Below are 72,089 nucleotides of genomic sequence, written 5' to 3' on the forward strand. Positions count from 1 at the left end.
CTAACAATTTAGTCAACATATTACTTTCTTTGAGGCCTTCCAATTTCCATAATAACAACGACAACTTAATAATTTACACATTAACGATATCATGCTAACAACATTATATTCCATTTACATAAACTTCCACCATAAGCTTCCAACTACTACAACTTCACTAAACTCATTAAACTTTTATTTGCAACGTAGAATCTAGCACACAACAACCAATATACTAAATAAAATTAATTCATTCATTCATCCTTCAACATCACATACACACGGCCACACTCTCACAATAATTCCATAGCAATCACAACTTTGTTTCAAGTCATTAAATCCTCATTCCACATTATAGAATTCACATTACAACAATCAAACGATTAAATAAAATAAACTCATCACTCCACCACCTTACCAACCTATTCGGCCACCACACACACCCCTATTTCATGAATTTCATGCACTTCTACATACAATAACATGCACAACCATCCATAATATATAAGAGAAAGTTAAATCCTTACCTTTTTCCTTCAACTTCCTTCTTAGCTAGAGTTATGATTTTGTAAGAAAGGGTGATTCTCTTGCTTCAACAACTATACCATGTCGAAGAGGATGTTCAACTTAGTGGAAATACATAAAGAGCTAAATTTTTGGAGCAAGATTTTTGGTCTCCTCTTTCTTTTCTTCTTGGCCGAATTGGCCTATTTGTTGTTCTTCTTCTTTCTTTGTTCTTCTCCTTGGAAATTTCTAGAGATTTGGAGAATTAAGATGACTTTGTCATCTTTTATATTACTCTTGCATGCACATGACCGGTCATGTGCATGCTCTCTTATTATTTTTTTTTTCAAATTTTCTTCCATTCTCTAGAATTTCCTTCAATTAATAAAAATTGACCACTTGACTTACTTCATAAGTTTCATCCATATAATACCATATATTTGCATGCACATGCACCCATCACACGGCCAAGCCTTGGCTTGGGCTAGAAATTTCAAGACAATTTTGTAAAATTCCCATTTTGTCCCTCCAGGCTTCCACGATATTATCACGAACCATTTTGCAAATTTTCCTTCTTACCCTTGGCCCTTCCGAACATTTCCACACTAATGACTCCCATTCCTAATATTCATAGTAACTTGCACATTATACTAACTCTTGATAATGACCTCGTCCTTAACTCGCCGCGACTTTCTCAAAGTATCCGAATGTATGAAACACGGGATATAACATCCTCCCCCCCTTTGGAACATTCGTCCTCGAATGTTTGATTTGTCTCGTAACGTATTATGGTATTTCGGGGAGGCCTCCTTTGTAGTTGCCTCGCACATCATTTAACATGTTCATTTTAAAAGCTCGCGTTACTAGTAGGCCGTAAGCCAGTTGACTTCGCTCTGACACTGGCCCGGAGTTAATAAGTCCTAAAGCTGAATCATACCTTCTTTAATCCCAGAGCTCTCTCATACTTCCTTCCCTTCTGCTGGTTTAGTCCGCCTCGGCCTACGCGACTTCCATAGGGTTTCTAACTACTTCACACACTCTAATTTACTTTAGGCTACCTAATTTCACATTCATCTTTCATTCTGACGTTTACGAAATTTTCAACATATTTCCCAGGGGGTCACCCATCCTGAAATTGCTCTCACCCTAGCACGCTTAACCTCGAAACTTTGGTATGTTCCAGTGTCTTAATGCTGGTGTTTTTGTCTCCGCTCTCCCGCGCTACCTTTATCACGTCATATAGGATAAGTTGGGGTCTTAGCGATTTCAACACGTCCGCGTAACACGTCTTTTCTTTTAATTACCACTCTACCCCCGTAAGCCCTAGTATTTCATATGGCTACTTTTTGTCCTAAATTTCCCAAATTCCTAATACGTTTAGTAATACGAGAACGGTGCATAATAAAGGAAAGTCCAAGTTCAATTTAACATTCACATATCGTAGAAAAATTGTTAAAAGCGCACCCGTGGCCGCATCTCGTGGAAGCGGTCGGATCCCCGCCGTCCCGCCACCGAGTATATACGGTGTGGAGGGCCGGGGGCCGAGCCGGGGCGCTCCTCCTCTCGCCGACCGCGGCCCGCCGGAGCTCGGGAAGTCCGTCCGGGAGGACGCACGAAGATGAGGAACCGGCACCGATCCCGTAGGCCGACCCTCACCCCTACCTCGCCGCGAGGGCGCCACGCATCTTATGCCCCATCCGTCCGCAAGCATAACAAGCATCCGAACCCGGACGGCGCACTGTCCCGAACGCATCCTCCCACACCGGCCGCACCGTGGTGGGGGCGGCCTCGTCATCCGGCCGACACCGCCGCTATGTTCTTGAATCGGGGGCTCGAAACACCGGACCGCTCCCCGCGCCCGTCCCCCTCATCCTCACTTCGGCTCCGGCGGATCCGGCCCTCTTCCCGGAGCTCCTATCAAAATAACGTTCACTCTTCTCGCGACCGATGTTGTTCCTCCGTGTTCGGGCGTGAGCTTGGATGCGAGCAACGGTCATCCCATCCTCGGGAGTGAAGCCGTCAAACACTCTCAATCACGCGTGGCCCCAACCCACTCACGTATCGGTACATGATCCCCCATATCGCCTATCATGGTCCGGGGCATACCGGCTAATGAGTTGAAGCGAAGGCCGTATTCCCCGACACTCATATTCCCCCTTATTTAAGATTCAAGAACATACGCTTGGAGCGCCGAGCTCGTCGAACCTCCGTGGTAAGAAAATGTCGCAAACGCCTCCGTAAACTCCCCGCTGACCGGGGGAGGGGCATTTGCTCCCTAGAGGATATCCACTGTTATACCACAAAACTCGCACCTACATCCCGCAACCCGTACGATGCCAATTCCACCGACTCGTATCCGAAGCATGTATTATTCTCGTTGTCCTTAACATCTCATCTACGAAGTTCGCGGGTCTTCCTCGTTCGAGCCATAGAACTCCGGGGTTTAGGGCAATAAAATCACGGGCCCTAGCACTCACCGCCCTATCTCCCGGTCCGTATCTTGCCGCCGAACCCGCGCGGCAACTAACCGGGTCAATAACTGGACGGCCTCCGCCATCCGCCGGCCCGAGCTACCGGCGGGGACCGGAGGCACCGGGGCCGGAGCCGGTGGTGTCGGGGCCGGAGTCGGAACTCCTCTCATTGCTCATCTCCGACACGGGGAGCATGAAAAGTCCGGGGGTACGAGCTTACGTGAGACTCGCCTTTTTAGTAAAGAAAATCTACTTCCGCAACGGCGATGCCCCCGTTCGACTCGTTCCCGCCCACCGTCTTGCCCTCTCGGGCCCCCATAGTCTTCCTCTTTATCGGCATTTACTGAAATCATAACATAACATTAGGAAAAGAACATGGAAACCTGGTAACACAGCTCTATCGCACGATCTAGAGTACAAAGAAGGTCATATTTCTAAATGCCCCGCGGCCTATAAAATGTGGCGCGATTCTACACACCCCATAGACATTTCGGACTCTACACACGGCTCGTAGACAAACCCCTAGGACCGCCCTCGCTCTCGATACCACTTTGTCACACCCCGACCTTACTAGGGTGTGATGATGGCACCCGACCCATTCCCGAGCCGAGCGAACCCACGGACTCTTATTGCGCACATACATTATACTGCTACTTATTTACTTAGCATTATCATTATCAACACTATTAAGAACATGTATTAATAAACTTTACTAACTTAATATACATCGACGGGGAATAAACATTATACAAAAGCACCTGACTAAACATATCTGTCTACGAGCCTCTAAACAAAATACATAAAGTAATGAGAAGGGCCGGATTTTCGCCGTGCCCGCATATGTACACAAAAGTAGTACCACTAGACCGGAGCTCCGAACAACCGGAGCACTTCAATATACCGCCGGATAGCTCCTAGAATCAAGTCCGTCCACCTCGCTTACCGCGCGGCATGAAACGCAGCGTCCGCAAGAATATATATATACGCGGCACAGTAATGTACCGAGTATGTAAGGCATAAGTAATATCACAAGATCATATAAAGGACATAAAGGAAAATACATAATATACATAGAAAGTGACATAGCCTCGTGTCTCTATTTATCTACTCGGGAATATTATGTAAATTAACCCTTAATTTCGTCCGGAGTACCGTATGTGATACGCGAGGTGTAACCGCCCGCCCATGAAGGTGCGGTGTATCACGCCCGACCATATAGGTGCGGTGGATTACCTATTAAGCGCTGTACTATAGGATGAAGAAGTAATCTGTTATCTGAGTGCCCCCTTGGGGCGGATGCCATGCATGCTAACTAAAAAAAACTGCGTAAATATATGTAAATAGTCTGCCCGTCCATGTAGGTACGGTGTAATGAGCCCGCGTCCAGGCCTCCCGCGTCCGGGGTAATCCGCCCACCGCAAGGGTGTGTGTCGCCCGCCATGTAGGCACGGTGCTATAAAAAAAACATACTTTATAAAGCATGCATGAGAGCCCAAGTGAAAACTACAACTTTATCGGAGTGACGTAAGGTCGGTAACCTCCGATTACGTTATGGAATAATCAGGATCACCTGCCTCACCTTGAAGGAACTAATCTTATAAGGCGAGACCATCAAGGAAGAATGACATTAAGAGAATCATGGAATAAGATTATAAACCTTATAAAGCATTTATCCATACGCTTTAGAATTCTCAAGAAGTAAGATTATAATAAAATTGAAGTCATAAACTTACCGAACAATTTCATACTCGCATTGAATTACTATCTTGAACCTCTTAATCATGGACTTATTCTTGTCATACTGGTCTTAATCATATTCTCTCCTTTATTATCCTCGTTATTATCTTCATAAAATATTTCCATTGGCAAGGCTACCACACTTTTTATTTAGTAAATGAAACAATGAAGATAATCCGGGATCGAGGGTCCCACCTCGGGTCTAATGGGACGGTGTGCTCAATTTGCGTATACTACATCTCATAACACTGGTTGGGAAGGTTCTGGGGCAATCGGGTCCCATTCATGCTAGTTCTAGGCATTTAGGCCATTCTTTCACTATTCATGATCCTTTGGTTCAATTCTTCTGAATGAATAGTAGAAAATTTTAAAGGTGGATTTCTAGAATTAGAGAGGTCCCCGAGGTGCGTAACCAAGTCTAGTATCCCTAGGGCATGCCAAGAAAGAAAGGAAAAACCTTACATACCTTTTCCTCTTCGTTCACGTCTCCGAATCTCCGTTCCAATTTCGCCAAAATCTACAATTTGGTCACATTTACCAAATGTCAACTTAAGCATTTAGAAGTTGAATTTCAAAGTAACCATTTGTCCGCCGGAATTTGGCGCACTTCCCCTGTAAATACTCCATTCCACCAAGTTCAACTTGGCCAATTTCAATCAACAACAATCCGGGAATTCAACCCGGCCAAGCTAACAACAACAATGCCAATATTCACACTAACAATCTCACTAACCAAACCAAAGTACATTCTAACAATTTAGTCAACATATTACTTCCTTTGAGGCCTTCCAATTTCCATAATAACAACGACAACTTAATAATTTACACATTAACGATATCATGCTAACAACATTATATTCCATTTACATAAACTTCCACCATAAGCTTCCAACTACTACAACTTCACTAAACTCATTAAACTTTTATTTGCAACGTAGAATCTAGCACACAACAACCAATATACTAAATAAAATTAATTCATTCATTCATCCTTCAACATCACATACACACGGCCACACTCTCACAATAATTCCATAGCAATCACAACTTTGTTTCAAGTCATTAAATCCTCATTCCACATTATAGAATTCACATTACAACAATCAAACGATTAAATAAAATAAACTCATCACTCCACCACCTTACCAACCCATTCGGCCACCACACACACACCCCTATTTCATGAATTTCATGCACTTCTACATACAATAACATGCACAACCATCCCTAATTTATAAAAGAAGGTTAAATCCTTACCTTTTTCCTTCAACTTCCTTCTTAGCTAGAGTTATGATTTTGTAAGAAAGGGTGATTCTCTTGCTTCAACAACTATACCATGTCGAAGAGGATGTTCAACTTAGTGGAAATACATAAAGAGCCAAATTTTTGGAGCAAGATTTTTGGTCTCCTCTTTCTCTTCTTCTTGGCCGAATTGGCCTCTTTGTTGTTCTTCTTCTTTCTTTGTTCTTCTCCTTGGAAATTTCTAGAGATTTTTGGAGAATTAAGATGACTTTGTCATCTTTTTATATTACTCTTGCATGCACATGGCCGGTCATGTGCATGCTCTCTTATTATTATTTTTTTTATTATTTTCTTCCATTCTCTAGAATTTCCTTCAATTAATAAAAAATGACCACTTGACTTACTTCATAAGTTTCATCCATATAATACCATATATTTGCATGCACATGCACACATCACACGGCCAAGCCTTGGCTTGGGCTAGAAATTTCAAGACAATTTTGTAAAATTCCCATTTTGTCCCTCCAGGCTTCCACGATATTATCACGAACCATTTTGCGAATTTTCCTTCTTACCCTCGCCCTTCCGAACATTTCCACACTAATGACTTCCATACCTAATATTCATAGTAACTTGCACATTATACTAACTCTTGATAATGACCTCGTCCTTAACTCGCCGCGACTTTCTCAAAGTATCCGAATGTATGAAACACGGGATATAACAAATAAAGTCAGACTTATAGCTATTATAAAACATAGAGTCAAGGATAGTAATGCTGCAAGGGTAATAAATAAAGCAAAGACCACGGTGGTCTTGGTGTACAAATGCTACTCAATCAGTAAGCGGAAGAATATGGGTAGTGTGGGATGCAACTGTTGTCCACTTTAGTCTGTTGGAAAGCCATCCTCAATTCATTCATGGCACCATCACCAGCCATAGAAGTGATAAAACCTTTAAATTTACAACTGTATATGGAATGCACACAATACCAGATAGAGAGGCATTATGGGAGAACCGAAAGAGATAAGGACCACTAATGAGAGATGGTTAATCATGGGGATTTTAACACAATACTTGACCAAGAAGATAGGATGAATGGAGTGAAGTACAAGAGTATGAAACAAGAGACTTGAATTTCATGGAAGAATGCAATATGACATTTAACGGCAACTTTGGGAAGGACATATACATGGACAAACAGTCATGTCTACAACAGAATAGATAGGGCAATTGTCAATGCACACTGGCTACTTAACATGCCTCCTGTGCAAGTACAAATCACGGACAATGCCTTATCAGACCATTCCCCTTTGGCTTTAACAGTGGAAGCAACAATAGAAAATGGAAAAAAGCCCTTCAGGTACTACAACTGTCTAGCAGATCATCCAGATTTCCAAAGAAGGGTATAGGAAAGCTAGACAACACATACAGGAGATATGAAAGCAATATGGCAAAATCTCAAGAAGATAAAAATAGAAATGAAGAAGCTAAACAAGGCAGATTTTATGGGAGTTACAGAGAAAGTAAAGCAGTTCAGGAATGAGCTGCAGGATATACAAACTCATATGCGGACCCCTGCCACTTCTGAGAACATGTTTGAGGAAGAAAAGAACATTAGAGAACAATTGAATAAATGGAGTAGCATATAAGAGAGCATATATAAACAAAAATTGAGGATACAATGGCTTACACTGGGAGATGCCAACACTATCTACTTCTTTGCTAGCATGAAAGGGAGAAAGGCACAGAACCATATCACAAGGCTTGCTTCTCTTAATGGGGGTGTAGTACGAACTACTGATGGTATAAAAGCATAAGTGATGGAATATTACAGCCAACTTTTGGGCACTGCGAGCAGCACAGTACCAGCTATTGACCCAACAGTCATGATGAATGGACCCAGGCTTACCAGGCAGCAATAAATGCAGCTTATCCAACCTTTCACAAAGGCTGATGTGATCCAGGCCCTACAGGGGATAGATGATTCTAAGGCTCCAGGCAGTGATGGATTTAACTCCCATTTTTTTAAGAAGACTTGGCCATATATTTGGGAGAAGGTAAGCACTGCTGTACTCAATTTCTTTGAAACCAACAACATGTATGCTCCTATTAATACGACATTAGTGACATTGATCCCAAATTGTAACACCCCTCTACCATCAAAGAGTTCAGACCTATCTCTTGCTGCACAACACTATATAAAATCATATAAAAAATGCTCACACTTAGGCTGAAACCAATGATGGAAACTTTGGTTGACTCTGGGCAAACAGCATTTATGCCTGGAAGGGTGTTGAATGATAATGTCATTATGAGCCATGAGTTGGTGAAAGGATACAATAAAAAGGGGACATCTCCTAGATGTATGATTAAAATCGACATGCAAAAAGCCTATGACTCCTTGGAGTGGACTTTTTTTTGGAGCAAATACTACAAGGTTTGAATTTTCCTGCTATATTTGTTAACTGGCTAATGGCATGTGTGCAGACAGTTTCATATTCGATACTAGTCAATGGATCCCCCACTGTCCTTTTTGCTGCTAAGAGAGAAGTAAGGCAAGGAGACCCTCTTTCTCCTTACCTGTTTATTTTAGCAATGGAATTCCTTACTAGACTGCTTCAGCTGCTGAAAGGTCACCCAGAACTCCAGCATTATCCTAGGTGCAAGAAACTGAACATCATACAACTCAGCTTTGCAGATGATTTATTATTATTCTGCAAAGGAGAAGTGAGATCAACAGAGCTGCTATATCAGTATTTCCAACAATTTTCAAATGCATCTGGGCTAGTGGCAAATCAAAGTAAGAGTTGTATTTATTTTGGTGGAGTACCTGAGAATGTGCAAAATGATATCTTGCAAGTGCTTGGCTTTAAGGTGGGTGAGCTGCTATTTAGATACCTTGGAGTACCCTTAAGCTCCAAGAGACTATCTATAGCACAATGCCAGCCACTACTCGATAAAATGCTAGGAAGAGTGACTACTTGGACCACAAAATTCTTGTCATATGCAGGAAGGCTTCAACTACTCAAGAGTGTTTTAACAGCAATACAAGCATTCTGGTCCCAAATGTTCCCAATACCAAAGAAGATTATCCAGAAAATAGAAACTGTGTGCAGAAGGTTCCTTTGGACAGGAGAGGTTGAAGCAAAAAAGAAAGCACTTGTAGCATAGGATACTCTCTGCTGGCCAAAAACAGTAGGGGGACTGAACATTACTGATATATATATGTGGAACAAGGTAACAATCTTGAAACAATTGTGGCGCGTAAGCAAAAAAAAAGACACTTTATGGATACAATGAGTGCACACTTACTATATAAAAGGGCAGGACCCGTGGAATGTGATAGCTAAACAGGCTTCTTGGATTATGCAAAAAATTCTACAAGCCTCCAAATGCATCACTAACACACAGATGAGTGTAGCAGGGATCCTCACAGCTACAAAGTTCTCTATTAGAGACATATACAACCAAGTCAGAGGTGACTACCCTAAGATGGAATAGAGCGGGATAATATGCAACAATCAAGGATGTCCAAAATGGATATTTATCACTTACCTAGCTATCAAACAAAGGCTGTACACTAGAGATAGACTGGAAAAATGGGGGATCCATACTACCCTTACCTGCCCTTTGTGTGAACAAGAAGATGAGGGGCATCGACCTTTTCGTCAATGTCCCTATTCACCAGTATGTATGTAACCTACTACCATGGCAGGGTGTCCAAGAGGTACAAAAAGTCGGTCTGAGGAGATTGACTGGGTGGTTAGACATGCCAAAGGAAGAAGTAGAAGAGCAGTCCTATACAGAATGGTCCTTGCCGGTGCAGTATATCACTTATGGATGGAAAGAAACATGAGAATTTTTCAACAAAAACAGAGAACCACAGAGGTGGTGGTGAGAAAGATCATCCAAGAAATTCAATGTCGAGGAGCTAAGTGTGCAAGGCTAACCAGTGTGTTGCAAGCTCTGAACTTTTACCTGTAATGCAGCAAAGTACTAGTTTTAAATAGTAAGTTTAGGCTAATAGATGCTCTTGGACTGAAGGTGGGGTATGTCCGCTTCATAGGCTAACAAATGTTATGTACATCATTGCAATTTGGTAATAGAAATTTCAGTAACTAAAAAAAAAAAAAAAAATTGAATTCAGAAAACTAAATGGTTGTCATGAAGTGTTTCGTTAGAAGATGATTAAACACTTATTATCCCAATCGGCTACTGAAAAAAGGATTTAAGTATTTCTTTCATCAACATGGAATAAGAAAGAAAACCCAAAAAAATAACGAAAGAAAAAGAGTTAATTAATCCGTTTGAATTAATAGAATCAGCATAAAACATAATCCATAAGGGGAAAAATGAAATTAAAGCTAAGAGTAATATTACAGAAGGGGAATTAGTAATTGAACCGAGTTGCTCCAACTGTTGATTGAGCAATGCTTTCTTTTGCTCTTTGTTTTGTTAAACACGAAATCTTTATGTCTCTTTTTCTTATTTTATTTTCAATGTCTTTTATTTTAGCTCTACATGGCATAAATTTATGAATATATATTATAAACATTACTGTTAATCATGTGTTTCTCAAGTGAAAAATGCTAAAAAGTGTTTGAGGAAAATCAAGGAAACAGTTGTGTCTTTGAATTTTTTTTTTTTTTAACCGAGTCTAAGATCGCGTATAAGACATGGATTAAATTGGGTTCAAGTACGTATGAGAATATGAGTTAAATAGGTTTATTATTAAAAAAATAAGATTTTAATATGACATGACATGCCAACTAAGAGAGAATGAGGCTTTTATGGTGTTAAGTATTTTTTTAGGAAAATAGCAATAGTTGAATGATATTTGAATCCTAAAAGAAATAAAAGTGATTTTAGAAGGCAATTCTCAATACTTGGGTGACCATTTAGGGAATTGACTCGAATCAATCTAATTGTATTCTTTCTACACTCTCTGAAAAATGCTAATGCACACCTTAAGAATAGCGTGGGCATTAGCAAATATTGGCATTAAACCTTTTTTGTAATGCAAAGAATAAAGAAATTTTTATGGTCCTTTTTCTTCTCGTACTTTCTTGTCTCATGTGAAAAATAAAAGTCCCTCATTGATTAGGAAGAACTTATTTCTTCCCCTTATATTGAATTGTTCTCTATTGGGCATGTAAAGAGCTATTAAAAGAGAGTGGCTGTGCACACGAGTAATGGGCTTGAAAACAAAATTGGTCAATTTGATCCCCTCACCCCCACCCCCTCCATTCACTACGCGTGGATATGCATGAGGTCTAATCCAAATCTAGTTCGAAACTTTCAGCCACAAATGCACGTATTTGAAAATGGTTGTGAAATAATTAATCGCTTTCAAGCCAACTTTTTACTATTTTTCTTGTTTCTATGTAGTACCAATATTGTAGTATTTTTATAACAACAAAGACACTTTTCACGGTCAGTTCAGAGACTCCTTACACCATTTCCGTGTTTTGAATAATGAACTTTAATATCATCCTGGTTTGGTGGATTCACAATTTCCACCATTTCAGTGTTTTGAATTATGAACTTTAATATCATCCTGATTTGGTGGATTCACAATTCCTTCTCTCTCCACTTGTCTCATTTTTTAAGAAATTGACGTGGATTAGCTAGCTCGATTAATTAAGGGGTCATTAATGTTCTACTCGACATGAATCACTTTACATTATTTATGAATTAAGGAAAAGAACAACTACCCAATTTTCTTCTTGTAGTTGCTTTGGAATTTCATGCGCAGACACGTCGCTTATTCAAGACTTAAAACAGGGGTCTTCAAGAAAGAATTTTAGTTTGAAAATGTGTACATTTGAAGCAGCTTTCAAGGCAAATTTAGCAATATTAAAGTTACTTGGAGGGAAAAATAGTTGAAAATCTAATTTACTATTCCAAAGAGTCATGGTCCAAGGATATTTTCGTTTGGATGCAAGAATAAATAGTGCGTGTTTGCACATGCTGCATTTAATTTATTTTTTTTACAGGTAATTAGTAAAAGGAGTAAATAGAAACAAAAGTTCAAAGAGTTCATAATACAACCACATAATTAAAGTGCATAGTTGACAATTTCAGCATAGTTTAGGTATGTTTCAATGGCTCATCCTAAATTATTTCTAACATATCCTACCATAACTTAGTAGGCGTTTTGGCCATAGAATTTGGGACCCAATTTCAAGTTTTGATTTGAAATCAGTAATTGTTTATGAAATTTGCACAAAGCTTCAACTTCAATTTTAAATCCTGATTTCAAATCTCAAATTCTACAAAAAGTAGAATTTCAATGTTCAAGTTGCTATTTCAAATATTTTTTAATTGTAAAACTTGATCCATAAGTTTATATTGTATTAAAAAAGGCTCATCAATTTTTTTTTTTTTTAAAAGGACTCATTCTCCTCTTGAAAAAAATTGTCCATACCACATAAAAGAATTATACTAAAGACTAACTAGTTACTACTATTGTTAATTTTTTGAACCAGTGAATCTTTGTAAAATTATTTGTATTTGAAATTTGCAATAGCATGTAATTGCAAGCATCTATATATATATAAAAGGAGAGTAGTCTAGCTTAATATTAAGCCAAGTGGTGTAATATGAACAAGCCACTTGGCAACAAATTTTATCTGCATTAATTATAAAAGAAGTTATTAATTGTAGTTCAAAATATTACCTAATTTAATAATCTACCACTACTATCTATATATATATAAGGAGAGTAGTCTAGCTTAATATTAAGCCAAGTGGCGTAATATGAACAAGTCACTTGGCAAGATTTTCTTTCAAGCTAGGGTACTAACATAATCAAATCGACAAGTTTTATGGCTCTGATGAACTAAATTGTATAAATAAATATCAATTTTCTTTTCTATATTTCTCTTTCTATGTAGAGAAAATATTCTAATACAAATATTTGAACTGAAATAAAAAAAATTAAATTTGAATTAAAAGGTAAAACATGTGCAATTCAAATATCATCAGATAAGGAATATTAAAAAAAAATTCCCGCAGATTGGGTTATCTTTGTAATGAATTTATAATGCAATAAAAAATTTAAATTGATTATACCCCCTAAAATTAGGTTCTTATAAATTCTAAAATGTTTAATTCAAATTCTCGAATTTGAAGTAGTTAGCCATATATTTTACGTGGAAAAATGGTTCAAAAATTATCTCCTTTTTGGCTTTTCTCTATTTGTATTTTTATTTTATTTTGCATCCTCTTTATTAATCTGCATATCTTATTTAAATAAATAATAAAAAAACAATCGGTAATTAGAAAAAACAACCGATGCCTTATATGAGTCCGAAAATCTTCCGAAATTTGTGGAGATAATTAAGTAATCGCTTACATATTATCAAATCATAAAATTAAGAGAGATTTAAGGGAGAACTTCATTAAGAAAGATTTGAGTGGAAGTTACAAAATTGATGAAGCGGGCACATAAATAAGGTATGAAATAATAGAATATCAATCAATAATGATACATAATTATGGTATATTTTATTTTTGTGCAAATTATTAAGAAAAAAAAAGGGTGATAAATTTAAGTCGTTCTATTTATGCCATCAACCAACTCTCCAAACATCCTTCTTGCTTTTGCTTTTCATTGCTTAAAATTTTCATTTTAATTTGTATTGCATGTGTAGTTTCTTGATTTTATTTTGTTTTGCATAATTATGATATAAAGGTGATTGACTTTCTTGATCTTTTTCTTTTTTATCCTTTCAACACTAGGTTTTGGTAGAGTAGGAGATCAAGCTTAGTGAGAAGTTTTCGATCAAGCATGTTGATGAGAAGTTTTCTCAAGGACATCACTAATTCAAAATAAGAGCTAATGGAGGTTGAACGCCAATTCACATGTGGTATGTTTGGAACAAGAAAATTATTGTCAATGATTTGAATTATTCATGGTGTTGATAGTTGGTAAAAGTTTGGTAAATGCTTGATTTGGATACAAAAGTTTATCCCCATTTATGTATACTTTTCGAACATTCAAACTATGAATTTTGATCATCATCTTGAGATATATTTTTTTACCAAATTGATATGATAAAAGTTATAACTTATTTTTCATATAGTTTTCAAATTAAATATTAATTTACAAATATTCTACAATCTATTCCAATTTAGCTTCAAAGTTTAATCAAATTGCCTCTCAAAAGGTGAAAAGTATCTTGAAATCACATTTTAATATGATTAATATTCTTTAATTTTGTGCAATAGTGGGGGTAAATCTAATTTATTTATAAAAGGAACATAGAGATATGCGATTTACTAATGTGATGCCTCAAGATATTTCAATACCTTGTTTATGAACTATGGTTTGCTCGTCTGGTAAGATTGTATAAGAGTTAGGTAAGTTTTGATAGTTTTCACAAATTGTGGGATTTTCATTTTTGCGAAAAAAAAAAAAAAACACAACACAAGAAACCCAAATTGCATATGCAAACAAAATTTCAACATCAAATCAATCTATATTGAATTATTGAAATCATGTCCAAAAGGGTCCTAGATGAGTTTTGGAAAATTACGTACATAAAAGACCTAAATTTGACACCTGTAGTTGTAGGTAAATTGTTGAGATATACTTCTTATTATACTTAAGTGGTGGGATAGCTTGGAAGGCCCTTTTACTTGTCCCAATTTGTCATCCAGGTATTTGTACTTCATCAAGTTTTATCTAAACCCCTGAACATGTTAAAACCAGATATTTTAAACTCATCCAACGCTGCGTGATTCTCACTCACCCTTGAAACACACATGAGATCCACCTAGATAAATTAAAACCAACTCATCATTTATTTTTACACAAAATAAGTATAGAGTAATTTTTATGGAGGAAAAAAAACAGATTATATTCCTTTTTCCAAGGAAAAAAAAAAAACTAAAACCTTTCTCATCACGTTCCATCTCTCCCTCCTCCACCCAATTTTTTTTTAAAAAAGAAAAAGATTCTAATGGATTTTTTGACTACCAAAATCCATAGGCATCTAAAATATCTTCAGTTGATCAAGATTTTTCTATGCAGGTTTGAATTTCTATTTCAGTAAATAAGGTCAAAAAATTAATTTAAGACTTAGACGGCGATGGAGCAGTCATGAACCATTTCCGCTAAACGAATTTGTCGCCGAAAAAAGTGTTGTAAAGCTCTGAGATTTGAATGAACAACAAGAGATGAGAAATTTGATGTTTTTACCATCCGAAGCCAGAGATGAGAAAAACGGCGTCGTTTTAGCTACTTATGACACTAGAATGAGGCGTCCGTCTCCGGTGATATGTGTCAAGTGGTTGAGACAGTGTATGTTAGAGATGAAGTTGCTGGAGTTCTAAAGGTCGGTGATATGAGGAAAGGAAAAACGTCGGTGGAGACAATGACGGAGATTGACGGTGACAACTCTGCCGTAGATACAAGATTGCAGCGGCCCGTAACGAGTCAACTATGTCACTCTATTCGAAAAGAAGAAGAGTTGCAGGATTGTTGATCCTGAGTTTTGGATGCTGGGTCAGTTGGCTACTGTGGGGGAACAAGGGTAAAGAAATTTTGTGTTTTTCATTTTTTTTCTTTTTTTATATTGTTAAATATTAATTTTTAAATCAAAATCACTGAATTCACTTGCTGTATTCGCGTGATACTTACACGCACTTCATCCAACTTGTCAAAGTGAGGAATTAAGTTGTAATGTCAATCAATGAAGCTTCACCATTAATGGTGAACTTAAGCTTCACGAACAAGCAAACAATAAGAGAGAAGAAAACTGGGAGAGAAAATATACATTGCTAACCGACTACGCTAACTACCTTGACAGCTGGATCCTACCTGTGCTAACTAACTAACAGCTGACAACTTAACTAACACTAACTAACACTAATCATGAGCCTAACTAAGTCCCTAACTGATCATGCATATATATGTGAATATACAGAGGGATATACATATGCAGAAGTGGCTAAATGTATTCATATATCACGATACAACCAACTTAATGCCACATATGCTTGGTCAACGGTCAGAGGGGTTTAAAATACCTATTTTGAACATGTTCAGGGATTTGGATGAAACTTGGTGAATTACAAACACCGCAATGACAAATCGAGACAAGTAAAAGGGCCTCCCAAGCTATTACGCCTAATTATGTACACATGTTTTACTCTTTGGTCAAGTTTATTAGCATATTGTCTTTACCATTAATGGAGGGTAAGGAAATAAACATAATTGAAGAGCGAGAGAATTCTGATCCACTCACAAATTGTTTGTACGTCCGTGTTGTTATCCACTCACAAATTATTTGTACGTCTGTATTGTTGATGCTTATGCAAAGAACCATATTCCGGGAATTAGAGCCGCCAAAATAGGATTGTCCCTTGAAGCCAACCCAACTCAGCCCATCCGTTATTGGGTCAGGGCAATTCTCACGATTGGCCCTGTCTTGGGGTGATCTTTAATTTTTGTCTCCTCAAATTGCTGGTCTTTAATTTTTGTCCTTTGGCACTAAAAGTAATAAAAGAGTGGCCGAAAATACCCCTGACATTCTGGGTCGAACCCACCAGAGTAAAAATTAAAATAATTTTGAAAGGAAAGATTTCATAGAAACTATGCCTATTTGGACAAAGTTACATAGAAATTATGCCTTTTCCGGCATAGTTCTGTAGGATAACTTAATTTCTACAGAACTGTGCGGGACAAGACATAGTTTCTATGTAACTTTGCCCAAATAGGTATAACTTCTATAAACTAATGCCAGATAACTTAATTTCTACAGAACTATGCTGGACAAAGCATAGTTTCTATGTAACTTTGCCCGAATAGGCATAGTTTCTATGAGACCTTGCCTTGCGAAATTATTCTTTATATTCTACTGGGGTTCGAATTCAGAATATCTGATCTCGTAGACCAACGAATAAGGATACTTTGGCCCACAAATTGTCATTAAATGAGAACTAAGGGCAAAAACTAAAAACCAGCAATTTGAGGGGCAAATATTAAAGACCAATCCATATGAAGGGCAATCCAGACAAAAACTTGATTGGGGTAGGGTTGGATTAAGACTTTTCAAGCTCATTTAAAACAGGGGCTTATAAGCCCAGCCCGCTGGCCCTTGAGGCTTGACCGAGTCTAGGCTGAGGACCCCCGTGAGCCAAAAGGCTATTTAATTTAAATTAAAGTTAATAGATAATTGTGGAAAAAAAGTAAAAACTAGAAATAGAGAATACTGAATAAGTGTTAGTATCTTACATAATAATTTATTCATTTAGCGTTAAATCCTAATCACCAAGTATAGAAGTGGCATTCTCGATTGCGATTTAAAATGAATTCAAATTTTAAAAGAAAATTGTGAAAAAGAAGTAAAACTAGGAATATTGAGTACCGAATAAGTTTTAGTATCTTACACAATACGCTACTCATTTAACGTTAAATCTCTACTTCTAAAATACTTAATCACCAAGTATAAAAGTTACATCCATCACAAAAATGCCCTAACACTTGTTGGTTGTTGCTACTCGAAAATGGTTGCACGGTGTTACCCAAATTCAAGGAGGTAACACTTTATGTGAACTTAAATATTACTCTCTTCGTCCCAATTTAAGTGTCTTGGTTTGACTAGGCACGAAGTTTAAGAAATAATGAGAAACTTTTGAATTTAATGGTTCTAAATTAAAGATGTGTATATTGTACTAAAATTTCCTTTGAATCTCGTTATTATAAACTTGTCATGTAGGATGTTTGAATTGTCAACTTACTAAATATAGAAAGAGGCACTCTTTTTTGAACAGACCAAAGAAGAAAGTAAGACACCGAAATGGGACAGAGGGAGTATTGGTTTTTGAAATGCGGTTATTTGATAATGTTTAAATTATTAAGTTTGAAATGTAAACGAAGACGAAAATGAAGATATTAATTAAGACAATTTTAATTATCACAACGAATTCAAATGTGTTTGACGATGTGTTGGTGTTGAATAAGAAATAAGTTGTCGTAGAATTATGTAATTTCATATAATCATACATTAGAAATGTTAACAAATCGACATACTTATAAGTTTGAATTAGATTGAAAAGAATTTTTTTATGACAAGAAATTGAAAAAAAAAAATGAAGGGCTAGCCCGCCCCTGTCCACAACCCTTCTAAGGCTGGGTTGGGCTGGCCATTTAAAGGCCCTTGCAAATAAAAGGTCGGCCCGCCCTAGCCCATCAAATTCGTTGGTCCGTGAGGCTTGGGATGGGTTGGGTACCGGCTGACCCATTTTGACAGCTCTACCAGGAACAAAGCTTAATACATAGACAGCCCCTTAAATTGCTAGCAAATTTCATTCACACTCACACAACGGCTTGTTCCAATTGAACGTTTAAACACATGATAAAGCATTCCAATTACATACGTTCAGTTCAAATTTTGTAAAAAAAACTTTTGCACGCATTCTCAAAAGTCTATTAGTTAGTTATGTTAATCACATAAAATATGTCATCTCCTTGAATTATACTCATTCGTCTTAGTAAGTCATAAAACCCTAGAAGTTTTCTAATTGAGGTTGATGTGTATTATTAAATGAGATGACATATTTTATATAGTTAACTTAGCAACCTAATAGACGCTTCAGAACATGCGCAAAAAACTTTTTGAAATTCGAACCAGAAGTATCTAATTGAAACACTTTATCATGTGTTCAAGTCTTCAAGTGCTCACTTAAAACAAGTTGTAATTCAAGTATCTAAAGGAAATTTGCTTGTACTTATAGGACTGTCTATGTAGTAAGCCCAGCAACAAAGTTGAGTGACCGCACCAACTTTGCATTCCGCCAAAGGTGGTCCGGTCCTTATGATGCCTTTCAGCGATTATACCTTTCTCCAAAATATGCTGGTTTCGTGCAGGCAATCTTTTTACTAATTTTTGGCATTGTTGGCCTTGTACTTCTCATCAGATTCTATAGAAACGGCCAAAACGTTGTACACGTACATCCAACTAATTTTTTGGATTCACCTTTTGCTTTCATTATCTTCTCTTTCCTTAGCCAAAAGGAACAAAAGAAACACTAAAATACCACCACCACCGCATCTTTGATTCATCATTTAATAATTATCTACCGAGGCATTAATCAAATAATAATATTAATTTAGACTGATTAATGATAAATTGAGATAATAATATATATTAAGTGGCTTAATGATAAAGACCCTACTTATGTGATTACATTGGGTATATTGTTGTTGTTGTTGTTGGCTAAATGATAAAGAGCGTTTGTACTGACCATTGTAACGTACTTACTGGGATGAGAATAATATTTTCAGGCGATATACGTAGATAACCACTTAAACTTGTTAGTATGTTTTGTTTACACACTTTAATTAAGGTTTATTGCAATTGAGCACCTGATATTTGATAAAGTGTTTCTATTGGACATTTTCAATTGAACAGATCTTAGGTTTTAAGATTTATTGAGGCTGATGCGCAGTAGATGTGGCATATTTTGTTGGGATCGAAATAACAGGGAATCATGCGGAAGCTAACAATTGCAAATCTTGACGGCGATAAATCAGACAACAAAGAACATATACTAAATAAGCATAATATTATAATGATTTGGTCAAGTAACCTACAAATTGAAAAACTATTATAAAAAGAAAATATTAAAACTATGAGAGAATAATCTCCCCCTAAATAAAACTTTTTTAACCCTAAGGGACAACATTGTGGATGCTCTTGTGTTTTTTAGTTGTGGGAAGGATGTCTTTAATTTATAGATGTACAAAATGTTTCCTCCAAGAAAAGAAATAGCCAAATATGGAAGAGATATGGAAGAGAATTATATTTTCCTTTCAGAAAAAGTAAAAGCAATTATGGTAATACTTTGACTTTCCTTCAAGAGAAAAGTAAAACTCAAATTTGGTAAGAAAATTAGGGCAAAAAATGCTAATAAATATTCCCTTTTAGCCTGGATTTTCTTGACAAAATAATTTTCATCTTCCTTTTCACATAATCTTCATCACTGCTGCTTGCCATAGTTAAAAATAAGATTAAAAATATTATGGGTTAAAAATAGTTTAAAAATATTTTGCTTTTATTTTCAAAGATGCAGCAGCAGGAATGTTGAAAATATGGTTGAAATTTCGTCTCCACATGTAGCACTTCAAGCTCTTTTTTTTTTTTTTTTTGACAAAACTCTTCATTATCGCCAAATTGGTTGCTCTTGGTTTGAACCCGCTGAACGATCAATCTTGTTGAACCCGGAACCTATCATCAATCTTGTTGAAGCAACAATTGACGGCGATAAATCAAACAACAAAGAAAATATTGGTCAAGTGACCTACATGTTGAAAAACTATTATAAAAAGAAAACGGGAAAATACATAAATACCCCCCAACGTATTACTCTTAATTATCGCACCCAACCCTAATCTATTATCCCCCGGCCTTATTTTTAATTTTTGTGGCCTTTTAGGCCGACATGGCACCAAAAAAATTATAATTTAAATCAAACAACAAAAAAATAATAAAAAATTAGTTTTTAAAAAATATCTTCTCAATACTCCACATATATGCCCAATTGTTAAAGCGAATCTTTATTGATTTTGGAGAAGATTTAGCTTAGTTGGAGACCAACTCAAATGCTAAATGTGAGTCCTTTATTATAAAAGAAAATATTAAAATCACTACCGCCACCACCGCCACGTGAGACCACCACCTCCAAAATCTCCCAACCTAAATAAAACTTTTTTTAACAACGATAAAAAGCACGATAAAAAACTCATGGGATTACAAATTGGGAAGAAACTAGGATTTATGTTTGTTGGTGTTGTTGGGTCTCACACGCGTGTGTTTTAGTTGTGGGAAGACAATTAACTTTGAGTATTTGTTTTTTTCTTCAATTTATAGATGCGCGTGTGGGGTGGGGTACAAAAAAAGAAGTGAAAAGAAGTGGTTTATGATGAAATTCAATACGGGGGGTGAGCACAAAAATAAAAGAAGAAGAAAGAGGGGTCGAACGTTTCTTTTCCTTCAAAATAAACGATTGATGATTAAATTGAATGTGTGTCTTAATGGAGAAGAAAATGGGTTAAATGTGTGTGTGTTAATGGAGGAAGAAAGTGGGTTGAATGTGTGCATTAATGGAGGAAGAAAAGAGTAATGTGTGTGTGTTAATGGAAGAAGAAAAATGGGTTGGTTAATTTCTTTAAAAAATATTTATGATCGATGAAAGAAATTGAATGTGTGTGTGTTGATGAAAAGTAAAACTGTGTATTAATGGAGGAAGAAAATGGGTTGAAAATCAGGAAAAAAATGGGTTGAATATGTGTGTGTTAATGGAGGAAGATCTCCTTGTTAATGGAGGAAGAAAATGGGTTGAATGTGTGTGTTAATAGAGGAAGAAAATGGGTTGACAAAATGATGGGTTGAATGTGTGTTGTTAATCGAGGAAGAAAATGGGTTGAATGTGTGTGTGTTAATGGACAAGAAAAATAATTTCTTTATCAGCCATGAAGAAGACAAAATTAATGGTTTAATGGTTAATTAGTGTAAATATAATTAATAAAAAGAAAAAAGATAAAAAAAAAATCAAATGAAAAAAAAAAAAAGGAAAAGTTTCAAAAATATTTTGTTTTTTTTTTTGCCCGTCGATTTCCAAAAATACGGAAAAAAAGACCAGGGGGTAATGGTCGTCGCAAGAATGTTAAAATATATGTATTTTCCCAAAAGAAAATATTAAAACTATGAGAGAATAATCTCCCCACAACCCTAAGGATTACATTCAAACTCTTTTTTTTTTTTTTTTTTTTTTTTATAGATGTACAAAACTTTTCCTTCATTATCACTTTCAAAAAAGTAAAAGCAATTATGGTAATACTTTTGACTTTCCTTGATAAAACTCAACTTTGGTAAGAAAATCAGGGCAAAAAACACTAACAAATCTCCTCTTTTGGCCTGGATTTTCTTGATAAAATGATTTTCGTCTTCCTTCTTCACATAATCTTTATCACTGCTGCTTGTCGAGTTAAAAATATTATGGGTTAAAAATGATTTCAAAAATATTTTGTTTTTATTTTCAAAGATGAAGCAGTAGGAATGTTGAAAATATAGTTGAAACTTCGTCTCTACATGTAGCGCTTCAAACTCTTTTTTTTTTTTTTTTTTTTTTTTACAAAACTCTTCATTATCACCAAATTGGCTGCTCTTGATTTGAACCCGTCTTAAACCTGTCATCAATCTTGTTGAACATGCTCGATACCACTGTACGTCGGCCTAACAACAGTTCCTTGACGATATAAATCGAAAACAAAAAACATATACTAAAAAAGCATAATATTATAATGATTTGGTCAAGTACCTACATATTGAAAAACTATTATAAAAAGAAAATATTAAAACTATGAAAGAATAATCTCCCCCTAAACAGAACTTTTTTAACCCTAAGGGACTACATTGTGGATACTCTTGTGTTTTTTAGTTGTGAGAAGGTTGTCTTCAATTTATAGATATACAAAACTTTTCCTCCAAGACAAGGAATAGACAAATATGAAAGAGAATTATATTTTCTTTTCAGGAAAAGTAAAAGCGATTATGGTAATACTTCGACTTTCCTTTTAGAAAAGTAAAACTCAAATTTGATAAGAAAATCAGGACAAAAAACCCTAACATATTTTAAGTAGTTAACTTATCCACGTAATGAGCGCTTGAGAACACGTGCATAAACTTTTCCAATATTTGAGTCAGGAATGTCTAATATGAACGCTTTATAATGTGCTCAAGTGATCAACTTAAACATTTCGTAGTTTAAGTGTTTAATGAAATATATGACAAGTTTAACGGCTTGTTGATGTTTCCACCTACTTTTTCCAGTCAATTATACCCACAAAACCAGCACATATCTGTTCTTTATCTCCGCGAATATTAGATTAATTGTAAATGGGTCTCATTTATCACGAAAAATGTGTGGAATCCTTAAATCAGATATCTAAAATCTGAAATGAAAGAAATCTTGATATTGAGCGTTGTTCCCTTTAGTGGACCTTACCTGGCCCAAAATCTAAGTCAGAGCCAGTAAGTTCGGATACCAAATGCATAAAGCAAAAGAGAAGTTCCATTACGATAATTGCGGATCAAAAAGTAACAAATGAAAAGTTTCTACTTTTGGAACTTCTTTTTCCAGCGTATCCTCAGCCCAAAGTCTTTAGTAGAACTACTCCAAAACCTATTTCATATGACACATCTAATTGACAAGTAGCATCATCATTCTTATCTTCTTCTGTTATCCTTATCTGGACTATATTTCAACTAAAGTCGGCAAATCCTATTGCATCCTTTTTGTAACTAAGCAACCAAGGAATAAACCCAAGTGGTACTTTATAGAGTTTGGACCACATTAGAAGCTCGAAAAGCACCAAATTGGTCTGTAGATATTGAAACAGAAACTAAGCTAAATAGGGTCCACTTTTAAACCAATGATGTATGCAAAAGACTTTCAAAAGGGAACCGAACTTAGGCCAATGATCCTAAGCTCAGAAGAAATATTAGATGACCACTCCACACACACCCCCTATCCAACACTCAAAATTTAGATATATATATTCCTATATTATATTTTTGATAACTATGGTGTCCCGGCCAACTTACATGCACCTCAACTAATTTCTTAAGGACTATCTCCCACCAAAGATAAAGATTCTAAAGAACTTTGTCATCCACCAAGCGTCAACAAATGACAAGAAATCACGTGTTTTATTTTCCACTAGAAATTTGACATATATCACATAATCTTCAAACTATTTCATTGACCACTAGGTCACACCCTCGTATATTTAGACTTATCAAAACCAGACATCTTAATCTTTAAGAGAAATGGCTCCTTAGTATAAACTGGGTTATTTTTTTTAATACTAACTTGGGTAATTGAGAGAACACTTAAATTATGTGCTCTATTGCTAGACAGGGAAATAAATTGAACCAATAATAGTCATTCAATCTTCATCTGCTTTGCGCTGCTGTTGATAGCATGAAACGTCTATACCTGGTTTATGTTTTGATTGAATCACATTCCAGCATCTTAATAATTGAGAGAGAGAAAGAAACAGATAGAGAGAGATATCTTTATTTTAGTAGTTTTTTTTTTTTTTTTATAACAGTGACATGCATGTAACTCGTTTATTCCACCAAGTACCGGTTACCTCCAATTGCGAAGCCAAATTTTGCTAAGGGGGTTGAAGATTTGAATATGTATAAACAGTAATAATAAATCTATATAGATAATATAATATTCCGACAAAGGGTGTTTGACTGATCACCCTCCGCTGGCTGGAGCTCTGCCTCTGATTATCTTTCCACCAACACAAATACCGAATAACTCAGCCCAAAAAGACTTTGGCTCATTGGAGGAAAAAGTTTATTCTCATGATGAACAAGGATTTTTACTGTTCATATACAATGCCCACAACATGTCATCAGGAAAGAAACCCCAACATGAAGACACCCACATAGATACTCCACCTTCAAAGAAAATACTAAACAAAGTTGGCCAAGATTCTCTCTCATCCTTTTCCTATTTTTATTACCATTATTGCCAAATTTTTGGCCCTACCACTCCACAACATTGTATCAATCACATTCAATTTAGTATAAGACTCTTCCACCACTCACTCCAACATCAACATTCTGTTCAAAAGCTTCTCATAAACTCGTTCTTTCATACAGGATAGAAGTTTTTGTGGTTTTATCTTTACAATACTTGTCACCTAGTTGATAATGAAAGTTCTGCGGGGCACAATTTTAACACAACACAACGGAAAAAACAGGGGAAATGATGAAAACGCATGCACATCGTAGCATGATATTTGGATATAGGGTAAAAATCTCTGCCCGGTAAACCATCTAGTTCTTGATAATATAACAAAATCTAAACTAAAAGCTTCAGGCAGTCAGGTCCATTAAAACCCATAAACTCGCTTAAATGATTTCTTAGTCATAAACATATGGCTGCTATATTAAAGATCCTTGTCGTCCGGCTTCTCCTCGAACTCCCGCACATACGGGTTTTAATAAGACCGGCCACTTTTTAAACATATGGCTGCTATCCTAAACAAGCATAAACAGATAATAGAAGCAGCAACCACGGAAGACAAACCAAACTGTAGGACTATGATAAGACTAAAAATGGAATCATAGTTGGAATGTCCATCTTGTTTATTCTTTTTTATAAGAAAATTTCCACCTGGTTTATTTTAGAAACTCTAGTGAAAGATAATTAAGTTTTGATATGTCAAAAGAATTCATTACTACAACAAGGTAGGGTAATCTTATTCTACCTGCTGCAGAATTAGGTAGAATTACTCAACAGATTAACTCTTTAATTAAAGGTAGAACTATTTGAACAGACGAGAAATCAGTGGGGAATCTAGGCTTGACAAAGACTGCAGTGAAAGATGATCTAAGCATTGTCCCCTAGAACACCAAGCATCAGCTGGAGGGGACAGTGAAAATAGATATGATAAATCATAGTTATCTCATCTGACCTTCACCTCCTTTTTGATCTCGTTTTTATTCCTTGCCTCTCTGTCTAAGCCCTTTAAGAGTCCTTTTGGCTAGTATCTCCATAAAGCATCTTTGTATATCCCCAAAATTTCAAGCTAGCTCTTCAGTGAAAATTGTTGGAGAAGAAAAGAGCAAAAAGCAATCTGCTCAATTATAATAGCGATCAGGAATGAGAAGTGCTGAAGATGGCAATCAGGGCACTTCAGTGCTTGATCAAGGAGAATGGTTGAATTTGAGCTTAGGAAGAAACTTGCCTTCAATATCTAAAGAATCTGAGTCACATACACCAACTTCTGGCAAGGTTTTTTCATGTAACTTCTGCAAGCGGAAGTTCTACAGTTCACAGGCGCTAGGAGGCCACCAGAATGCTCACAAGAGGGAAAGAGGCGCAGTAAGACATTATCAATCCCAGAGAATGATGACAATGATGGCTTTGCCAATCAATAACCCCATGTTCAGATCACTTGGTATGATTCCCCACTCACATGTGCATAAGTCCGGCAGAGATGCAAGTGCAACTGTGACTACGTTCAGCGAGGCTAGTGCAGGATATCAAAGGACATCGCATACCAATCAAATGGATAGATCATGTGATCTGAAGTGGCCAGGAAGTTTTCAACTAAATCAGCAGCAAACAAAAGAGCATGCCTCAAATCCCACTAAGCTTGACCTGAATCTAAAGCTATAATCATTCTCCTCATTATACAGTCAACCCAACCCCAAATAGTTAAGAATTGAGGCATAGCAGTTATTGTTGTTGTTACCGGACCCACATGAAACTCTTTATTTGCCAATCTGTTACAGCTTCAGTAAATGTACTAATTTGATAAACTATAGGCAATAATTAAGAGCAAAAGAATCCTACAGCAGTACAGCTCCCTAACATCAAATTCCAGACCCTAGTGTAAGGATCAACATCAAGAATTTCAAGTGTTTCTCATGCCCAGATATGAAACCGAAAGTGTAATATGTATTTTAGTGCTTTTGTTGCACCTGGAACAACAGAACACCATACTCTCCATCAAATATATAGCAGAAGGTTCTCTAGTTTGTGTTTATAATCTTCTTTTCGATTTATGATCTGTAATCTAGAAAGTAACATGTTTATGCTACAAGAAGTTAGACAAATTTTATCTAGAAGTTACAAGAAAAGAAACAACATTCAACCTTTCTTTACTAATGAAGTTTGAAGACATAATATATTTGCAAGGGAGTAAGAGAGTGCATTGAGCGACACAGACTTGTCTTGCAGCATTAATGGAAGATGGAACCAATTGAGGAAAATTCCATTGCCTTCTCAAAAAAAGATGTAGGATGAGAAGGACTGTCTTTACTTTTTTTGTTTGCTTCCAACATTTCTTGTTATTCAGATGGTGGTCAACAATGTTCATGCCTAAGATGTCACATAGTACATTGCAAATAGAATGAATTGGCCTTCAAGTCTAGTACTTTCAACACGTCAGTTGACCGATTCTTCACTTTCACATCCCAGGTGAACAGAAATCTTAGCCCCTACTAATCAGCAAATGTTAGCAAGCCTTCCTGAAACACTTACTTTAAAGTTCGACAACTACATGGCATCAGCAGATTACAATCAGAAAGCCAGTACTTGCACCTCTCGTAGAACCTTTTGTAAACTAACAGCCACAAATGAAAATCAAGTCTGGGTGATTCATCTTTAGTTTAATGCCGAATCAACCAAACTAAGACCTAAAATAGTCAGCATCACATCACAAGCGCTCTCTAATGAGTGCTTTGAGAGGTTGACACCAAAAACACCCTTTCAGTAACTATAAATACTCTTCTTTATATAGTATTGACACTCAATTTGAAGACATTTCTTCAACAAGACCTGATAGTCGTCATCTATCTCAATTTCACATTGTCTAATATATAAGAGACAGCACTATAAATTCACATCTCACTAAAGCAACAATTATTAGATCTATCTGCACTTACAAACCTGAGTGACATAATCCAAGTTTGATAACATACTATCTACCAGCTACCAACAAATGAAACTTGTAGCTTCTCCTTTTTCAAGTTTTGAGCACCTCAAAGTCTATCCTATCAAACATGCTTTCCCTTATTGAAAACTACGCACTTTCTGTTTAGATTTACTGAGGAAGTACTAAACTTCTAAGCTCTCAAAACAAAGCATCGGTACACTACTATGGACTTGGAGGCAACATAGACTGAAGACAGGCTAGCATAAGCCCTGCGACCTCACCCACCCCTACAACTTCTACGATTTTTTGGTGTTAACCGTGATCCCTTCTACAGAGTGGTGGTTAGACCAACTACGTTGTATGGCACGGAGTGTTGGCCAGTCAAGAACTCTAACACTCAGAAGATGAGTTGCGAAAATGAGGATGATGCGATGGATGTGTGGGCATGCTAGGAGAAATAGGATTAGAAATAAAGAGATCCGGGACAAGGTGGGAGTGGCTTGGGTGGAGGATAAGATGCAGAAAGCGAGGTTGAGATGGTTCGGGCATGTGTATAGGAGATGCACGGATGCCCCAGTGCGGAGGTGTGGGAGGTCGACTATGTACGGGTTTCGGAGAGGCAGAGGTAGGCCGAAGAAGTATTGGCGAGAGGTGATTAGACAGGACACGGCGCAGTCCAACTTACCGAGGGCATGTCCTTCGATCGGAGGTTATGGAGGACACTAATTAGGGTAGAAGGTTAGTAAGTAGTCGAGTGCTATCCTTTCATACTAGTAGTCGTAGTATTCTTGTAGTTCCTTGTCCTTCGATTTCTGTTACTTGTACTATCTGTTGTTTCTTGTACTTCGATTATCGTCTTATTTTGTGGTAGTTACGGCTCCTTTTTTCTCGGTCAGCTATATCATGCTTCTCATAGTAATTTGCCATGAATTTTTTTTATATACACTACTTTGAATTGCTTGTTCTTGTGCCAAGAGTCTACCGGAAACAGCCTCTCTACCTCCCAAGGTAGGGGTAAAGTCTTTGTACACTCTACCCTCCCTAGACCCCACTTTGTGGGATTTCACTGGGTAGGTTGTTGTTTGTTGTAGTGATGCCTTCCACTCTTGAATCTTCCATCTAGATATATAAAAGAAGCTACCCCTAATCCCTTCTTACAACCAGTCAGATATTAGAAGTAAAATATTATCTATTCTAACTAGAATCCAAATTATTGGGTGAATTTTAATATGTGGTAATAATGGTACAATTCAAGAATCTTCTAGTATAACCCATCAACCAGTCAAGCCCTAATGAATTTTGTATTCATATAGCTGGCACCCACGTCCAAAAGTTGAGATCTAGCACTTGCAAAAGTTCTAACAAAGTAATTTCAGGGAAAATTGGGTAATTTGCTGATGGATGCTATTTTGTTGGTTTACCAGCTTGCTCCTTTATCAGCAACTTCGCCAACTACACTCGTTTGGTTTCCAGATGTTATGCTAAGGGAAGAAGTATGACAAAAAATATGGTGGGTTCCATTTTTGACCATTTCTAAGCACAGAAGTCCCCTCTATCAGGCGAAACATGAATATCAATTGATTCTCCACTATCGCCTGTAATCTCTTCCCAAAGAAAGTGCTGAAATACCCACATGGGGTGCACAACATCATTTCTGTCAGCCATATAGGACACTTAAATGATATAGTCATTGCAACTTCATATTGAGAGTTTTTACAGTTAAATGCTTCTATTAGAGGTTCAAGTGAGAAGGTTCTGAGTGAAAAAGAGATTCGGGGTCAGAATGCCTTTTGATGTTCTTAGAAAGTCTCGAATTATTCTCACTTCTCTGCCATACACTCCGATTTCTCTCCAACCACATGCTTGCACTTTTGCGTGCAGTGCCGATCACTCCCCAAATCCAGATGACACACGCTTAAAATACGGAAAGATCAACATTCAGATGAAGGACAAAGTGAGAGCACTCCAAGGTAGTGCTATTCATTACTTGCTTGAGGATAAATAACATAATTTAACTTAAGTTCCATATAAAGGGGAAAAATGAAAAAGATCTTATACAACAATCTAGGATCATACTACTGCTTACAGGGCACTCCAATATTCAGCTTTTGAGTCTTCTGCATTACAATAGGAAGCCTTTCAGCGATGATGCTTGGATCACTATATGCAGCAAGATCAGAGGGGTATCCTTTCTGCAGATATTAAAAAGATTAGTAAGGGAATGCTACAAATAAGCTAACTATAACACAAAAGCAACACAATCTAACATTACAACTGTCCCATTATATAATATAAGGTGTAGGGCTAATTGGACACAACACTCCTGTAAAATAATGAATTTTCTAACAATAGCCATACAAGAAGATGGATCCCCTTAACTTAAATGGACCAACTAAAGTTCTCTCCCTCTAGTGGTGCCAATTTCCCCCCAAATTTACTTGACCCACCCAACCCGCCTGTGCTTTTGTATTCGAAGAACCCGTTTAAAATATGGATAAATATGGGTTAACCTATTTTCAACCTGTATAAAATTGGGTTGAATATGGGTCGAGTGCGGGTTGGAAATGGGTTCAAACTTTGGTTGCTATCAGGCTTTCCATTGTCTAAGCTGCTAGAATAGTCTTATTTTAGTTGGACTCAATTTGAGCAGTCCAAAATGAAACGGTTACATTTGTTCCTTTAACGTCCCAGGTGCATCCCCTCAACTATTCAATTTAGTTTGTTTTAAAATGACTTTATAATTAATGAACTACAAGAACATAATGCGACAGAGAAAAACCTCCAGTAACAATCAAACATAATCAATGAACTTAGAGATGAGATTAAAATATATCGAATCACATTTTCCAACTTCATCTTGTCTTATGGCTTAATTTGATTCCATAGAAAGAGAAAATAAGCTTGGATTGGAAAATATGCAACTTGGGGGAATGGAAGAAGAAATAGTAAATTAATACTGAGATTTTCTAAACAAAGTTATTCAATTACATTAACATCGAATTAACGTTGAAATTTGGATATTCATGATCGAATGAAAATGTTTGTAGATATAATTTCGTCCAATAAGAAGGAAGAAAAAGATGGGAGCAAGATCATGTGAATAGCAATTTCATGATAGGAGTCTGGAAAGAATGTGTTTATAGAATAATTTAAATTAAGTCTTGACCAATGATCATCATTGAAAATATGAAAATCAAATATCTATAATCAGAGTAGTTATGAAATCATACTAGCAAAAAAGCAACTGATTCAAATACAACATAGAGACCCAATACCACTAGGAAAACATGTAAAGGCTTTTCAGTTTTCCTTCCCTCTCCACCCTTAAATTTACAAAGCTTCTCAAAAGTCTTGCCCCCAAGTTTGTAGCATATATGGCGTTTTGTGAACGAACAGAGATGAGTATAAAACCCATTTTGGACCCGGCCAAGTTCGACCCAACCTGTTTTTAACCCCCATGAAATATGGGCGGGTTGGGTTTTGACTTTTGACCCATTTTTGTCAAACCCATTTTAAACCCGCCCAATTGCCACTACTATCTCCCTCTCTTTAACTCCTTACCAACAATAAAACTGACATGGAACGTACTCTAAAAAGGGTAAGTTCATGATGTCCCTTAAGTTGCTTTTAGAGGGAACTGTTTACGTTTTAAAGAGAAATAGAGTGATAACCCACATAAATTTGCTGCTTTCAATAGTTTTGAGAGTTTACATTCAAGTTCTCAAGTATAATTTTGAAATATTGGTAAAAGGAAGCACACTTTTGTCCTCGAACCTTTTTGGTTAATAGGGTTCTATGCATGGTAGGGTAATTCTTATTGCAGCCAGTATTAGTATAATAAGTTCCCAGTGAATTCCAGGGGAGGTCTTAACATGACTAGCCAATTACTTAGTTCTTGACTTCGATAGGCAGTAAAAGTTCTTGGTCTCTAATTCATTAGTTGCAATAAACATCAAGCACACAAACACACACAGTAGTTGCAATAGAAACGTATGTAACATCATTATGAATTTCAGATCGTGATATGCATAAGATTTGCAACCCTTCTGAGGTATAGCCAGATCTCCACCTCCACCGGTTCACCCTTTTCTTCATACTTGCTTATATCTTTCTAAACCCTCCACGTCTCTCATTAGTAATTACTACATTTGGATCTGGTTTCCTCTTCTCATGACAGAAGCAAACTTATTCCAAATAAGCAAACCTACATCCCCTGCTCCCTGTAAACTTATCTACCCACCACAAGATCCCATAATTGCTGCATTGATACGAATTGGAAAATTGTCACTGCTTAGTCGATGGTACTCTACGCTTACGGAGGCATACGAGGTCGTTAAGTTAGTTAATCAGGGAAGTTGTCAATAAGAATCATAGTTTACAGTTTAGTCCCTTAATAGTTTATTTATCAGTTTTGGTATTTACACATTTTAGCTAGTTGTGAAATATCAATTAGCACTTTTAGTCCTAAGAGTTAGTTATGCTAATTAGTCATCTAGTGAGCTGAAGACAGATATATTCTGTACTGGGGTTTCCATTTCAAATAATGAGAATTACACCTTTAGCTTTAACCTAGTTTCTTCTTCTTCTTTGCTGTAATTTTTCCTTCTTTACCTAGCTGTAATTCGTACTTGCATCATGCATCAGTAGCTGTTGAGATATTGTGCAACATGCCATCAGCCTATGCTAATAGGGGATGAACCAGCCATTTCATTAAAATTTAAAGATAAACAGCCATTACTAATAATTTCCTACATGAGTAAAACAACCTATGATGGTCTGAATTTCTAGGGAAAGTGGCACTGAGCTAGCAAAATTCAGAATACAACACAGGCTGCAGTGTCAACAACATTGATAAGGAAAACAATTTAGGGCATCCTGATAGACAGATTTTTACTGGACATGTGTGTGGTTGTGCATGGAGATGGCGGAAGAGAGGGAGCTGTTAAACTCACCGAAGACAAGGCCTGAAATGTGGTTTCTCTCCAGCAGCTTTCACGAAGAATAACGGATTTGTTATGCTCCCCAAATAAACAATGCAAACGAGTGTCTCGTAGTCTCATAAGCACTCCATCAACTCTAAGCTGTAAGAACGATGTCCAACCATTAATGAAAGACATAACAGTATCTCTGATGCAATGGTTTCATCAGTAAACCATAGTATTGTTTATGTGGAGAATGTGTGGCAGAGTCACTCACCCAGAAACGCAGCAATAGGAACCAACCACTTGGCATGACTCGCTAGAAACTTAAAAAAGTCAGTCCAAATCTATTATAACCAGCTAATGTTGTGGAAGTTTTAAATATTGACACAGTTTAATAAAAAAACACCATGAGAACATTACCACTTTAACAGTCAAAAGTGAGATCCCATTATCAGCTAGTTCATCCTCGTATAAGATTATCTGTTCAAATTGAAGTAAAAGTTAACTTGGTGCTAAAAAGGTAAAACTGTATCTAGTTGACATGAATGACACTGCCCAGTTGCATGACCCATAAATCACTTAAATCTGAGTCGCCGACCTCATCATAAAAGAGAATAGGTTCTTTAGAAGCCAGTGTAACCAAATCAATTTTCTCCTTACAATCCTCCCATTGAATGCAGCTGCTGCCTTCATCAGGTATTGCACTTTCACACTGATCACACAACAGCAGCTAGAATAAATCAAACAACTTTTGAAAGAAAAGGAGCTGTAATTAAAGGACATGATTGAGAAAGGAAACAAAAGAAAGGTATTTATTGATGATAAATCAAAGATATTTTAAGCAATAAAACACCAAGATGGTGTCAAAACTATGTAAAAATTAAATGAGTAGCTGAATAATAGTTATCTATAGCATAGTAAGTTATTCAAATTATATAATGCTTCAACTCAGCACAGATCATTGCTCAGTTGTAACCCCGAAATGCATCTGAGCAAAACCCAGAGGTAAAAGAACATAATCAACTGATGAGACAGCCTACTAAGAGCAGACATTAAAACTAACTGCCATTTCGCTTAAACAAATTCAGCAAAAGAGAACTTTGAAAGACAAAACCTTCTCAATCTTTAAGAAGTTTTTCGAAGGGCATAAAGTAGAAACCTCGACATTTCTTTCGACAGTTTCACTTCCACAGTAAGGTGTTGTAAAGGTATAGTCATAGTCGAGCACCACCTGTTTCAAAGGTTTACTGCAGAAGACAAAAAGATAAAAGAAAAGAAGTTAGGAAAAGGAAGAAAAAGGTAATCAAAGAAGACATTATCAGAGCACTTGCCTTTACCATAGAAAATAAAAGAAATGCATCTGCCCAAGTCAAGAACCATAATATTAACGTAGAGAAACTTTAAGATTGCACTAAAGTTGCAAGCCATGTCCAAGGGAAGATTGACAAAAAGAATAGAGTAAAAGGTGTTATCTACTTTGATGGAGATCAACTCAGGTAAAAACAGATAAGTTCCAGTGATTTAGAACCTAAATCACGCCCAATCAGTTGAAATTATAATTGGCAAGGCATCTACATTAGCAAAATAATTTAACAGATTACCAGGAGTACATGATATTTCAGTTCAGGATCTCAATGATCTAGGAGATGCTAAAGATGTTTATCTTTGCCTCTCTCTATACTCCCTTCACTCCAGTTTATGTGGCAGCATTTCTTTTTTTGTCCGTTTCAAAAAGAATGGCAGTTTTCTATATTTGGAAACAATTTAACTTAAACTTCCCATTCTACCCTTAAGGACAAGCTTTTATCGCCACAAAATTGTTATAGCATGTTTAAGACCACAAGTTTCAAAAGTCTTAAAGCCACAGAAATGTTATGATATGTTTCAGACCACAAGTTTCAAAAGTCACATATATTCATTTTCTTTTGAAACTGAAAAGACATATATTATATAGATTCCTTTAGAGGCTGTTTTATTGTGTTATTTGGTCATATAGCTCAACGGAGAGAATTGTGTTCATTTCCCAAAAGTTATGGAGGTTGCTATATGTGTTATTTGTTCATATAGTTCAACACAGAGAAGTATGTTCATTTCCTAAAAGTTATGGAGGTTCTATCTTCTTCAAGGAAGCTCATTGTTCATTTCCTAAAAGTTAGGGAGGTTCTATCTTCTTCAAGGAAGCTCATTTGGACTTAGGAAGTGCTCATTTGGTGTGATAGTCTCATGTTCGGGAGTCCACTGATTCAGCAAAAGGCCTAAAACCTGATCCTGGTGAAACCAATCTTCTCTAGACTGTGGTTTTGAAGGATCTGTAATGTTAGCATCATTGCGATGGAGATTGATTCACAATCGAATAGTACAATGATTCCAGTCACCGACTACTGGAAATGTTCAACATCCTCACAAAAGCCATTACTAGTGCCTTTAACTAATACAGAATAGCTATCCTCACCAAGTATCATCACGTTGGACAAAATGGAAGTGTTTTTCATTAGCAGCAGAAATTTTATGGAGTAGCTTTTTTTTTGGTAACATGTTTCTGGAGTAGCTTTAAGAATTATTCATTCGTTTAAATTGTTCATTGTTGGTTCGATAGGTGCATGTTCGTCAAGAATTCATTCTCTCAGATCATGAAGCACTCTCTCATTTGAATTGAGGAAAACATCTTAACCAATAACCACACCATGTAAATAGAGTTGTTCTTATCTGCAGGTGTTTAATTCTACCATCAACACCAAGTCACCAACAAGGCGAACCAAACAAAGTCGCAACTCTGACCTCCTCTATAATTGAATACACTACCTTGACATTGTTGGACTTGAAAAGATGAATAATTATTGCCAGATATGAAGGAACAGCAAGACAGAACATACAAAACCATTACATTACTGTCAACCTAATGAATGATGGTTAATTGTTCAGGGATACATAACTTGCAAACCCCTTTTACCAAAAAAAAAAAAAATTGGAAGCTCTTGGAGCTACTTAAATGCCCTCCTTATTCAGAAACATTTTTTCAGCTTGACTGAAACAAAAAATAAACTTTCAACAATCGAAGTGCACCACCAAAATCAGGTAAATAGCTACCTCTGGTTTTCCGTTATCATTCTAAGCAATTCTTTTATATATACAAGAGTTAACAGAAAAGCTGGAGAAACATATGCAGATCCTTGATGTAGCATTAGTGTAAAAGAAGTGAACAACGTAAAGCACCTCCTGAATTTCCATTTTGCAGCTGCTGGAACTTCAACAGGCGGCAATGCCTCATGTTTCCAACCAACTAAAGCATCAAATGCGTTGAAAAAGAATTTTGTGCCACTATTCACATGTTTAAGCACCAAACAATTGTCTCCAAATACCATCTCAGGCAAGTGCAACGTCTGAAGTTCTTTTTCCCATCTGTTTATGTATAATATATGAGCATTAGAATTTAGAAAGGAACTAGACCCTTCCAAATAAAGAAGATAGCATATGCTTGACAAGAACAGCGTCTCAACGATTCTACGTATAAGCATAAAATATATGCAGCCAATTGTTCACTGTAGCATTACTATAATAGGACAGGTCACTTGAATCTCATAAGTATTTCCAACCATTAATTTCATGATGATACATCTCTTTTCATTAAACCTTGGCAAGGTATTGAAGAAACAAATGTTCAACAAGATTCACGTCAATTACAATCCATATGTCTGTTATGAATGAAAAGTAACGGTCTAGTACACATTGAAGAAAAGGTAAGTTCGGAAAGGAAAAATCTTGCTCACATTAAAGTTGCTCGCTTAGGAATTCATGTATCATGTAACCGTAAATCTGGTTCCTCTTGAATTCCTATTTCATGTCAGAGTCTAACTCAAGCCCTACACTTCTACTGCGCCTGGCTTCAATCTTTCAATCGATAGTTAGTTAGAAACTCTTCTGTGTGAATCTCGCAAAGCATAGTGGTCCCAAGTTGGAATGAAGGAGGAGGATTATTATAGGTTAATTTCCAACATAATATGAAATAATGCAATTGTACCAATAGTGGGCAAATTGATTTATGAATAGTCAGTTAACCATATTACCGGTAAACTATGCTGATATCAAATACCCAGTGAAATAGTCGAGGTGCCCTCAAATTGGCCCAGACAGCAGAAAGAAGATAAAAATTGTTGGTTAAACCATAAATTCTTTGCTCCTGAATAGAAAGCAGAACTTGTAGAGGAAAATTTAAAAACATCCTTCTGCTAATAGAATCACATTCCAACTGATATTGCACTACAGTTCATCTGACCTCTAAACTGTTGAATAGTTTGTACAGGTTGGGAGTATGGTTTATTTCTGTAACAGTTTTTAGTTTTATTTAAAGCTTTTGAAATTTAAATTTTGAATTATTAATTGAAAAATTCAGACAAATAGTCCTGAAGTAACGTTTGGCTTTGAGGAATCCTGAAGTAACTTGTTTGTATCACCTAAATAATATTTTATTTTCACGCTTCGATTCTATTCTTCTAACATTGACTACAGGCAGTTCCACTAGGAAATAATTATACGCAACTGAATCATATAAGCTTAAGAAATTAGATGATTATGGTCTTAAATAAATATTAACACAAGAAACAAAGAAAAACTAACTAATAAGCATTAAGGGAAGTGAAAGACAAATGAATTGTATACCGTTGAACATTAAGAGAATTGAGAATGGAAAGCTTGCGAGTTTCGATCTCCCAACCCTGAATGCTCAGTCCTCGCCGGCCGTCGGGTAGAGGTTCAGCTCCGGCGGCCTTTACTTCCTTATCATCACTCTCCCACTCCTCCATTATTAGCGATCGCAAAAGTCAAAAGTTTGACTTGGCCGAATATGACTTTATTACTTTCACTGTTTGGATAGTATTATATTGTAGTATATTATAATACACGGTATGTTTGTTGTGATTTAGTAGGCGTTTGGCCATGACATGATTTTAAATCAGCGTTTGAACATGCTTTTTACGCATGGTTTTAATTTTTTTTAAATATAAAATTTAACCTATAAATTTATATTTTATAAAATAAATTCATAAGTTGATAGATATTTTTAACAATTACCATCATCAATCATTTATCAATCTCATTAACTTCCACCAAATTTTATTTATGTCTACCAGCCTTTTAATTTTGTAAAAAAAGGCCGATAGTTTAATTTTATTTATTGAACTAAAATTTGATCAATTGATGTTGTATTTTTAGAAAGGTCTTCTAGTATTAATTTTGAGCCGGTTGTTATGAATTAACGTATTAATTTTGTTATGAACTATGACTTGCTCATTTGGTAAGATTTATAAGAATTGAGAATGTTTTGATAGTTTTCACAACTTGTGGGATTTTTATGTCTATAAGAGAAAATACTCCTTAAAATATCCAAATTGCATGTCCAAACATGGTTTCAAACCATGTCCAAACAGGGCCTTAATAACATTTTTATTGTTTGGTTTGATCGTATGGTACTGTATAATAACATGTAAATTTACTAAAATTACTCTTAACCCTTAATTACAAATGATTTTATATATATGAATAAAACTAAGGTAAAAGATAACATAAGAACGCAGGTAAGAAAACATGCGATGCAAGATTCTGAAAGTAAGAAAACTCATGAACTCCATTATTTTTCTATTTTGTTCTAGCTTTATTATGCAATGCATCTCAACACCACTTAAAGCTAATTAAAGGGAAAAAAATTGAAATTTTAAATAAAATAACATTCTGAATCAAAACAAACTTTCTTTTCTGGCAATGAAGAAATGTCTGGCACAGAATCTACATAATGTATTTCTGGAAACAAATTTTCTGGTGCTAAAAATATATTGCATGATGTATGGAAGATTCCATGGGAGATTACTGAGACAGGGATACAGGCTGCATTAGAGCAGTTACAGACTCAGACACACATATATTCACATAAGGAATCAAACTGGCGGATTTCATGGCTAATTATGCTTTTGAAGGCAACTCACTTATGTAGTTTCACAGGTTTTCAGGAGCTTCCTTCAATTGCCAGAAAAATTCTAAATATGGATAAGCTCCAAATCCCATCTATTAGAATCAAGAGCAGGAAGATACAACCAACATGTTAATTTTACAGCATATTCTGAGGTGGCTGATGCTTTCGGATAGAGTTAGTATGAAGCATAAGATAGTGTTTATTACTTCTTCTTTCTATAATCTTCTAGCAATGTGTAAAATCACTTTAGAGCTATGAAGTTCTATTGTGGCTAAAGCCTTTTTTACCGTAGCTAGCTCCAATTTTGAACATTTTGTTGCATTTATTTCCCTTGTTGATTTTCAATTAAAAAAAAAAAAACATCAAGAAGCTACCAGCCAAATGGTATATTAGAAAAGAAAAAAAAAAAACTTTCTTTTATGGTTTTTTGCTGAAATTTTCATTTATGTTGAATACACTAAAAATAAATATAATGCAATGAGGACACATGACCCATTCTCGCACTATCTATGAAGTCTATAACATTACAGCGTTGACGGACTGCTCAGGACACAAATTTCCTGGCTAGTTCTCAACAAAAACATGCGATGCAAGATTCTGAAAGTAAGAAAACTCATGAACTCCATTATTCGAAATGGAGCTCACTAAAATCTACTGAAAAGGGGGATCAGATACTTACTCATCTGTATAACCTGTGTCTACATTGACATAAGCCAATGTAGGTCCTAAAGAAGAATAATAGAACTTCAGTACACCAAAACGGTACTCAGTGAATAAAACAATCATCCCACTGAATCTGGAACGAGACATAAAAGAAATATCAAATGCATGAAATACTTTACAATCATAAAACTAATTTATAAACAATTGCTCCTTCTGAAAACCATGCTTGAAACTTTTGTAAGAAGTTCTTTTTTCTTTCTTTCTTTCATTATTTTCTATTCTAGGAAGGACCAGGCATTCTGACATTCTTCTACTTAAATAGTAAAGGACGATGCCCACCTGATCGTCGAGGTTCTATCATTGTGGTGCCGCATAGATCAAGATTCATAACATGCATGTATACTTAAGCCTTATCAGAAGTTTCTTACAGTGCCCGAATCAATGGTACACTGAATACACTTACGCAAGCACGAATCTATGGCGTCAGACACGCCACCATTGGCCACGGATCCCTGGTGTTTCCTTTTGCCTCCATTTCCACTATTCTTTATTCTCCTTATGCAAATATTCTTAAATTTATAATTTTTTAAAATAATTTTAAGGTCATTTTAGCAGGAATATTTTTTACCAAACACGTCAACTGCTTATTATAAGTTTCAATACGTCAAACTAAACGCGTAACTATTATTTATATATGTTAGAATAGGAATAGGAATATGATTTGTATATAGTATCCTACATGGAAAAGGATTGAAATGTAGTGTCTATAAATAGGGCTCAATGTAATAATGTAGATACACAAGTTCAATAATATTTTTCTCCCATAATTTCTCACATGGTATCAGAGCTTTAGTGAGAAAATAATTGTTGTGCAAATTTCAACAATTTCTGGGAAAGAAAATCAGTCACAATGCAATTTTTCCTGTGATAGTTGTCTATGTCAAAATTACTTTCTGGTAGTGTTGTGCAAATTCCAACACCACCATGAGGTAGATCAGTCCCTTCCGACAAAACCCCGGTCAAGTCTTCCGGCAGCAGACGCCTCACGCACCCTCACATGGGGGCATAAAACTAGGGTTGCGACGAACAAACCCAAGGCGTATGAGGTATTCCGGCCAACTTTTGACAAATTTTTATACCTAGTGGTGTTCGCCAGATGATTCCGAGGGTAACCATCCAGATTTCACCACATTCCGATAATTTTTTACCGATCCCGGTGACTGTTCCAACGAGATCTGTATTTTCCGACACTTTTCAAGTCGAATTCTTCTTCTGCAGTGGTCGCCTTTTTAGTCCGACCCCACCGCCAGGGAATTTTCTTAAAAATATTCACTGGAACAAAAGATTTTTCGGTGGTACAGTACTGTTTCAGCAGATTTTTCGATTATTTTTCAACTGTTTCAAAGCTGATTCTTTGCTTTTGGGGTGAGCCTGGTGATTCTGACTTGACTGATTGCGATCCGGCTAATTTTCAGTTGCCGGGATAGTGTTTTTCGATATTACAGTGATTTTCTCGACGTTCTTCATTATTTGAACAGAGTATTGACTCTTTCCATGTCGTTTCAAGCATCTGATAAGTGTGGCCTCTCCTTAATCCAATCATGTTTCTAGGTTTTTCTAATTCCAAAAATATGGAAGTTGGAAATTTAAGTCCTATAATAACTTCAGAAACATTAATGAGAAGATCAGAAAATTGAACATCACAGTCGATGAAGAATCGACGAGGAGGAGGTCGGTTTGGAAGATCTCGACCTAAGTGTAGTTATTGTCATAGGCTAGGACACTCTCATGAAGTATGCAAGTCTCGACCTAATTGTAGTTATTGTAATAGGCTTGGACACACTCGTGAAGTATGTTATTCTTTGCATGGTGTACCACCCAAGAATGCTCATGTTGCTCAGACTGCCACTACAGGTAATCAACAGATTTATTTATCTGAAGAAGAATATAATGAGTACCTTCAATATCGAGCAAGTAAGCAGACATTTCCACACAAGTAGCCTCAGTCGCTCCGTCTAATACCCTTAGATCGTAGGTTGTAGACTCCGGCGCTTTTGATCATATTTCTGGTGATAAATCACTTTTGTCGAATATTGATTATTCACCATCTCTTCCAGCTATTACTTTAGCCAATGAGATCCAAACAAAAGCAAAAGGATTTAGACTACCCTCCGTCACTTTTGACTCATGCCTTAAACTGTGCCATAATATTTCTTGATGACTCTTTTGTTATGCAGGACCACAGTACGAGACAGACGATTGGTGTAGGATATGAATCACAAGGTCTCTACTACCTTACCTCTACTCATAATTCCTCCATAAAGTCTAGTTACAGATCCTTCAGACTTAATTCACAAACGATCAGAACATCCGAGTTTGTTCAAGCTACAAAAGATGGTGCCTAGTTTTTCTAGTCTATCTAAATTAGATTGTAAGTCGTGTCAACTTGGAAAACACACTCACACTACCTTTCCACGTAGTGTTGAGAGTCGTGGAAAGTCTATTTTTTCCTTAGTCCATTCTGACATTTGGGTGCCTAGTAGAGTTTCAACTTTAGATTTCCTTATTTTGTTAGTTTTATTGATGATTATTCAAGATGTACTTGGATTTTCTTAATGAAAGATCGTTCTGAGTTGTTTTCTATATTCCAGAATTTTTATGTTGAAATACAAAATCAATTTGGTTTCTATTCGTACGTTTCACAATGATAATGCCTTAGAATATTTGTCTCCACAGTTTCAGCAATTTATGACTCACCAAGGAATTATTCATCAGCCATCTTATCCTTACACTCCTTAGCAGAATAGGGTAGCAGAGAGGAAGAATAGGTACCTCATTGAGACTGCTCGCACTCTTCTTATTCAGTCTCATGCGCCGCTGCGTTTTTGCGATAATGCAGTTCTCAAATCTTGCTTTTTAATTAATCGGATTCCCTCACCTTCCATGCATAATCAAATTCCTTATTTAATAGTGTTTCCTCAGTCATACTCTCCCCCCCCCCCCCCCCCCCCCCCGCGCGTCTTTAGGAGCACATGTTTTGTTCATAACTTAACCTTGAAAAAGATAAATTAGCCCCTCGTGCACTCAAATGTGGCTTTCTTAGTTATTCTCGGGTTCCAAAGGTGTATCGTTGCTACTCACCTGATCTTCGTCGATACCTTATGTCAGCTAATGTCACATTCTTTGAGTCTCGACCTTACTTTACATCTTCTTTTGATCATTTTGACATATCTGAGGTCTTACCTATACCGACTTTTGAGGAATCTAGTGTTACTTTTACATCTCCATCCACAATGCCACCAGTCTTACCCATACCAATTTTTGAAGAATTTACAGTTAGTTCTACATTTTCCTCGAGCCTAGTTTGGAAAATTCGGCACATGAATTCAGGTGTTCAACATGACTCGTAGTGAAGCTGATCACTCTGTGTTTTATCGACATTCCGCTCTAAATCTGTGTGTTTATTTGGTGGTTTATGTCGACGATATTGTCATTACCGGGAATGATCAAGATAGTATCGTTAGTTTAAAGAAATATCTCTTTCAATATTTCCAGACTAAAGACCTCGGCAGACTGAAGTATTTTCTAGTCATTGAGGTTGCTCAGTCTAGATCAAGTATTATTATATCGCAACGCAAGTATTCCTTAGATATTCTTAAGGAGACAGGAATGATGGGATGTAGACCCATTGGCACTCCTGTGGATCTGAATGCTAAACTCTTACCAGGACAGGGGGACCACTCAGTGATCCTGGGAGATATAGGCAGCTGATTGGTAAGTTGAATTGTCTCACAGTGACTAGACTTGACATTTCTTTTCCTGTGAGTGTTGTAAGTCAGTTTATGGATTCTCCCTCTGATAGTCATTGGGATGCAGTTGTCCGCATTCTGCGATATATAAAGTTAGCTCTAGGTAAAGGACTACTTTTCGAGGATCGAGGCCATTTGCAGATTGTTGGATACACAGACGTTGATTGGGCAGGATCACCTTCTGATAGACGTTCTACATTTGGATATTGTGTTTTAGTAGGAGGTAATTTGGTGTCGTGGAAGAGTAAGAAACAGAATGTAGTTGCTCGATCTAGTGCATAATCAGAATATCGAGCAGTGGTTGTAGCAACTTGTGAGCTAGTTTGGATTAAGCAGTTGCTTAGAGAACTAAAATTTGCAGAAATCACTCAGATGGAATTTGTGTGCGATAACAAAGCGACCCTTCATATCGCATCAAATCCGGTATTTCATGAGAGGATTAAGCACATTGAGATTGACTGTCACTTTGTCAGATAAAAGATACTCTCCGGAGATATCGTTACAAAATTTATAAATTCGAGTGATCAGCTTGTAGATATTTTCACCAAGTCCCTCAATAGTTCTCGTATTAGTTACATCTGTAACAAGTTCGGTACATATGACTTGTATGCACCAGCTTGGGGGGGGGGGGACGGGTGTTAGAATAGGAATATAAATAGGATTTGTATATAGTATCCTACATGGAAAAGGATTGCAATGTAGTGTCTATAAATAGGGCTCAATGTAATAATGTAGATACACAAGTTCAATAATATTTTTCTCCATAATTTCTCACAATGTAAAATCAATTTCAACAACAATAACATACCCAAAGGTAATTAGTTGGGAAACCTGGAGAAAGAGATGTGCTCAAATATATGATGGACAAAAGATTTCTGTCACAAGGTTGCTTTTCCAAATTTAATATAATTTTCTTTTGCTGATATACAATCATTTCAGCTCCCTACCCCAACTAATAACTAGAAGCAATTCTATACAATGGTGGAGAGAACCAAGCCTAGAATGAAGATTATACCTGTGAAATTGCTGAGACCACTATTGGCCAAGCTTAATACAGATGGTTGCAGCAAAATCAGTTCAGGACCTGTTGGAGGAGGAGGTTGCTTGAGAAAGCAATAAGGAGAAATGATCATGGCTTTCTTTGATTTCTTTGGGAATGCTCTAATAACATGCAGAGGCAAAAGCCATTCTAATAGGAATAACTTGGTGTTTTGATAATGACTATATCATTTTCAGGGTGGAATCAAACTCTCAGGTATTAATAAATGTCATAAATAACAATTAGTTTGTTACACCTTTGCAAATCAGGAAAGTGGTTAATCAGATTCCGAGTGTAAAGAACCAAGGCAATTATGCCTTTAGTCACTATTATAGGGAAGCAAATGGACCTGCTGATATGCTTGCCAATTGGCGTGAACATACAAAATCCTTTACTATCTTCATGGATACTAATGCTTTACCAGGGAAAGTGAAAGTCTCAATGAAGATAGATAGAGAGCAACTTAATTTCTTTAGAATTAAAACTAAAAAGTAGTTTTTTGATGTATAGTAATTGGAGTACAAGGTTTATGGTAAATCAGCTTTTAGTTTTTTGATGTATGGTAATTGGAGTATATGGTAAATCAGCTTTTTGTCCTCTGTCCTCTCTTCCTATATAATATGGCATTACCAAGCTATAGTTGTAAAGATAGAGGTCCAATCCAAACTCCTAACCAGGAAATTGAAATTTGTGGTTCAAATCATCCATGTGTTCACTTATTGGCTTGAATATACAGGTTGAAGTCATGTCTAAACCTTTCACAACTATGACCTTCTAATAATTTTTTTTTAAAAAAAAAAAAAAAAAAAAAAAGTAATTCGTCAAAGCATTGCTGGTTTATTAATCATCAGGATAAGGTGATTGCTATCATGTTCTGTTTCTCCGCACTATATACTTATCTTGTTAGACTATTCTATGTCGCTTTTGACATAGTAATGAAATAAGTACAAATTAGTCTATTAAAGAAATCCATTAATCATGAAAAGAGTTCTATTTGAGAAAATTTCCGTATCTCTTGAACATATATGACCGACCACTTTGAAGCATTAACAAGGTAAATAACAATTTCAACACGTAATATTCTTGGATTCGTTTCTAAATTAAGAAGATACAAATATATGTAGACTGATTAATGAACTGGCAAAGGGCCAAATACAGAAAATAGAAACTAGCAAGCCATGGAGGACAAAGAGGACAAGGTACAAAGAATTCATATAGCAGACCTCAAACTAAATTGAGATTGAAGTGGAGTTGATACTTATCTAGCTAGGATATGTTACTATGAACAGTATCCACCTTTATATTTCACTAACAAGATTTACAAAAAAATCATTACCATGTTTTGAAACATCAGAATATAAACCATTCTGCTCTAACATCTACACATCCTTCTTATCCCAAGCCATTCCAGAAGAATGATTTTCACATCATTGTGTCTTTTCTGGAGCTAAGCAACCTAAAGTCCCTTGCCAGGGAAAACAATCAGAAGTCGAGACAATGGGAAAACTCAAATGAGTTCTTCCGTGCAAAATCCAGTACAGTATATTGCTTGGTGAACTGTATCTTTGGGGCAGCTGGAAATTGTCTTGAGCATCTCGTTCAAGCATCATCAAAAAAACAAGCAGGAATATCTGGAGGATGTAATGCAGCCACACACTTGTACTGCATCCAAATATATATTTTTGGGATGGAATACGTTAGAATGCAGATAAAATTGTCAACTATTGCCTGTCGCAAAGCCTAGGCCAGAAAAATGTATTACGCTTAAAAAGAATTCAGCCACTAAGAGTTTCCAAATGGTAAAAACTACTGGTACATTAGAAAGTAATCTCATATCAAAATCAGAACTAAGTACCTTGTGATCCATATATTTTTCTCTTAATGCCCGCCCAATTGCTTCCCTTCTACCAGATTGCAACTCATGGATTACGAGAACACAATCTTTCAGTTCAGATGGTTTATAACCTGTACATTGTTGTAGTGCCAAGTTCTGCAAAACCAAAAAAAGGATCCAGACTGTTGGACTCTGTACAAATTAGTACTGGCAATTTTCAGCATCTGACATAAATGGCTGAATAGTTTTCTAAAAGGAAGATCTTAGAAGCTATATCTTTAATAATTCATATAATATTAAAAAATAAATAAGTAAAAGCACGCTGATTATATCAAATTTGGAGGCCCCAATAGTTTCTCTTCTAGAGAATCTAACACATGAGAAAGCTATGTTGATTAAATACTCCATAAGATTTTCATTGAATGTCGACATCTGTTTTTAGAAACTTCTTAAATATATTAAACTCTACAAAGAAGTAAATGAAAGCAACATAATCTCTTTTTTTTGAGAAACTGGTACTGTGTGAAAGCAACATAGACTCTTCTCAATACAGTTTCATCTATTCCATTCTTAATTAATAAAAGCTATTATACGGTCGCATATGTTCCCACAATTAAACAATAAGCACACAACGAAACTACTTGGAGCTCTTACTTTAAGTATTACACAAAACCAAACCACGAGAATTCAATTTTAAGAATAACTGGATTTTGACAAAGCAATACTGGTGATTGTGTTAAATTTATGACATACTGTTAAGACTTAAATGCTTTAGTTATCACATATGGATCTAAACTCAGACACCACCCTACCACTTTTGGCAATTTATATGTTTTTGTTATTTTCGGTATTTTTTTACCACATAACTTCTGCATTACAAACTCAGATATAGTTTCACTCTGAATAGGTATAAACAACAATATATCATAATATAAGCCACATATTCATTACCATAATTTGTTCAACACATCTCGTTTGGAAATTTTCTGTGTACAGTGCATGCTACAGCTTCCCATGAGAGACATTGAGCTATATTATTCCATTTGGCCTCGAGTTTAACATACACTAGAGTTTTAGTAAATGTCTTGTAGTCGAGATATGCAGTTTTATATAGGATCTCACGATTTAAAATCAGATTCAGTGACTGGGTACGAAGATCTCTAGGACAATATCATATCTAGCGTCCCAATCTTCAAAACATTAATGACTATTCATGGGTTCAACTTCATGGATGTGTTATAACAGCTAAATAAAAGAGAAACCTCCTTTTTTTTTAAGCAAAAATGTAGTTTTAATTTATGTTCACATAGAAAGTGAAAGTCAGTAAAACATAAACTGCTAAAGTGAATTTGCACACTAGATCTTCAATAAGCCCTTATATCATGATTAGGTTACAGAGAGCCCGCTGCTTCTCCTCCTGGTCACCAAACAAAGTGATAGCCTAAAGTTCACATGTGAGATACTCCAATACATGAAATATGAAAAAAGAAAACCAATCTTACCCATGGGCGGACTTTAGGCAAGACTGTAAACCTTGATAGAAAGATAGCTGAAGCAGCAGCCATTGATGGCAAGAACCGCACACAAATATAATCTAACAAACTCAGCTCCGCAAGGTAACAACCCAAGAATTCAAATTGCAAAGTTAGAAACTGCAGGAGAGAATCACTTATCATTGGGAAATAATGACATAAGAAAACTATAAGCGCCAGAAACCTATAAGCAAAACTTACAGAAGAAGTATCTTGGGCAGCCTTGGTAAAGATTCTGCAAATTCACCAAGGAAATTTTCATCATTGTATAGCCATTTAGTCAAGTATCCATAAAACTCTACGTTAACAAGAGATAAATGCATGAATACAGAAAGCAAAAACTAGGATTAGATGTATGGGCTTGAAGATGGAAATTGTGATCAACTACTTCTAGAAATATTTTGTGTGCATCTTAACCTGAGAAATGTTTTTGTGGTTGGATTACTGATCTCAAAATTCAGAAAATTGAGCAAATCTCTCTCCATGTTTACTACCTGAAGTTCAAATTGAATTAAGTCAATATAAGAGTTTGCATATTAGTCAACAAAATGATTGAAAGAGACACAAACCAACCTCTTCTCTGGTGTATGTATTGTCTGTAATGTAACAAAAATCTTCAACATGAGGCGGACTGATCTCTTCATACTTTCTGAAGCATTAAGCACTATAAATGAATATATCTGATGTAACAAACCATTTTTAATTAACAAAATAAGAGTTTAAGAGCCATACGATGCAACAAGCATGCAAGATACACCGAGAAGCTGAAGCCTTTCCCTGGCTAAAACGTGAGAAGACAAAAATCTGTCGACGTATGTCACTGCGAGATAAAGGGTGTCTGAAACAAGTTTGTACTCTTCTGAAACCTCCACTAACCAATCAACTAAAATCATACGCATAGTAGGAGTCACGTCATTCTGAACCTTCTCCATGTAGTTAGACAACGGCCTTCTCCTTTCCTCAACCTACATACCATATTCAGTATCAGATTGATGCATTCAAAGAAATCTTACACTCGAATTCATTGAAGTCTTTGGGATAAACAATATGTGTAAAGTTTTGCAATAAAGTACTGGGACTTATAAGGTAAGTCTTGTTTTACAGAACTAAAGAAATCGAAACAATAGTAAGACAGCCTTCAATTTTGGGTTGTTTGCCTATAACTATACGTGTAAAGGTTTGCAATAAGCTACTGGGACTTATAAGGTAAGACTTGTTTTACAGAACTAAAGAAATCGAAATAATGGTAAGACAGCCTTCAATTTTTGGCTGTTTGCCTAACTACCTATTCTTAATAGTACACAAAAACTTCAACATATTCAACCATTCATGTCCACGTAAAGTACAGATCTGGTAGTATCATTTGACTCATTTGCCATTGGGTCTTTCACCTATTTGCAGAGATGGATCCAGTATATAACCAGTGGATGCACCGTGCACGTGTATCCACTGTCTCTTAAGAATATTTACGTATACAATTGCCTTTAACTTTTGAATCAACCTCTGTCAGATGGTAACCAGGGAACTATCATAATGAAGAAACAAGTTCAATCTCCGTTTTCCACTTGCGATTCCCTCAGCAAGAAAAAACAAAAAGGCACATGCTCATAAATTACAATTTTGATAACTATGACGGACATTTGGTTAACAGAATGATAATTACATTGACAAAGTTTCAGCTGACCTCAAACCGCAGAATAACAAAACCAATGTTATAATAAAACACAGTAAAACTTGAGTAAGAATGGCACTATACAAGGAACAGAAGTGAGGCTTTTGTGATCAAGGCATCTAATGAAATATTTAGTCAAGTACACCCCTAAATCTTAACAAAAGCATCCAAATCCACCCAAAAGCAAGCTGAGTACCATTACTCTACTATCTAAATAGAAACTATGTTGGATATTAGATGTACCATTACTCTACTATCTCAATAGAAACTATGTTGGATATTAGATATACCCAAAAAAGAGCAAAAATTCAAAGCATCAAAAATAGAAAACTCTCATGCCGCAATTTAATAAAATAATGCAAGTGTACGTACGCACAATAGTTAAAGGCAAACAAAAAAAAAATTAGGAGTAATACATTTCCTTTTAATTTCAACAACAACCATCATGCCTCAAACCCTAACTAGTATGGGTCGGCTATAAAAATACTTAATATTCCATTTTGCTCCATTTAGACCTGCTTTAATCCTTTTTCACTGTGTAGCAAGTTACTAATAAACCGAATAAATGACTATTTTTTTTTTTTTTTGACAATGTTAACATAATAAATGACTATTTTTTAACAATAACAGCTTGTTTGGATGGTTGTTACCTATTGTATTGTGTTGCTTAATGTTTATTTTGATTGTTACTTAAATTTTATTGTATCATTTAATCAAGACGAGATTTATTTGGTACAAGAAAATTTTATTGTATCAATTAAATTTTATTGTATCATATCGTTATGTAATGACGAGAAGTCCCATTTTATGTTACAACTGAGTTGGTGTGATCGCATCGTTACCTTATCGTTTTTTTTTTTTTCTTCATTTTGTCTTTCCTTATTATATAATTACTAATTTTATTTTATCCTTTACCCTACCTTTTTATAATAGCTCTACCCCGCACCCTACTTTTCTTGTAGGTTTATCCTTGAGATTGCTAATGAGTTGCATTATGTAGCAACGGAAAACAATACAATCTATCCAAACCTTCTATTCATCAGAACAATACAGTAAAATACAATACACCACAATACTATATACTCCCTCCGTCTTAAATTATTTATCGTGGTTACTAAAAATAGTTGTCTCAAATTATTTGTCGTTTTAGAAGTTCAAGGCACAATTAATTATTCTTTTTCCATTTTACCCTTAGTAGAATTTTGTCATTAATGGAGATTACACATAAATAGAAACATTAATGGAGAGGGATTAAAACTTAGTCATAAATGAGGACAAAGTTAGTCAAATAACCCTTCTAATTAATATTTCTTACGCGGAGTAAAATAACACGATACATTATGAAACGAGATGTAACAACCATCCAAACAAAGTGTTAAAAGAAGTTCAAATACTAACCACACAAAATTACAAAGTTGTACAAAATTACTGTACCTCCAAAGAGTGAAGATGTTGATAAATAAGAGGAGCATAACCACATTTCTGCAAATTCTCATTAGGACTAGAATTAACACTAATCTCAGCCTCCACATTTTCTTTAACAACTTTTTTAACTGTATCTTTCCTCAACTTAATTTTGCGTTTGGACTTGTGGGTTTCGTTGAAATTCGGGTTTTGGGTCGACCCGACAACGTTGTTGTTCAGCTCACCCAACACGACCCGTTTCTTTGTAACCGGGTCATTTTCATTTGATGTGGCTATGGAATCAAATGCCCGTTTATTGGATGCTTTATTCTCCTCGTTGACCATTTTGACAACAAATGATTTTAGGATTGAAGAAGTGACAGTTGAGACAAAGGGCTAGTTTTTGCAATTTGTGGGGATTAACTGATTAGGGTTTACCGTCAAGATATGCAGCCAATTTGTTGAATTTTAAGAACACATTGATGAGCCCTTTCTAATCTGTCTTTTCTTTTTCTTTTTTTTTGTCTAGAAAGGACACTGAATTCAGGTTGAACCAAAATTGTAGATTGTACCCTTAGAGAGAGAGTGTAAGAATAATAGTCTTGTTTTAAAAATATTTATCTGGTTTTGACTTAAAGGCACAAAGTTTAAGAAAGTAGAAAAGATTTTTGAATATTACAGTCTTAAAATGTGTAAAATGTACTTTAGTCTTGTAGTGTTAAATATTTCACGTGAAAAGTTAAAATTAAAAAATTGGTAAAAAAAATAAAGAGAGAATCTTTTAAAAACAGACTAAAAATAAAAGTAAGATAAACTCGAAATGAGTATAATATATTTTTTTACAGAGAGAAGGGGTTTTTGCCGGGGGTGGTGGTTCCTGATAGTGGGGCGTTCAAGTTAAGGGCATAAACAAAGATAATTTCACCATAAGTTTAAAATAATATAATTTAGTTAATCACATATATAAAAGAAATTCGTATTTATATAACTAATAACTCCAAAAAAATCATTGAGTAACAATTATAAAATTATAAAATATTCGAGTAAAGAAAAAAAAGTGATTTAAATGGTTCAAAATTCCAAAGAAGGATGCATCTATTAAAAATAGCCGCTCCGGACAAATTGTCATATCGCTGTCGAGTTTATCAAAGAAAACGACATATAGCTTCATTTGCTAAGGGCTATCACCGAAGACTACAAATACTTGCTCGAGCCAGCAAGGCGAAGAATATCCACATTTGGAGAGAAGCAAATCAATGTGCTCAGTTTTTGACAAATGAAGGTCACAAACATGATGAAGATTTATAAATATGAAAAGATACAATTAAGGAAATCGAGTTTTTGCTCTTGACAGATTTACACAGTGTATCTTTTGAAAGATTTTAGTATTGTTTAGGTTTTTTCCAATGTACCAAAAAGAAAAAATAGCTCAAATGGAGCAAGGTGCTATCGAACGTTTAACGGGTAATTTTACGATCAGGCGCTCGTGATTCAACATTGTCATGGTATACTCCCGCAAAAACTTTTGGGTTCAATCCTCCTGAGAGGTCCACTAGAGATCAAAAATTATGGAAGAAACAAAAAGATATTTCTTTTGTCCCTTTCAGATGGTCGAAAATGAAATGAAGATACATGCATTACAGGTGAACCACTTAAAGTGAAAAAACATAATTACTTAGTGGACTTTTGGACACATGAATTGTCAAACTTGAAAAAAAAAAAAAAAAAAGGTACGTAGTATTTGTTTTCCAGTTGAAAATGATATTTGGAAATTAGAGTTGTGTTTGGATATGAATACAAGTTAGAGTTGTTTTTTTATTTTTATGAGTGATTTGGAGTGAAGCGGAAAATTTTGCAATTCAACTTCAAGTTGAATTCCGGAAAATTGTAACAATTTTATGTCCAAACAATTTTCCAGTAAAAAGTGAAAACTATTCTTGGCCAAACGACCACTTACTTAGGGCCCGTTTGTCCATGAGAATTATTCACTTTTTACGGAATATTTTTTCACTTTTTTCACTTTATGGTGTTTGGCCATAAAAATAGTTGGATCTGAAATTTGGAAAACAACCAAAACTTATTTTTCACTTTTTTTTTCCAATTTTTTCACTTTCAATACATTCAAACAATCAAATATTCTTTGCAAAAACTATAACCAAACACAACTTTATCTTCAATTTCAACTTCAACTCCAAAATACCAAATAAAGTGAAAAGTATTTGGTTTTCATGGCCAAATGCCTACTTAAAGTATGTTTTGAAGTTTTGGGCTTCCTAAGATGCAAAAATATTTATTGAGTGAAAAAAGAACTTTTTACTTCCTTCCTTCCAAAAAGAAGTGTGAAACGGCTCAATAATTGATAACATAATGGTGTCATTACATCTTAACAAAAAATCTATTTCAATTTCATCGTCCTCAAACTTCACGGTATGGCTCCTAATTTAATTTTTTATAGCCTCTCGCTTCATTTTTGAAATTATCATGATTTGTCGCCATTATGAAGTCGTTACCAGCCAAATATGCATCTACTTGAATATTGCCCATTCGCGTGGAAGGCATAAACTTCATTTTTCTGAAAGATCAAAGAAGTTTCATCATCCCTTTTTATGCTACAATCAATTATTTAATTATTGATCATATTCTTCTCCTTTGTTTTTCGTTTAACATTCATGTTGTTCATTTATGTTACACAAGTTGTGAGAAAATAAAACTATGATGACAATATTATGCTCAGGTTTTAAATATATGTGACTTCTAATCGTCTTATTCATAACTTGAGGTGAGAATAATCAAATCTTGAAAATCACAATGCTCTGACAGTAATCAAACTTACGGAAACAAAGTTAACTCCTAGATTAGAGAGCACGTGGTTGGCGGCGATATATTCTTGTGGTGCATCCGGTGGTTCACAAAGGAGGAGATCAACCACCGTAGAAATTGAATATGAGAAGTGAAGAAACAAATTATTCTAGGCCAACTTGAAGAGCGCAAGAGATCTGCTATAGATCTACTTTCCTTCTAAAAAGTAATTTATTTTTTCCATCTCATACCCTTCCAAGTATCTTTTGCTCAAGTTCAAAAACTGGTTGTACTAAAGTCTTGTTTCTTAACTGTTTGCAACAAATTTTGATATGCGGAAATAAATTACAACCACAAACAAAATATGAAGAAACAGAGATTTTATTGATGAATATTGCGGGTACAAGATCTGTTTACTCCCTTGATTCTTCTCTCCTAATATTTCTCCGTAATTCGAGGGCCGTTAGTAGCTTATTTCTCGAACGTAGGATGATTTGGATTTGGATATGTGGACTTTCTTGGAATGTATTTGATCTCCATGAAAGGATATTGTGGATCTTCTTGAAGTATTTGGTTGTCAAGCAATATCCGGCCACATATTGACCTCTTCTTGAATACCCACAAGTTTATGGGATATCTGAGATGCCTCTTCAAGTGAATATGTGTTCGTTATATAGACTTAATCTAGGGTTTAGGATAGAGTAGTCTCCAAAAAAACCCTAACACATATTTGGCTCAACTTGTAGAGTCCCATAAAATTTCGATGTCTACAATGCCCTCTACTTCAAGGTTTGTTGGGGTGTAGGCTTGTCGAAACTCGAAGACGAGACTTGAAGTATTCATATAAATAGTACTTTCATCTTTGCAGTTTTGTGACTTTGATGAAATATCACGTGGATAGAGCAAGAGATTAGTCCCTAAACATTGCCCCCATTTCGTGTTTGACAAATTGACATGACCAAGCTAACACGACCATAACTGCACTTGGATTTTGGCTCCAACAAAGTGAAGTTTCAACCACCAATTTGGTGTTCATTCAAAACCTTCAAGTACACAAAGAATTTTCCTTCCAGTATATAAGGAAATTCCTTGGTGCAAAGGAAGAGCAACCACTTCCTTTATCTTACGTACTTGACTAAGATTTGACCATGAGGTTTTGCATATTTGATTTGAGAGAAGAGATGAAGGCAGAGTCAGTCCCAGGGCGTGCCAATTTATGCAACAAATTTTGATATGCGGAAATAAATTACAACCACAAACAAAATATGACGAATAGAGATTTGTTTGCAACAAATTTTAATATGCGGAAGTAAATTACAACCATAAATAAAATATGAAGAAACAGAGATTTTATTGATGAATATTGCGGGTACAAGATCTGTTTACTTCCTTGATTCTTCTCTTATGATATTTCTCCGTAATTCGAGGGCCGTTATTAGCTTATTTCTCGAACGTAGGATGATTTGGATTTAGATATGTGGACTTTCTTGGCATATATTTGATCTCCATGAAAGGATATTGGGGATCTTCTTGAAGTATTTGGTTGTTAAGAAATATCCGGCCACATATTGACCTCTTCTTAAATACCCATGAGTTTATGGGATATCTGACATGCCTCTTCAAGTGAATACGTGTCCTTTACATAGACTTAATCTAGGGTTTAGGGTAGAGTAGTCTCCAAAAAAGCCCTAACACATATTGGGCTCAACTTGTAGAGTCCCACAAAATTTCGATGTCTACAAATGCCCCCTACTTCAAGACTTGTCGGAGTATAGACTTGGCGAATCTCAAAGACGAGACTTGAAGTAATAATGAAAGATGACAATCGTCTCAAGTACTGCTGGTTTAAGAGATACACTTGGATTATTATTATTTTCCAGTGTCTTTTGGCCTTGGTAAAACTAATTGTAGCCACTTCAAACTCAATTCCCAGAGAAATCTAATTTTAATAGACTTCAATTTGCACCATAAATCTGGCCTCTTGATTTCACCAGTCACGTTTTAGAGTAGCCACCGATCACGGGTGTTCATCTTTGCGATTTTGGAACTTCGGTGAGGAATGACTCGGTGATTCGATTTTGCATTTTATTTGCGAGGGAAGAGATGAAGGCCAGAACTATCCCACAGGGCATGCCAATTTGTTTGCAAAAAATTTTGATATGCGGAAATAAATTACAACCACAAACAAAATATGAAGAAACAGAGATTTTATTGATGAATATTGCGGGTACAAGATCTGGTTACTCCCTTGATTCTTCTATCCTAATATTTCTCCGTAATTTGAAGGGCCATTAGTAGCTTATTTCTCGGAACGTAGATGATTTGAATTTGGATATGTGAACTTTCTTGGGATGTATTTGATCTCGATGAAAGGATATTTTGGATCTTCTTGAAGTATTTGGTTGTCAAGCAATATCCGACTACATATTGACCTCTTCTTGAATACCTTCGAGTTTATGGGATATCTGAGATGCCTCTTCAAGTGAATATGTGTCCTTTATATAGACTTAATCTAGGGTTTAGGGTAGAGTAGTCTCCCAAAAAACCCTAACACATATTGGGCTCAACTTGTAGAGTCCCACAAAATTTCAATGTCTACAAATGCCCTCTACTTCAAGGTTTATTGGGGTGTAGGCTTGTAGGCTTGAAGTATTCATATAAATAGTGCTTTCATCTTTGCGGTTGAATGAAATCACGAAGACAAGAGATTAGTCCTTAAAGTATTTCGTGTAAATAGTGATTGACCAAGCAAACTTGGATTTTGGCTCCAACAAAGTGAAGTTTCAACCACTAATTTGGTGTTCATTCAAAACCTTCAAGTACACAAAGAATTTTCCTTCCAGTATATAAGGAAATTTCTTGGTGTAAAGGAAGAGGAACCACTTCCTTTATCTTAAAGACTTCGGCTAAGATTTGACCCTTGAGGTTTTGCATATTTGATTTGAGAAGAGATGAAGGGCAGAGCTGTCCCACTGGGCGTGCCAATTTGTCTGCAACAAATTTTGATATGCGGAAATAAATTACAACCACAAACAAAATATGAAGAAACAGAGATTTGTTTGCAACAAATTTTAATATGCGGAAATAAATTACAACCACAAACAAAATATGAAGAAACAGAGATTTTATTGATGAATATTGCTGGTACAAGATCTTTTACTCCCTTGATTCTTCTCTTATGATATTTCTCCGTAATTCAAGGGCCATTATTAGCTTATTTCTCGAACGTAGGATGATTTGGATTTGGATATGTAGACTTTCTTGGGATGTATTTGATCTCCATGAAAGGATATTGTGGATCATCTTGAAGTATTTGGTTGTCAAGAAATATCCGGCCACATATTGACCTCTTCTTGAATACCCATGAATTTGTGGGATATCTAAGATGCCTCTTCAAGTGAATATGTGTCCTTTATATAGACTTAATCTAGGGTTTAGGGTAGAGTAGTCTCCAAAAAAACCCTAACACATATTGGGCTCAACTTGTGGAGTCCCACAAAATTTCGATGTCTACAAATGCCCCTACTTCAAGACTTGTCGGAGTATAGACTTGGCAAATCTCAAAGACAAGACTTGAAGTACTAATGAAAGATGACAATCGTCTCAAGTACTACTGGTTTAAGAGATACCCTTGGATTATTATTATTTTCCAGTGTCTTTTGGCCTTGGTAAAACTAACTGTAGCCACTTCAAACTCAATTCCCAGAGAAATCTAATTTTAATAGACTTCAATTTGCACCATAAACCTGGACTCTTGATTTCACCAGTCACGTTTCAGAGTAGCCACCGATCACGTGTGTTCATCTTTTCGATTTTGCAACTTCGGTGAGGAATGACTCGGTGATTCGATTTTGCTTTTTATTTGTGAGGGAAGAGATGAAGGGCAGAACTATCCCACTGGGCGTGCCAATTTATTTGCAACAAATTTTGATATGCGGAAATAAATTACAACCACAAATAAAATATGAAGAAACAGAGATTTTATTGATGAATATTGCGGATACAAGATCTGTTTACTCCCTTGATTCTTCTCTCCTAATATTTCTCCGTAATTCGAGGGCCGTTAGTAGCTTATTTCTCGAACGTAGGATGATTTGAATTTGGATATGTGAACTTTCTTGGGATGTATTTGATCTCGATGAAAGGATATTTTGGATCTTCTTGAAGTATTTGGTTGTCAAGCAATATCCGACTACATATTGACCTCTTCTTGAATACCTTCGAGTTTATGGGATATCTGAGATGCCTCTTCAAGTGAATATGTGTTCTTTATATAGACTTAATCTAGGGTTTAAGGTAGAGTAGTCTTCAAAAAAACCCTATGCCATGCCCCGAACCATGGCCTGGGCCAAACACGGCACTCGGTGCCTTACTGCATGTGACCGAGCAAACCACATGGCTTTCTGAATCATCATGAGGCATACATGAGCAGAATATTACATGAAATATGATGGGCTTTACGAAAAAACATGAAATCATAACAATTAATAAAATACTCGTTTAAAACGTGAATGCGGAAATACCATGAATCGAGCCAAAGATGGCCAAACAACTCTGAATATCTGGCATAATATAACTGACTAGTATATGAAACCTCTATCATGAGTCTGGATCATAGAACATATTTGCTGGGACAAAGCCCCCAGCATACCTTTAATGCATGACTAACATAAGAAAATAGATGAATGACTAAACCCCGAAGGAGATGGGGCTCACCAACAAGCTAATACGTGAAGAATCCTACTGAGCAGATGCGTCGTCCTGTAAATCCGTACCTACATCGTGAAATGCAGGCCCCCGGGCAATAAAAAGGGGACGTCAGCACATTGAATGTACTGGTATGTAAAGTGACTGAATAAAATAACATGGGACATGAAATAACTTGATAAGAAGTGAAACTGAAACTTAAACCTGGTCATGAGCATGAATATACATAGATATGACATGAGTAAAAACATTTTAAGTAGGGAGAGCATAAATATAACCAATAACATGAAGTCTGGTACTTACGCCCTACTAGCAAAGCGTCTCATATCTTGCCAGGGTATAAAATGTAATATGACATGAAAGGATCCAATCAATATTAAGGAATCGTCCTACTGGGCGGAGCGATCCTTATCCTACGGTGGCTAACGTAGTTTCACGCTGCTTGAAGCCTTCTCGGTAATTAGTCCAACTCCCAAAAAAATATGAACATGATATAGTTGGCTAAAGAACCCATGAATTATATAATTTGCTTGTAAACATGACTCTTGCTTGTATTAAAACATTAAGATAATATATAATATAACGTGTATGGAAATATGGAAAACATGTAGAAGTTCATGAAAATAAACATAAAAGTTCATATCTTGCATTTAAGAACCCATGGAATGCAAAGTATGAGTTTTCATGGATTACTTTGATTCTCAATAACCAAAAAGGAATATTAAGATCACCATAACGAACTATTAAAGCAAACATGGTATATCATGGTACATGAACTTAGGGTTATCATGAACATAGCTAAAGCCTTAGTTTTGGTAAACATCCGTATAATCATGGTAAAAATATTTGTCTGGTTTTGATTTAAGCACACAAAGTTTAAGAAAGTAGAAAAGATTTTTAATCTTACAGTCTTAAAATGTGTAAAATATACTTTAATCTCGTAGTGTTAAACATTTCACGTGAAAAGTTGAAATTAAGAAATTACTAAAAAAATAAAGAGAGAATCTTTTAAAAACAGACTAAAAACAAAAGTAAGACAAACATTTCGAATGGAAATGAGTCTAATATTTTTTTACAGAGAGAGGGTGGTTTTGCCGGGGGGGGGGGTGGTCCTGGGGGGGGGCGTTCAAGTTAAGAGCATAAACAAAAATAATTTCACCATAAGTTTTGTTTAAAATAATATAATTTAGTTAATCGCATATATATGAGAAATTCGTATTTATATAACTAATAACTCCAAAAACATCATTGCGTAACAATTATAAAATTATAAAATATTCGAGTAAAGAAAAAAGTGATTTAAATGGTTCAAAATCCCAAAGAAGGATACATCTATTAAAAATAGTCTCTCCTGACAGATTGTCAGATCGATGTCAAGTTTATCAAAGAAGACGACATATAGCTTCATCTGCTAAGGGCTATCACCGAAGACTACAAATACTTGCTCGAGCCAAAGAAGTCGAAGAATATCCACATTTGGAGAGAAGCAAATCAATGTGCTCAGTTTTTGACAAATGAAGGTCACAAACATGATGAAGATTTATAAATATGAAAAGATACAATTAAGGAAATTGAGTTTTTGCTCTTGATAGATTTACACAGTGTATCTTTTGAAAGATTTTAGTATTGTTTAGGTTTTTTTCCAATGTACCAAAAAGAAAAAATAGCTCAAATGGAGCAAGGTGCTTTCGAACGTTTAACAAGTAGTTTTACAATCAGGCTCTCATGATTTGACATTGTCATGGTATGCTCCCGCAGAAACTTTTGGGTTCAATCCTACTGAGAGGTCCACTAGAGATCAAAAATCGTGGAAGAAACAAAAAGATATTTCTTTTGTCCCTTTCAGATGGTCAAAAATGAAAAGAAGATACATGCATTTACAGGTGAACCACTTAAAGTGAAAAACATAATTACTTAGTGGACTTTTGGACACATGAATTGTCAAACTTGAAAAAAAAAAAAAGGTACGTAGTATTTGTTTTTCAATTGAAAATGATATTTGAAAATTGGAGTTGTGTTTGGACATGAATACAAGTTAGAGTTGTTTTTTAATTTTATGAGTGATTTGGCGTGAAGCGGAAAATTTTGCAATTCAACTTCAGTAAAAAGTTGAATTTCGAAAAATTGTAACAATTTTATGTCCAAACAATTTTCCAGTAAAAAGTGAAAACTATTCTTGGCCAAACGGCCACTTACTTAGGGCCTGTTTGTCCATGAAAATTATTCACTTTTTTCCGGAATATTTTTTCACTTTATGGTGTTTGGCCATAAAAATAGTTGTATCCTAATTTGGAAAACAACCAAAACTTACTTTTCATTTTTTTTTTTCTAATTTTTTCACTTTCAATACATTCAAGCAACCAAATATTCTTTGCAAAAGCTATAACCAAACACAACTTTATCTTCAATTTCAACTTCAACTTCAACTTCAACTCCAAAATACCAAATAAAGTGAAAAGTATTTGATTTTCATGGCCAAACGCCTACTTAGAGTATGTTTTGAAGTTTTGGGCTTCCTGAGATGCAAAAATATTTATTGAGTGAAAAAAGAACTTTTTAGTTCCTTCCTTCCAAGAACTTTTTAGTTCCTTCCTTCCAAAAAGAAGTGTGAAACGGCTCAATAATTGATAACATAATGGTGTCATTACATCTTAACAAAAAATCTATTTGAATTTCATCTTCTTCAAACTTCACGGTATGGCTCCTAATTTAATTTGTTATAGCCTCTCGCTTCATTTTTGAAATTTTCATGATTTGTCGCGATTATGAAGTCGTTACCAGCCAAATATGCATCTGTTTGAATATTGCCCGTTCGCGTGGAAGGCATAAACTTCATTTTTCTGAAAGATCAAAGAAGTTTCACCATCCCTTTTTATACTACAATCAATTATTTAATTATTGATCATATTCTTCTCCTTTGTTTTTCGTTTAACATTCATATTGTTCATTTATGTTACACAAGTTGTGAGAAAATAAAACTATGATGACAATATTATGCTCAAGTTTTAAATATATGTGACTTCTAATCGTCTTATTCATAACTTGAAGTGAGAAGAATCAAATCTTGAAAATCACAATGCTCTGATAGTAATCAATCTCAAGGAAACAAAGCTGATTCCAAGATTAGAGAGCACGTGGTTGGCGGCGATATATTCTTATGGTGCATCCGGTGGTTCACAAAGGAGGAGATCAACTACCAGAGGCTGAATATGAGGAAGTGAAGAAATAAATTATTCTAGGCCAACTTGAAGAGCGCAAGAGATCTGCTATAGATCTACTTTCCTTCTAAAAGTCATTTATTTTTTTCATCTCATACCCTTCCAAGTGTCTTCCGCTCAAGTTCAAAAATTGGTTGTACTAAAGTCTTGTTTCTTAACGTCTAGACTTTTTTCAGTACAGATGTGACTATAATTTTTGCAAAAAATTCAATGTTGAAATTGACCAAACAAAGAAAAAACCTTGCTGCTTATATCTAGTATTTTGATTGTTCTGGTGAATTCTATATAAATTCATAGTTTTATTTCAAGAATACCCCTAGCCAAAGTAATCCCTTTCATTCCATATTTGAAACATAAATATCACAAAAGAATTACTGTATAAGCATATTTGTTAACCTACCAAGTCTTTGGATCAAGATGAAGAAAGGTTTATCATCACTTTTCATCCTACAAGTAATTATTTCATCGATGATCATATTCTTCTCCTTTTGTTTTTTGTTTACTATTCACATTGTTCATTTATGTTACATAAGTTGTGAGAAAATAAAATTATGATGATAATATTCTGCTCAGGTTTCAAATAATTGTGACTTTTAATTGTCTAATTCACAACTTTAGGTGAGAAGAATCAAAATCTTGAAAATTACAATTGTCTAATTCCTTCCTATTCTATTCAACGCATTTGTTTGTTTAAATATCATGAGAATTTTCAAGCAATTTGATAGGTTTCAACATTGTGGCTTTACACACTACTCACAATAGGACTATTTTAAAATTGTGCTTTTAGTTTATCCATTCGTTTTATTAATTAGAAAGTAATTTTAATTATTTTCTTAAATTGTACTCTGTTCTTATAGGGTTGTATTTTTAGAAAAAATTATGAATTTCTTTGTTTTTGTATAAATTAAGTCGATGCTCTTAGATAGAAGTTCGACACTAATAACACTGTATATTTTTATTCTCTTTTTGTTTTCCTTTTTCTTCATATTTCTTTCGTTTTTAGTAAGTTTATCATTGTTATTCTTATTAACATGTTAATTCTATTTTATTTTTTTTGTATATTTATATTGTCAAATTCATTTTCTTGGTGAAACAAATGTTTAAACTAAATGTAGGCGATGGTATTTAGACCTTTATTGATAATTTTCTTCGTATTTTATTTCATATTTGTAAGATATTTTTATATTTTATAACCGCGCGAAGCACAGACCTATTCACTAGTAGGTTGTATAAACAAGTTATATCGTCAATTAAAAACATCATTATCATGCAGTTTGTTACCAAATTTATCATGACAGCCCTCTTAAAACTAAACATAAAATTGGTATTATTTTGTTAAAATTGTGAAAAGTTCATTCACGTTCAGAAGATGAAAATGGCAGAAATGAGGATGTTGCGGTGGATGTGTGGCTATACGAGGAGAGATAAGATTAGAAATGAAGGTATCCGAGACATGATAGGGTCGGTCTTGGTGGAGGACAAGATGAGGGAAGCGAGGTGGTGAGATTACACTAGGTATGTTGTTGCTATGAAAAGTTGATCCACATACCAATCCGCTCTAACCATCAAGTTATTTTTTTCAAACAAATGGGTCATTTAATCATAACTAGTATTTTTTTTCTAGTGATGGCTTTGTTATTCCAAAAAAGAAGAGGAAACATAGAGAAAAGAGATGGTAAAATAAATGAAGTAACTCGCATTTACAATTGAGAGACTTTTCTAAAGAGGAATAGGATAAGAAAAAAAGGGGGGCGGGGGGGGGGGGGGGGGGGTGGGGAAGAAGGAAACGTAGAAAACATAGTTTGTATTTAACTGAACGGTAGACGTATTCAATTAATGAGGGATAGTTTGGTAAATATAAGTTTGTGGTAAGAATATTTCTGGTTTGAAAAAATTAATTTTTTGTTTCTGCTTGTTGGAAAAGTAGAAATTTATAGTTTCTTCCCAATAACTCTTACATGTGTTGCTGCTCAAATCACTTACTTTATTGGCCAAACAGATTAGCACTCGAAACATTTCTTATACAAAAAAAGTTTATTAGCCTCCAAGAAGCTTGATCTAACAATTTTATTGAACTAATTATAGCGGCACAGTAATGCTGCTACAAGTCTCTCGACAAGACAATAATGCTCCATTGTTTAGTAGTGTGTCCTCTTTTATGGATACCATTTTAATGATCTCATCTCCTTCATATTTATATGATCTTTTCTTGTTGTAGATTTAGTAGGCGATTGGACACTAATTGATTGGTATAAAAAAAAATTGAAGTTAAGCTGAATAAAAGCCAATCTAGAAGTTGAAGTTGTGTTTGGACATAATGAAGTGTTAAGAGCCTATTTTTCAAGCTTCAAATTCTATATATTTCAAGTTTGAAGTTGAAATAATGAATCAATTTAATGAACAAACACTTATTTGATCATCTAAAGGATATCTACGAGTAAGTGTTCATCAAAATGGAACTTGTAATCTTTAAAATAAGGCTAGTTAATTAAATATAAAATTTTCTTAATATACTTACGATATATATAACTTAAACGGTAAAAAATATATATATAATATAAAGCTAGGCATAGACAAGATAATGTGGCAACTCTCTATGGCCACCAATTGCATTTATCCTTTTTCTCCTTTTTTTAATTTTTTTTTCTCTATTTTCCTATTTATCAAATGTTGTAACGTATATACTTATCATACTGAAACGTTTTATTAAATTAGATTTTAAAAGTACTCTTAACTAACCTGTAAATGAGTGCTGTTAATTACCTATACGTGGGTGGTTAATTTACTTCCCCTCCACTATATGTAGGTTATACATATTCCAAATTAAAGGTGCTTTAAATGACCTATTAACGGGTGGTTTATTTCCATCTTCCATGTATATCTCTATGTATTCCAAGCAATCATATTATAATAGAGATCAAGAATGAATTAGTTTCTCTACATCCTTGTGAGCATTTGCTGCACTTTCCGTTTTCTGTTTATGCCATCATTTACGCTGAGCTTCACAATGATGATTACATGATAGTATCTGTTCTTTTTGTTTTCTCAATTCAGACATTTTTTTCTTTTTGACAGATTTTTTTCTTCTTGATCTTAAATTATTTATCTTCCTTAATTTATGTTATCTAACTGTTTGACTTTTCATATGACGTTAGTAATACACTAATAGTATTCTACATTTTCAGGTGAAGGTGTTGTTTGATGCAAATACAACCCCCCCCCCCCCCTCCCCCCTCAAATTTATGTGGTGTTGGTCGGATTTCGAATATTAAACGAGTTTATCTTTGACCGTATTTTCTTGAATGTCTTTTAAATTATAAATTATTGTGAGTTACAGTACCTTTTACATAGTTTTTGGATATACAAGTTTATTCCAAAAAATTTATTAGTCGTCCGAATTCACTGTCAAAATTAAGAAGTTTGACTCGAAAATTTCGAACTATGACACATAAATTGAGACAGTGAAAGTCCGTTTTGAATGATGAGTATAAAATTCTGAATATTCATCTAAAAATCAAGTTAGATAAGGTATATGTTATTACCATGTGTTTTACTTCGCAGTGCAATATATACATAGTTGTTCTAATATTATTTTGACTCATATTTGCTTGTAACTTTTCTAGGGAAATGAAGGAAAACAAGTCCTAAGATAAGTTATTTAGTTAAGAGAGAAAAGCTTTTTCATCGAGAATTATTCATCGCGGCGGCTTTTATGAACCTCTACGAGAAAATACACTTGAATATAGATTTCTATTTTCTATTATTAGCACATTAGCAGTAACATTTCTAATCCTTTCAAATTAACGTTCATAGTCCAATTGGTACGTCGTATTTTGACATTTTCTTGAAAGTTAAAAAAAAAAAATTATGCTCGAAATCTGAATATTGTACATATATCTATTTTGAATTAGGCCTGCAAGCAACTGCTATTGTACATATCTCTGAATGAATACTTGAATTGGAGTTAATTTAACAAAAGAATATTTAAAATTGAATAAAAAAGGTTCATAGTTACACTTGGTGCGAGGCATTTGGCGCATTGTCGAAGGTTAAAGAGTTTTTTACACTCGAAATACAAATATTGTACATATATCTTCTTTTTTAAAATTAAGCCTGCCAGCAGTTCATATTATACATATATCTATAATGCTCATACATATATCTATAAATGAACATTTGAGTTAGAAGTTTATTTTTCAACAAAATATTTGAAATTGAGGCACACAAATTGTAGGTTAGTTGGATGTGAATATATACTTCTCTTGGCAAAAAATATTCTGAAATTTGAAGACATGAGTGAATATAACCAACAATAAGTTCGTTGTTTTGTTTTCTTTACGTTTTTAGTTTTGTTAATTTTTATTTTTGTTTCTTTTATTTGAATTGTAAAATTAGTTGTTTTAGAAAATTCGGTAATAAAAGATACTGTTAATCTAAACTCTAATTAATTCCAATAAGAATATAATCTTTGTGATTTAATCAATGTACTAAAATTAAAATTGATCCATTTTATTTCAACTAAATTAATAAAATTATTTTTTCTATGATTATTAATATTTTTATAATTAGGGGTTAGATGGATATTTTTACAGTAGACAGACACAACATAAAAAGCTAAAGTTGAAACCCCACTCTTTAAAAATACCACTTAATTAAAGATAACATGACCAAAATAACATGAGAACATTACTTTTGTTCTAAATTTTAGATGTAACACATCAAACTATGAATAATAGATCATTAATCGGGCTGCATGAAATCTATAGCATAACAAAATTTCCTGAATGTTGGCAAGTTGTCTTTGAGTAGAGGAATGAAAGCATCAATTCCTCCTTCTCTAGTGGATGATGGCACAAGCAATATCATGCCTTCAACTGAGTAAAAAGATGGCATGAAAGAGAAAGGGCCACCTGTCCCAAAATCTAGGTTATGAGCTGGAAAACTCAACCAACTCTCAACTTCCAAATCAGGTAAAAATATGGGCTTGTTCGTGTTTGTTGTGGGGATGAGATCTCCCTCAATCGCCTCGTCATCTGCAAAGTCAACAATTGACCTAAAGTAGTCTTTTTTTACTTTTATGATGGCATCGTGAATGAGCTTTGTTGCATGTGGAAGAGGCTCGCACAAAAGGTCCTCCACTTTTGCTGTTGGTAATGCCCAGAGGACTCCAAAGTGCTCGTCCGATGCTCGAGGGATTAATCTCATATGTCCATCGATCGCGATTCTTATAAGGGTAGTTTCTGAACCATGTAGGTTGCGAGCTCGAGTCATAACCCTCCATAAATGGGCCACAAGGCTTTGGAAAGTGCTGTAAGGCTTGTCTTGGACATTCTTGGAGGAAGCGATTGCCTTGAGCTTGGTGAGAAATTCTTGAGTGAAATGAAAATTTTCTACAACTACATCCTTTTGGATTTGAAGAGTTTCGTCGAGTAAATATTCTATTTTCACTCGCTTCGACATAAACTCTGCACCCTCGTGCTCATACTCGATAAATGGAAGACTTCTAGGGGTGTCAACAGTACGATCACGAAAAGGAAGGGGATTGACTCCGAGCTCTCGAGTGACTCGGCCCCATGCCACCAAAAAGCTACTGACGGAACGGCCATCCGCCACTTGGTCGTGGATTCCAAATCCAATAACCATGGAACCACAAGTGAATCTAGTGATTTGAATTTGTATCACATCATCCTCATCTTTAAAGGTAGGGTGTAAGGTAAGCAAAACAGGTGAAGGCTTGAGGAGTATTGAATGATCAAGTGCACTCTCCACTTTAGCTTCAATAAATCTAACACCCTTATCATTGAGAAAAATGACAGAATTACCATTTTCATCTTTGCCTAGTCTTCCTGCCATTTCCGGATAAATGGCTAAAGCTTTTTGGAGTCCTAATTCAATGACGCAGGTTGGTGGGGTGGGTGGGTGATATGCATAGATTGCTGCGATATGAGCATCAAAAGTGACTTTATCAAAGACCGAAAGGGGAATATGCGTTGCTGCTAGATGAGAATTTGTGTCATATAAAGGCTTGATGATTCTTGATCTTTCTACCATAACATTCATGGTTCTTGCCTTTGGTTTTTGGTAAAGAGGATAAAGAGAGCTAGAGAGAAAAAGAAAAGATGGTGTCCTTTATGTTCTAGTTTGAGGTCGTTATATACAAGAAATATAACCACAACGTATTAAATGTACTGTCAAGTCTAAATCTAAAGTATGTTTTTTGTGATCTTTCATTTGATTTGTTCTCATCTTCTTTTTTGGCAGCTTCTTCAAAAGAGTAGAATCATAATAATATTATGATTATCTGTTAATTATTAGTTAAGCAATTTGATTAACCAAATTTGACTACATAATGAGTGTATTTGAATTGGACAAGATATATATAGTGGCATAATCTAATTAAGATGCTAATTAATTAGTTTTGACCACCCCCACCCCACACACATATATACAGTCAAACCTCTCTATAATGGTAGCATTTGTCCGAAATTTCATGATTGTTATAGTGAGGTGTTATTACGTATGTATGCTGACATTTGATGTTTGTATCTCATTTACTTGTTATAAACAAAAGTACGCAAAAATTACTTTTCTGTACTTTTTATGTTATAAACAAAAACAAAATACTTGTTAATTTTAAAATCTCAATTTATTTTCATATTTCATTAATTAAAAATTGAAGAGACTAATAAATTCATAACTAGTTGTACCGTTCCGATAAAAAATTAGAATCTAAGGAACATATGCATTTAAAATTTCAAAATTTAAATATTTCAAGTTTGACGTAAGAATTTTACAATTGTAGGTTGTTTCGTAAATTTTAGTCTCTTATTGATAAAATAACACTTGAATTGACGAAGATTTTTGTCTAAAGTTTCATCAAAAAGGAATTCAATAGCTTTCCCTTGATGATTATCATAAATATTTAAATATTTTATTTTTGTACATATTATATTTCTTACAAAATATTATTACACAATATTTGAGTATGCTGTTATAGAGAGATAATTTTACAAAGAGTGTATTGTTATAATGAATGTCGCTGATGCTATAGCTAGAATGTTGTTATAAATAAGTAAATACATGAAATCAGTTCCAGAGAAAATTAGGTCATTATCGTGAAATGTTGTTATAACGAATGACATTGATAAAGAGGTTTGACAGTATCTGTCTTTTTTTCTCATTTTTTTGATATTTAAAAGTCACAATTGATAAAAAGTTGAATGGAGTCTTGTCATGTGATTGCAGAATATGAAAGAGCTTTTTTTTTTAATCATTAACCCTTCAATGCTGCCATATAAACATATCTATTCAGCTTTATGCTTCTATTTGAACAGCGAATTGTTCTTATGAGGTGTAACGTTTTCGAATTTTTATCTTCTCAGTTTCTTTTACATTTTGCTTATTGTTAAAATAACATTTTGAATTTTGATCTTTTTTGTACTTGTAGAGCATGACAAATTCAAAGTTGTGAGGTAAATGCACACGAGGAGAATTTTGAGGCTAATAAACAAGAATCTGCTTTTATTTTCTTTATGTTTTTCTTCTTCCCGCCACTTTTTTTATTCATTTCCCCCCAGTAAATCTACGAAGTTCATGCATCTTCTACCTTTACACATTTGTATTGTCAGTTCTCGGTTCTACAAAATTTAAGCTAAATATAAAAATTAATATTCATGTGTTTATTTTAGTTATCAATGATAAGAAGTTTCTGCTTTGTATTTTTAAAATATTTGTTTTTATGCGCTTAAGATGAAATATGTTTTATGACAATACTAAGCGCGGTAAAAAACGCTGCAATTTGTAGGTGCGAGAAATAGCTGGGATGCTATAATCTCTCCCAAAGAAATGGTCCTGTTGTACTTTTGGTGTTGGCAAATGATGATCAACTCCAAGACACTGCAATAGAAATTATCTCTTAACTATTTATTAGAAGTGTTTAAAAAGACTGAAGATCATAGGCGCGTAGCATCAGAATTTCAACTTTACACTTTATATTGTTAATATTATAGAATATTATTAACTGAGATAGAGAAATAAGCTGCATTGATTTTGAAACACATGTAAAGTAGTTAAGCTGTGATGGCCCCTATATGAATAAAAGTATGAGTAATGATATACTCACATTTTTATGATATAAATTTTATTTATGAAGAATGTTTAAACAAGAACTGAATAGGAACGTATTTATCTCTATGTAAGAGTCTAAATACAATTTAATTCCCCCGCAAAATAATTACCACTTTCGTCCCAAAAAGTTTGTCTTCCACACGCGCATGCCATGTCTCAAAAGATTGGAAATAATATTTTTTAAATTATTTTCCGTACTTTTTTTTTTTTTTAATTTGCACTATTTTCTTTTTCCTTTTCTTCTATACTCATTACAAAATCTACCATCAATTTCAAAAATCCGCCACCATTTATTTGCCACCACCCATTTCACCACCACCATATCCTCCGCTACCACCATAATCTTTTGCATCATAGAAACCAATATTTTTAACCCATCACCACAATTTAAAAAAATTAACCACAAATTTCACCATGATGCACAAAGCAAATCAACCATTACAATTAATTAAATGTTGTTGTACAAATAATTAAATTAAGTAAAATTTTCACTATTATCAAATTTCCAAAAGTCTTACAAATATAATTATCAGTATTATTGTGTATCACCGTCCCCACAAATAATAATATTGTTTTCAAACAACATATACAATTACTAATAATGTTTTCTCTATCCCGAATTTTTTTTTTTTTTTTTTAGTAATAATCAACTAATATATTTTATATTAATATTTTTACTTTTTGATGATAGGAATTGGTGAGGGTGATAGTGCAAGGGTGTCTATTTCCAAGGAACTGAATAAGAAAGATGAGGGACTCGGGGAGGGGGGTATTTGGTGTCTTGGAGGGACGAGGAGATTGGTAGGGTGAGGAGTAGGCATGAAAGGAGAGAGAGTATTAAAAAAAAAAAAAAAAAAAGGAGCATGGTGTTCATCGATCTTTCCTGCGCGGAAAAATGAAGAAGCTTATGACGAAGGTGATAGAGGGGCGGGGCGGGTTTTGGGGGGGGGGGGGGGGGTTAAAAAGATAAACAAAAAAAAAAGAAAAGAAAATAATTTTTATAAAAGACACAACTTATTAATTTTTATTTATTTTGCAACCAAAGTTATATAAAACTAAGATTGTCTAAATTATCATCAAAAGAAACACCAAATTCTTAAGTTGATATCGACATTTTGGGTATAGTTTAGAATGTTTTGATGTATTTTGCCTTAATTTTATTTATGAAGAATGTTTAAACAAGAACTGAATAGGAACATATTTATCTCTATGTAAGAGTCTAAATACAATTACTAAAAAAGTTATGAATTAAAATAATTACTCCCTTAGTCCCAAAAAGTTTTTCTTCCTTTCGTTATTAGTTTGTCTCAAAAAGATTGACACATTACTATATTAAAAATAATTTAGCTCTATGAGATGATTTATAGTCGCACAAAAATCTAAGGCTTGTTTTGGACCACAATTTCAAAAATCTTCATTTATTTCTTAAACACCGTGTCAAGTCAAACTAAGACAATCTTTTTGGGACGAAGGGAGTAATATTTTTAATGATCTTTATTTAAACAGTAAGGGGACTGGGAAGTCGGGATGATGCACATAAGCAAATCTCTATGTACAATTAATTAAATGTTGTTGTACAAATAATTAAATTAGTAAAATTTTCTATTATCAAATTCCAAAAGTCTCTAAATATAATTAAGAATAAGTATTATTATGTACGACAAATAATAATATTGTTTCCAAACAACATATACAATTACTAATAATGTTTTCTCTATCCCGAATTTTTAATACAACTAATATATTTTAAAAATATTTACTTGGTGGAATTGAGGGTGAGGAAAAGGGTGTCTATTTCCAAGAACTCTTCATTTAGATGATCGACTCCCAAGGCTATTCATCTTGTGAGGAGATTCCATGAATCCGTAACACAAAAGGAAAAGAAAAGGAATTTGCATATGGTGTTCATTTATGCCATTTAGGATCGTATCAAAGTCCTAAGAGAGGTCTTATGGAGATGTTTGGAGGCTAGAGGAGTACCGGTAGCATACATTAGGGCGATCAGGGATATGTATGATGGAGCAAAGAACTTTGTAATGATCCGTTAGCCCGTTTTAGCAATTTTTATTGTTTTTCCCACTTTTGACCTTTCCCGTGGATTCGTTAGATATTTTTTACTTTTGGGGATGTGTGGTGCGATTCTCGAGGCAATTAGATGTGTTTTGGGTGAGAAAATGGAAATTTTAAAATTTCATAAATATTGGGTTGACCAAAGTCAACATCGGGGGTAAACGCATCTTTTTGGGAATTTTGTCAATTCCATCAGGTCTGGAATGTCGATTATAGCTTGGTTGAGGAGTTGGTTCGGGTCCCGAGGGGCTCGAGGGCATTCGATAATTTGGTTGGAAAACTAGTTTTAATGTGTTTGGGGTTGACCGATTCAAGATGACCTCTTTTGGAAATTTCGATTTGCGGATGAGTTCGTAGTGTGTCTTTATGTTAAGATGCATATTTGGTTTGTATCCAGGAGGTTCCGGATGAGTCTCGGGATTCTCGAGGTGAAATAGTGAAAAATCAAATTTTTGATTTCAGTCTTTTCTGATGTACTTCTATGCGTTCGCGAAGAAGGCACGTGTTCGCGATGGGTAGTGGACCCAGAAGGGGTCGCGTTCACAAGGGCGTCTCGCGTTCACGTAGTGTAAATGGGGTCTGGGCCAGGTTGATCGACTATCGCGTTCGCGATGATCTGGTCTCATTCGCTAAGGCCTGGGCCAGGTCAGGTGTCGCGTTCGCGAGGTAGCCTTGCATTCGCGTAGAAAAAATTTCACCTTGGCAGATTAAAATATCCCATTTCAAGTTTTAGACCCCATTTACATATTTTGAACTCTAAACTTCAGATTAAGGGGATTTTTTAGAGGATTTGCAAGGTTCATCAAGTGGGTATGTTTCTGACCTCCTTTTTACATTTATATCACTAATTAGTGGAGATTTCCATGGTTGAAATCATAATTTAAGGAGGGAAGTTGGGTGAATAAGAACCATAAGTTAAA

General features: G+C 35.1%; 4 protein-coding genes and 1 pseudogene across 4 annotated transcripts; 2 read left to right on the plus strand and 3 right to left on the minus strand.

Annotated features, from left to right (window-relative positions):
• Positions 1-25,166: 25,166 nt before the first annotated feature.
• Positions 25,167-26,500, plus strand: LOC132050018 (zinc finger protein 7-like). The gene has a single exon (XM_059441025.1). The coding sequence runs from the start codon at positions 25,632-25,634 to the stop codon at positions 26,148-26,150; it is 519 nt and encodes a 172-aa protein (XP_059297008.1). The 5' UTR covers positions 25,167-25,631; the 3' UTR covers positions 26,151-26,500.
• A 2,854-nt stretch (positions 26,501-29,354) lies between these two features.
• On the minus strand, positions 29,355-37,203 carry LOC132050017 (TIP41-like protein). The gene is made up of 8 exons (XM_059441024.1): positions 36,990-37,203; positions 35,547-35,732; positions 33,493-33,580; positions 32,932-33,045; positions 32,754-32,813; positions 32,608-32,649; positions 32,364-32,492; positions 29,355-29,603 (listed from the first exon to the last, which is right to left on the minus strand). The coding sequence occupies exons 1-8, from the start codon at positions 37,130-37,132 to the stop codon at positions 29,487-29,489; spliced, it is 879 nt and encodes a 292-aa protein (XP_059297007.1). The 5' UTR covers positions 37,133-37,203; the 3' UTR covers positions 29,355-29,486.
• A 4,832-nt stretch (positions 37,204-42,035) lies between these two features.
• Positions 42,036-44,301, plus strand: LOC132048764 (uncharacterized mitochondrial protein AtMg00810-like; annotated as a pseudogene).
• A 658-nt stretch (positions 44,302-44,959) lies between these two features.
• On the minus strand, positions 44,960-50,833 carry LOC132050019 (G2/mitotic-specific cyclin C13-1-like). The gene is made up of 8 exons (XM_059441026.1): positions 50,279-50,833; positions 47,905-48,137; positions 47,746-47,821; positions 47,590-47,666; positions 47,374-47,407; positions 47,143-47,292; positions 45,662-45,796; positions 44,960-45,468 (listed from the first exon to the last, which is right to left on the minus strand). The coding sequence occupies exons 1-8, from the start codon at positions 50,591-50,593 to the stop codon at positions 45,406-45,408; spliced, it is 1,083 nt and encodes a 360-aa protein (XP_059297009.1). The 5' UTR covers positions 50,594-50,833; the 3' UTR covers positions 44,960-45,405.
• A 14,772-nt stretch (positions 50,834-65,605) lies between these two features.
• Positions 65,606-67,195, minus strand: LOC132051025 (agmatine hydroxycinnamoyltransferase 1-like). The gene has a single exon (XM_059442334.1). It carries the CDS (start codon positions 67,030-67,032, stop codon positions 65,713-65,715), a length of 1,320 nt encoding a protein of 439 aa, XP_059298317.1. The 5' UTR covers positions 67,033-67,195; the 3' UTR covers positions 65,606-65,712.
• Positions 67,196-72,089: the final 4,894 nt, after the last annotated feature.

Source organism: Lycium ferocissimum, chromosome 3 (assembly GCF_029784015.1).
Source record: "Lycium ferocissimum isolate CSIRO_LF1 chromosome 3, AGI_CSIRO_Lferr_CH_V1, whole genome shotgun sequence".
NCBI lineage: Eukaryota > Viridiplantae > Streptophyta > Magnoliopsida > Solanales > Solanaceae > Lycium > Lycium ferocissimum.

What these genes read in the sequence shown, in the direction of transcription:
- LOC132050018 (XM_059441025.1), top strand. Translation starts at nt 25,632, where the DNA reads ATGAGAAGTGCTGAAGATGGCAATCAGGGCACTTCAGTGCTTGATCAA.
- LOC132051025 (XM_059442334.1), bottom strand. Translation starts at nt 67,032, where the DNA reads ATGAATGTTATGGTAGAAAGATCAAGAATCATCAAGCCTTTATATGAC.
- LOC132050017 (XM_059441024.1), bottom strand. Translation starts at nt 37,132, where the DNA reads ATGGAGGAGTGGGAGAGTGATGATAAGGAAGTAAAGGCCGCCGGAGCT. An exon ending in CTGTCGAAAGAAATGTCGAG is followed by an intron (nt 33,046 to 33,492) that starts GTTTCTACTTTA and finishes TTGTGTGATCAG; the next exon opens with TGTGAAAGTGCAATACCTGA. An exon ending in CACTTTTGACTGTTAAAGTG is followed by an intron (nt 32,650 to 32,753) that starts GTAATGTTCTCA and finishes TTAAGTTTCTAG; the next exon opens with CGAGTCATGCCAAGTGGTTG.
- LOC132050019 (XM_059441026.1), bottom strand. Translation starts at nt 50,593, where the DNA reads ATGGTCAACGAGGAGAATAAAGCATCCAATAAACGGGCATTTGATTCC. An exon ending in ATACATACACCAGAGAAGAG is followed by an intron (nt 47,667 to 47,745) that starts GTTGGTTTGTGT and finishes TTTGAACTTCAG; the next exon opens with GTAGTAAACATGGAGAGAGA. An exon ending in ACCACAAAAACATTTCTCAG is followed by an intron (nt 47,408 to 47,589) that starts GTTAAGATGCAC and finishes GTGAATTTGCAG; the next exon opens with AATCTTTACCAAGGCTGCCC.